Source organism: Lepeophtheirus salmonis, chromosome 4, assembly GCF_016086655.4.
Source record: "Lepeophtheirus salmonis chromosome 4, UVic_Lsal_1.4, whole genome shotgun sequence".
In the NCBI taxonomy this organism is placed as follows: Eukaryota; Metazoa; Arthropoda; class Copepoda; order Siphonostomatoida; family Caligidae; genus Lepeophtheirus; species Lepeophtheirus salmonis.
Window position 1 is genome coordinate 5433567 of NC_052134.2, and position 66050 is coordinate 5499616.

General features: G+C 29.9%; 1 protein-coding gene across 2 annotated transcripts; it reads right to left on the reverse strand.

The window, feature by feature from the left end:
• Positions 1–9272: 9272 nt before the first annotated feature.
• On the reverse strand, positions 9273–45859 carry LOC121116436 (synaptotagmin 1). Of its 2 annotated transcripts, none has more exons than XM_040710689.2 (10): positions 45454–45859; positions 45164–45288; positions 25789–25914; positions 23948–24051; positions 22789–23091; positions 22628–22720; positions 12584–12661; positions 10727–10838; positions 10526–10665; positions 9273–10463 (listed from the first exon to the last, which is right to left on the reverse strand). In XM_040710689.2, exons 2-10 carry the CDS (start codon positions 45228–45230, stop codon positions 10164–10166), a joined length of 1323 nt encoding a protein of 440 aa, XP_040566623.1. In that variant the 5' UTR covers positions 45231–45288; positions 45454–45859; the 3' UTR covers positions 9273–10163. The 2 variants fall into 2 exon arrangements, with proteins under 2 accessions (XP_040566623.1, XP_040566624.1); XM_040710690.2 differs by having other exon boundaries at positions 45449–45859.
• Positions 45860–66050: the final 20191 nt, after the last annotated feature.

Consider the following 66050-nt stretch of genomic DNA (forward strand, 5'->3'; position numbering starts at 1 on the left):
AGATCAGAAGTCATTCTCATAGACCTTGAAAGGGGGAAGGGGTATCTCCACTATGAACGATCCTTCCATTAAAGAAGATAAGATCCATCGAGTGGGGCACGCAGAGACGAGATCCCTTGAACATAGAATCAGAAGGCGTGTTGCTAGGATATCCAAATGGAAAAATATGAACTCTGATGGAAAATGGATAGATGGATATCAATATATTATATTCAATTTTACTAAGATACGTGACATACTATAGTCTTTATTAGAGGGATATGTTTTACACAAGAAATATCAATAATTAATAAATAATGAAGGAAAAAAGAAAAAAGTAAAATTTAACAACTGTTTTCCTATTCTAATCTCAAAACAGTAATTTATTTGAACAAACATCATATCTTTACTTATTATGTAATGACTAATGTGTCAAAGCAGAGACAAACTCAGTAATATTAATGAATATATAATTAAAGAAAAATAAACAAACAAACCAGCAATTTGAACGGAATAAGTGCTAATCACTTAATTATCAATTATCATTAGACTTAGGACATGACAGATTATTCCTATTGGAAAAGAATCATGGTTGGACGAACAAGTATAACATCAGATTAGACAAGAACAGTGATTTCCTCTTCGTTATGAGATAGGGTGTATCAGTAGAAGAGGTGGTTGAATGCAGTGATGCAAATCACTGAGAGGATTCGAGGAGGCACTGAAAAGTCAAATCGTAGGAGAGCACGAGGAAATGAGACATGTAAGGGAGGAAAAATGTACAGCTTAGTTCATTGTGAGTAGCCGAGAATTGAAATAGAGAGATGAGAACAAATATTCTTCGTCTCTTCATTAATTTTATTTCCTATTTGAAGAGTAGGAAGCAGTCTCTACTACGTAGTCACTCAAGGGACTTAAATCACCAGAGTTATATATCTAGAACTGGGAATTCATTCCTCCAATAGATCTCAAGCCAAGTTATGGAACCTTAACAAGTGACTCCTTCAGCAAATTTTTGAGTAGATTTTCATAATTTTGACACAACGACATTTGAATATGTAACATCATTTGTAGTTTTCAACTTCAGTGATATTTATCAAACAATATGTTTAATACAACTACCTATGTCGTGTTTGTTTATTTTTCTTAAATTATTATATTTATTAATATTGCTTATCTTGTCTCTGGTTCGAACACATTAGTCATTAATCATTACATAAGTGAGATTAATATTTACATTTACGGGTAAGCTTTATCCTATACGAATTTTCCCAATGTGAGTAATTTCAGTACAAACTTTCCGCACACACATTTTTACGTAGGCGAGTTTTCCTAGATCCTATAGAAGAAGTGTTAGAACTCAAAAAGTGTAAAGAGTAATTTCCTCTTCAGAAGGAAATTTCCAATCTGTATAGGTATTTTGCATTCATCAATGGACGAGCCTGTATATGAAAATTCAACTACTCTTGCACTATGAGAGATGGCCCATCCTAGTAGGGAAATACTATTTGCAATGGCATTTCCTTACTAAGATTGGATTGGAGAAGAGGAGGATCCGCTCCGGGGACTCCCTGTGAATGTGATTCTGGAATATCCACGTACCTGTAGAAAATGTGATACTTGGGAATCATTCGTTTCATTGTCTTTATACATAAACTCCTCTAGATCTTATCTTCTTCAAAATCATCGTATATTTATACATTTACGAACTTAGGAGTTCCATAAAACAACAGAATAATCAGCTGAAATACTAAATCAGGAACAGAGATCATTCTCATCCTCCATCCACAACTCCTCTGAAATTCTCGTTAGTCAGCTATACTTCGTCTCCTACTCTAAGAAAACTATTTCATGAAAAAGAGTACTTTAGTTTCCTTGATGTATATAACGCAGAAATCCCTCAACTCAATCAAATTTATATAAATTCATTTTATAACTTGGACTTCGTAATATAAGGCCTATACGGTCAATCATAAAACCTAGACACTTAAAGCTCACTCCTGATTTCATTATTACTTTTGAGTCACTTTAGTTTTTGGAAAACAAGTGGAAAATTATTTTAGACTTGTAAAAGATAAAATTCTTCTCTTTTCTCAATATTTTGTTCTGCAAAGCATATTCTATTCTGCTATTACATATGAATAGTTATTTGAAACTATTAAGTGATTAAGTGTTTTTAAATAAATATAAGACACCTCTTAACTTTTATCGATTTGTATTGAAATATTTGAACATCATTGCAATTACCAAACGTGTTCATTCGGTAATCCTCGTCTAAACAACTACATTTCTTTCACCTTATTGTAATATTAATATTGCTAAGAACTAAGATATCCACAAGAATAAACTAATTACAGATAATACAGTTATTTTGAACTGTTAAGTGATTATGTGTTTTATATAATATATAACAAACCTGTTAACTTCTGTAGACTTCTGTTGGAATATCTGCATGGCATTCCAATTCCCAAGAATACTCTTCTAAACAGCCAAATTGCTTGTCCCCATATTGGAATATTACTCTCGGAAAGATCTAGGATCTCCACACAAATAAATAAATTATCAAATGTTTGGAATACAAGACAGTAGTTAAAAGGTAACAAAATATTAATACAATTGTTTTGGTATTAATAGGAAAAATAAAAAATTATATTCTTCAAAATTTACAATCCTTTTTATGAGTTCTCCTTTATTTTTTTTATAAGTTAAGTTTTATTATGGGCATGCAAATACTATTTTGTTATTGTGATTGTTGTCAGGCAAGTTGAAATGTCAAAATCCTTCCGAACTATTATTGGTTAGTATTACAAACTAATATGATAGTGAGGAAGCTTTACAAAATTTGATTTCCTTAGTATTATTCTAATATTTACTAAAGTATATATTTCCCTGAAGAGAATCGTATTAATCATAAGATAATTGAGGCATATTCAATACATCATCTTCAGTTTTAATAGCAAGATATTAATTGAACATTATATTAAAGATAAATGACAAAATAAGATCTTATTGTAAGTTTATGTTCTTAATATGAACATTTCATGTTAAGTACTTCTTCTTAATATATTATTGATTTCTTCTCTATGCTGAGGGTTTTTTTATTATAAAAATATACATAATATTAAGATAACTTAACATGAAATATTCATATTAGAAACATAATATGATTTCTTCTCTATACCGATTGTTTTTTTATTTAAAGAAAATAGAAAAATACTTATAAATGATTTAGATACAGTTGTTCAAAGCTACAAGACAGATAATAGTCGTCTACCGTATTATATTAATAAACAAAAATAATGTCCTTGTTTCATCATCGTTAATAATTTCCATACAAAGTTTAACAGTGAAGACATAAGATAAATAAATTATATTAGTAGGTGAAACTAATCAAGCTTTTGATATTTTATCGAATTTCTTTTAAATAATTGAGCTCTATCAACTTGCGCACATCATTGGATTAATAAAACAATTGTAGTAATTTATAAATTTCTTGGCATTTTTTGACTTATACGTATCTTGGCATCTTTATCAGGGTAGTTGATGTCTATATTGGGGTAGCCCTTGATTCACTATCTGTACGAATTCATACGGATCTTTTTAAAAGTAATAATATATTGTCAGAGATAAGAAGATGGCCAAATAAAATAAAATAAACAAAGTCTTTATCACTAACAGCGGATAACTAGAGTCCAAAAATAAAAATATAGACTTGTCCTAGATGACGAAATTAGTTGTTGGAGAAAATAACTAATACATAAAATTATAATATTATACTAATAGATTTATTATGTATATCTGGACATTTACAATAAATCTTATTAGTTTCGATGTAAATGATGCAACAAATATTATATGTGGTGTCTAATTTCTTGGTATTGCTCTTTTTTATTTATTATTCATTATTTGTCAATGAAAATTTATCCATAAAAACCATCTTGAGATGGTTTGTAAAAATAATTATAATATTAATATAATATTATTTCTCATAGCTTAAGAGGAACTGTTGTAGTTTTAATAAGAGCTAATGGTAGTTCAGTTCAAGAAGTTATTTAGCAAGGTTTTTTGGTGTCAGGAATCACAAGCTTTTCATCCGTTTGATAATGTTCCAATATGGAAATAGTTAATTTATAATTAATAAAATATTATTTTATTCTTTATAGGCCAGTATTAAGATTCGAAGTTTACGACGTATCGCAAATGGATATTTAGTTAAGTATATAACATTTTGTTTTCATTCTTTCCAATTGGCTTGGAGTAAAACAACTTTGCATGATTACAAATGTATAGCAACGCCATGACATAAAATAGTAGACATTAACTAAGTCTACTGTATTAATGTGATATTTTATTAAAAGCGTAGCTTTACTTTTGTCAAGAGTCTCTCATCTTATCCCTTTTACTTAGTTGAAGATACGGCTATCAGCAGAAAGAGGATGATATATGAGAAGTAATACCTTGTTTGGCACTGGAATTGTCGCAAAATATGGCCCCCTAAGCCGAGAAGATCACCAGCAGATCTGGATTTGTCTTTCAACAAAATGAAGCCTACAATTGAAATTGTGCATTATGAGACAAGAACTCTTGGCATCCCCAATAACCATATAAGATTACCCTGTATTATTTTATTTGGTCACAAATAGAGGCCTAGGCCTGCCAAATCCGACTAATAAATGTTGAAAGCTTAATAAACAATGTCAATAAAAAGTGGGCGGGCATGTTAGAGACCTACAACAAAAGCACTTGCAGCAAATTCCACCTTAGGTAGGAAGCCGTTATTGCTGCATACGGAGGACTTATTTAAGATTAATTACACAAAATATCATTTTTATAAATGATATTATTAATTTGTTTAGGGTATTAAAGGTAATACAAAATTATACATCATTATTTAATTCGTTTTTGCATTCTGTATATGTAATGGTGAGAAGGAGCTTCAAGAAAATACTTTAGTTATCTCCAATATTATCCATGTATGTAATACCTAAAGTTCAACAAAATATTTGGGTTAATGGAGACAGGTTAATGACTAATTCCTCGTATGAAAATTCATCTTCATCTAGATAGGAAGCAACTCCCTGAAGAGACAAAGTATATGTCTACAAATGTAAATAAATGATTAGACTTAAGTAAACTAACTACACCCAGTAGATACTACTTAATTACATGGAACTATTCATGCGTATACAAAATGCATTGTCGTTTATCAAAATGTGGTATAGGACAAAATTTATTTTAGCTATATATTAGAGCACATTAAAAGTGCATAAAAGTGCATAAAAGCTTCGATTCAATTATTTTTTTCCAAATGATGATAAATGTTTTTTAAACAGAAAATGTTTATCACAATAATGAGCAAGTGTAGAAAAGGTCAATATTTGTCATTTTATTTAATGGAAATATTACTTAATAACAGAGGAGAGAATCTATTTAGAAAATAATCATTTTTAAGAAAGAGGATAGAGGCGTGTTAACACAAAAAAACAAGTTGAAATGTTTTTCCACAAAATTGCGACAAAATAACATTTGTGTAATCTTTGATAAATTATCATCCATTTTTATCAACCAAATATAAAAATTAATTTTTTAAGATACTGAACATTGGACCTAAAGTAGCAAAAAATGTTCATTACAACAAAAAAATTATTTATTAAAAGATAATATTTAAAGGTGGCTATATTCGAATCAAGTTAGGTATCATAAATCAAATGAAGAGTCTTAACTATTGTTAGCACTCTTGCGTATCTTAAACTATCCCAGAAATTTGAATAGAAGGTAATTAACCGAAATATATAAGATAGGGATGTATATTGTATATATTTTCATATGTTTTTTCAATATTACTTTAGTATTAACTAACCACCGTTAAGGTTTATCCAATGTGAGGTTGATGTTCTAACTTAATTTACATAGTTGATATGAGTTGATAATTTGCCTTTGTAACTATTGGCAATTGTTTAAAGCTCATTCAATAAAAATCAATCATTTTCTAAGATAAAGGATCTCAATTTTGTTTGTAGTTATGTTGGTATAGAAAATACAGGGTTGATCTTATCTAGAGGTACACATTTATTTTTCCAGGAGTAAAATTTAAACAAGAGGTTTTGTGAGTACATTTATTAAACAAAATCAGTTGAAAATAGTGCTTGGATTTTAGGAGCACAATGACACGGAGATTCGTCTTGAGTGGAAATAAATTTGCCCTCGAACTTTTATATAGCCAAGGTAGCACTTTCCTACCCAGAAGTTCGATGGGGGCAGATTTCATAACGCCCAAGATATTGGTTCCGGCAGGATTTTTTGTTCTGAAAACATGTCTCACTGAAGCTAAGATATTGTTTGGTTGATCTGTTGTAATGTAGCAGCTGTTCTGCTTATTCAACGTGGCATCAAGGGTGAAATATTTTTCATCAGAAGAGACAAAAACTTTCTTCCAATTTCTGTTGTCCAGGATAAAATTTGGAATCTTCTTTACTACATACAACAGTCCCCGCCAGCTCTGTATTTATTGTCCTTCTCCGTGATCCCTGTTTGTTTGTCTGTTAGTCATCAAGATGCCGGCCAAGGTTACAAATCGACTTTGATAAAAGTGAGAGGCCATTAAATTTTGAAAGTTCATGCATGTTATGGCATACTAAATATATTTAATCAACCATAACTTTTGAATAAATTGAGTCACACAACTTAATTTGATTTTAGATCGAGGTTTTGCACTCTACTGAGTGTCGATTCTATTATTAGTTTTGAGACAATTAACCAAAATTAAATTTTTTGGTTGAATGCATATCTCTTGCAAATTTCTATGTCATTCAATAAAATACTGAAACAAAGGACTTCAAATTGAGAAAATAAAGAGCTCTGACGTGACGTCAACATTCTGAAAATCAGTTTGTATAGGAAAAGGCCAAAATAGCCAAATTCAATCAGAATAAAGCCCTTTACTTCTTTACCACAAAAGCATAGTTGTTATTTTTTCATTTTTAAGGCCAATGAATGAAGGTTATTTAAGAATTATTAATTATGTATTCCATGAATCACTTTAAGGCATTAAGCAATCTGTGACGTCAGTAAAAACGATATTTTTTTTTATAATTTTCCTCGCATTAAAAACAAAAAAAACAAAAATACCTGTCACAATGATATTATTACTACAATCAATAAAATACGATTTATTTATTTTTTCAGCGGCCGATTTGTAGACTATTTTTCTTTATTAGTGTTCTGAACGTAGTTCATTTAAAATGGAAGGATAACTTTTTAAGCTGTGGATATTTCCTCTTACTAAACCGGGTTGAGTACTGACAAGAAAATGAGCTACGTCATACTTTTTTTCATTTTTAAGAAATGAACGGAATAAAAATCTTTGAGCGGCATTTATTCAGTCTATCTTCCCTCCTTTTCTATTGTTCTTTTAGTCCAGAACCAAAGCTGAATGCGAGTAGCAAAGTGATGCCTTTTTTTCCAAATTTAATTGACAACAATAATATTTTTTTATCCACTGGGAGTGCTGAAAGTATCAGAAATTACGTAACTTCCATAAATTGACAAGATAAAATCTGCAAGAGGAAAAAAAAATTGCATATACTACTAGGATACAGGGACGTAATCTGTGCTACCTCAAAGGTGATATCTCGCAAATAAAACATTTGTTTGTATCCAAATATATTAGGACAAAAATGGATCACTCGTCGTTTTGTTAAAAAACCGAATGAAGAGATAGAAATTAACAAATGAGTGCTTGAGTGGAAATCTATTAGCAAATAATGGATAGACGAGTCCAAATCTGCGCAATTGGTAATGTACAAACTAGACCTGGGCTGATGTCCAAGTATCCGGTATCACAAAAAAAATATTTTTGATCTGATATTTGACAAATGGTTAGATATACTTGTATCCTTGAAAGCATTTGTTTTCCCCAAATTTGCATGTTTCATTTCCCAACAAATTTATATACTTAATTTACAATATTTAAAACAATCAAAATTTAATATCTACTAAAAGATTTTCAGTCACAAGACTTTTCTTAGTCAATGGAATCTGATTGGTCATTTTAGAGTCATAATATTTTAAGAGCATGTTGCTCATTATTTTCGTTTTAGCCATTGTTGACTAATTTTTACTTGATCAAAAATGCTTACTCCTGAGAGACAAATTAATTTCAATAATTGAGTTATAAATAATACATGGATGCATCTTTTCTGTTTTTGAAGTTGGCAAACTGAAGAGTAACTTTTCTTTACCTAACCGGCTGTCATTATTTTTTAATTACTAAGGAGTAAACTTCTTATTAAAAGCCTCTATAAAAATTTGTGTTTTCTCATAAAAGATGGAAAGTAAACTTAAGGAATTGTCGGGGAGTTCTATTTGTTAGTCCTTGTCGGCCTATATGTAGAATTAAGGATGGACATCAGAGTATTTCTTGTCCATGCCCCTGTTTATGTCCTTCTACCAGTTCCTTCTTGTCACATGTACTTGTACCTAGTCTAATGAAGTGCCGCAACAGCCAAGATGCTCTCCTTCAAAACTTTCTTCAAATTGTCAGGGTTACTTTGTTGATTTTCGGGGTTTTTTTTTAATAACCAAACCCCACCCTATTTTAATCAATCTACACAAGTCATAAGTAGAGTTGACTTTTTTTAATTAGAAAACTACATTTAATAATTAGAAAAGGAGAAAATGTTGCTGCATTCTAAATTCTCCAACTAACATAAGTACTATCTTCTCTCTTTGGTGTAAATTGTTTTAAAAATGCATAATAAAGCAAATATACATGAATTTAATTATAATTAATATATTTTCCTTGCACTAATGCTATTTTAGATGAATAGCGTTATCATCCTCTTTATAGTTGTAGCTCTTTTTATCTCCTAAAAATCCTATAACAGGGAACTGATATTAATAAGGATAAATAGTAAAAATGTATCGCTCCCGCCTTCTCCAAGCGCTCTTTTTTTCCTTACAAAGATATCAAGTTTAGTCTACACAGTTGCATTTATATGAATAAGAGTACTCAATTTGTTTAAAATTACCTGCCTACAAAAATTGAATAACCACTTATTTTCGATCTCCTCCTTTTTTTTCTGATTGCATCATATAAATTATCGAAGACAATCTTGAAATCCCTAAAAAAATTCTCAGATACTTGATATTTTTTTAGAATATATTAGCCGCCCACATCTAGTACAAACGGATTTAGATGTATGAAATAAAAGGTTGCGAGAAGCAATACAGACAGCTCTTTGTTAAAGAATCCCTTAACCATGAAGAAGGAAGGATTAATAGAAGTCATCAAATTATTATTAACATCAAATTTATTTACAAAATGAAAACTTTTACAGGGTCACGCATTCAATAAAAAAAATTCAAACTATGAAAAAATGTTACATACATTTGGGTAAGATTTTAGTCGTTTTTTGTTTTGTTTTTGTACATTTGCAAAGATAATTCAATTCCCTTAAAAATTAATTATTAAAAAAAAGGAACAAATATATTTTGACACAAATAAGTTTCAATTATAAATCCTTGTAAGGAGCAGGGTCAAACGGTGTTTGGAGGAATATGAGGAGGAAAAGACGGGGTTAGGGAGGGAGGGAGTCAGTTTGATGGTGTAACAGAAGAAGAATGGAAAGAGTGATATATATATATATATGTATGTATATGTATATTTAGGGTACAAGGTTTGGTTGATTTTTCAATAGAGATTATAAAGATTGTCAAAATATTCTTGAATTAATTCTTTCTTTAAGTTTTCAATTTGAAGCTTGAATGAAAAAAAAAAAGAAGATATATTATTAAAAATATAGCATCAATACACATTCAATAAATGTAAATTAAAAAAAAACACATTTAAAAATATATATATATGTATTGTGTCTTTAACAGGTTATTTGTTCATGTCTGAATTATATTTATTTATATAATTTTCATCTTTTGAAAATCACATTTTTGGTGTGTTTTTTTTTTTTTTTTGGGGGGGCTTAGCAAAACTCATCTTTCAGCTCTTACTTGTTTCTTTATTTCCTTTCACAAGTTTTTTTTTTCTACAGTTTTCTTTTACTGTTCAGCAATTTCATTTTCTTTTACTTTTTTATATTTGGATTGGTTCAGCAAATATCACTTTTTATGTATATATATTTATATAATTCTTTGATATGATTAAATGACAACTTTAAAAATTGACATTCTTATTTTGTGGTCCCATTTCCACTCCCAGGATTCGCTCCGTTTCCACTCCCAGTCCCTTCTTTTTTACTCCCATCCTTGGCCTTCTTTGAATCTTTTTTCTTTTCGTCATCATCATCTTCACCAGGCTCTGGATCCTGTAGAACATGCCAATGGATAACTGGCCGTCGAGGATTCTCAACCATTTCGCGCCAATGCTTAATTTCAGCTCCTTTTCGATTATAACCAAGGATGACTCGACCAATCGGATCTGATGTTCCAATTCGATCGTAATCAGACACAGTGAGTTCCAAATTGACACGCTAGAGGAGATTGGTGAAAGGTTACAAGGATCTTAAAAAACAGCGGGTACAGAAAATCTTACTCGAAGTTGCTCTTGTTCCACAATGAATACAAATGACTCGTTGTAGTAAGGATTCAAATTACCCATCTTGACTGATGTTTTTTTCTTTTTACCAATACGTTTACCTTTACGATCCAGGAGTTTGATTTTGACATACGGGTCTAGTTACGAAAATGAATTTTTACATTTAAAATAAAGAACTTCCTTATGAGAATCCCTTACCAGAGGCTCCTGTAATGTCCATTTTCTTCAAATTCTTACATTCCAAAATACCAACAGTCAGTTTTCCAGATGTGGGGACATATCTAAGTGAAAAGCAAATGTCTCCAAGATACTGCAAATTGTAAAAATATAATATTTAGTTCGTTAAATTGATAGAAGTTTTATTTGGGTATACTTTTACTATAGTGGTACCTAAGTACTGACACATTTAAAACAGTACTTTGCAAAATTAATATTATAATCAATTCTTGCAACCCCATTATTTAAAAAAATATATGGGTGTCCAATGTCCATGATAAAACAAAGCAAAAAAAAAAAATGAATGAAATTTGTACATCCCTGTAAAACAGTGGTACAGGAATTACACCCACAAACAATACTAAAATAATAAAGGTTTTAATAAATGCCACCCTTCTAGCTACAAAACCCTTCTTCCACCCCTGATGTCAATTGGCTTTAACGGCATTTTTTTGAATATTTTCTCATCAAAAGTTTTGAAATACCGAGACACATTTAATAGCGTATTCGTATAGCAACAACTCTCATTTTTAGTGATTCATTCAATATCGTAGTTAACCACAAATTCCAAAACATCAACAACTTCAATGTCATTAATGGCTGTTTATTTGTTTACTCACACCTCATAATTAGTGTTCTAAAAATTGATTAGGGATTATGTAAAACTAAATCTTTTTAAACAGTATATTTAGGGGATTAGCAGGACAGTTTTTGTGGCATCATGACACAGGAAATACCGATTGCGGTGTCAATTTTGTATAGTATAGTTTTAAATACTCCAATATCCCAGTAAAGTATTCCCTATAGTTCTGGTTTACCAAGTTAATTTGGGGCATTTTATTTTTCGGACAGAGGTTGAGAGATACGTTGAAGATTTCTACAATGGTGAAGAATTGCCAAATATGTTTTAGGGGCTCATAAATATAATAATATCTACATACTAGAGATACATAAAAAGGAGGAAAATTGTTTTTGAAGTTTGAACTTTCCTCATTTGTAAGAAACACAAATATTTATTAATTTAAGTTTGTTTAATGCGTGTTTGAAATGTTATAATTACATATTATCTAAGTATCATACACAAATTTATGTTAATGATTATGTAAGCGACTTTCCAAATTAAGTAGTCGAGCAAAAAGTAAGTCACTAATTTTATCTTACTCTTAAATATCAGGGGCGTCAGCATGATTATATTTGGGAGGGGGTTTTGGTTTTTGTGTTAAAACAAAAAAAAAATTAAAAAGCTAGATTTGTGGAAATATTTTCAAATTTTACATTTTTTAAAATAAAAAAAAATATATATATAACTGTTCTCAAAAATTGTTTTAAAAAATTACATTGTTTGGAGGAAAATTTTAAACATCAACAACTATTTACAAAAAATTTCAAAAATCCAGTGCTGTTCAGAAAAAATGTACTTTATTTGAAAAAAAATATTTAAAATTAAAGTAATATATAAAATTTTTGAAAAATAATTTCAAATATGAAATTTTTCGGAGAAAAATTTCCAAAATCCATAGCTATTCTAAGACGATATAATTTTTTGGGAAAAAAAAATCAAATTAAATTTGATATATTAAAAAAAAAAATCAAATATTAAAATCTTTGAATTTTTTGTTGAATATTACATTTTCGAATAAAGAGTAAAAAATTACTGTATTCTAGGGGGAGTTGGCTACAATCCCTCCAGGCCTACTCCTACAGACACCCCTGTATGTAAATAATATTTGTACATCCAAGTATGGGATGCAATAAAATCACTCAACTATCCCCAAAATCTTACTGCTTTCCCCATTTTCATTAAAAATATATCAAAGGGTATACCTCTACCCAACATACCTGATCATCCACTTTCACAGAGCAAAGATCCTTCCATTCTTCAATCGTTTGTGCTAAATCAACCATACAGAGAGGTACCTATAGAGTAAACCAATACATTAAAAACCAAATTACATGCGAATTTTAAACATATGTCGACCGTCAATATAAAAGAGAGTTATAATGATTTTTCTAAAAATTGAGTTTGAATGATATATTTTGTATTTTTTGACGAATTATTGTCAATTTCTATCAAGAATTATACTGATTAGACCCTTACAGCACCGTAAATTGTATTTAAATTAGCAAAAATTAATTGTCCTATTAAAATATTTAAAAGTTGATAAATTGTATTTGAAAGGGGGCAAATCAGGGTCAAATTAAGTTCTATAAATCAAATAAAGGTTATAAACTATTGTTACCATTCTTGGGCATCTCATCTCAACGCATAAATTTGAATGCAAAGTCTATAACTCAAGTAAAGTTAATATATCTAGACAATATAAGGCTGTCTGTATATACAGGAGCGTTCTCAGGGGGTGGACTAGAAAAGCAATAAAAAATAAGGAATTCTTGTTTTTCATAGAAAATTTATATTTGATTTTTTTTTCAAAAAATTTAATATTTGAAATCTAATTTAATTTTTAAAATTTTTTTATTTTCTTTTAAATTTTTTTTTTTTCGAAAAGATAAAATTTTGTGTAACTAGCTACGAATTTATGAAATTTTTCAAAAATAATAGTGATTTTTTGAAATTTTGTTCTAAAAATTTTTTTTTTAAAGTTAATTTTGCAAATTTTTTCAAAAAACTTTAATTTTTATTTTTTTTCCAAAAAGCATACTTTCCCTTCCCAAATATGATCCTGCGGACGCCCCTGATATATTTATATTTTTTTGGGTTAACTCACCCTATATACGATTATGTATGAATTAATATATTTGCTGTGGCCACATACAAAAAATCTTGCACAAAAATCAAAAAAGTAAAAAATCCCAATTTAATTTTTACTTCATATATAATGTACAGCCCCATATTACAATGACAATTTTCAGTCATTTTTAGGGATTGACTTCTAATTTCTGGGCTAAGTTAGGATACCCAAGAATTTTAACTATAGTTAAGAGGCTTTATTTATTCAAAAAATTTATATTGATCCGGATATGGCCGGTCGAATAAAATGAATCAATTTTTAGTTCTTTTGTTATGATAATTAATTTTGAGTAATTTAATTGCTATTTATGCCGCTGCTAAAGGGTTAAAAATTGACAATAATTAGTCAAAAATACAAATGATATCCATATTCAATTTAGAGAACAATCATCATTGCTTATTTTTAGGTTGATGGTCCACATATGTATTTATCGTCTATGATGTCATAGATTATATTCAAAATAAAAATGACTAGTGCAAAAAAATAAATAATCTATCTCTATTCAATTACCCCGTTATATTTTGGATTTCCTTGAAAAACTTATGAACTAATTTGAACACAATCTCTATGTAAGTACGTACATACTACTGTAAATCAATCAACTTCTATGTCACAAACAAGAAGTTCTAAGCAAACAATAACAACAACAAGGGTTTGTCGTTTGAATCGTTATTATGAATTATAATGATTATTTCTTTTTATTGTTCCCCCAAAACACATTTTACCTCAAGACCAGAGCTAAAAGCAAGTGGCAAAATGAAGTTTCAAGTGATCCATTTTTGGCCACGATAATAATTCTTTATGGGGCCGACAAGGGTGTTATACATTAATCTACAGTGATAAAAAATCTTTTAATTTCTTAGCTAGCCCGTATTTTTGGAATTGGTAACTTGAAGACGAAATTTTCTTTCCCTTAGCAGTTGTCACTATTATTCAATTCCTGAGTAGTAAACTTCCTTTCATAAATAGTTTCAACAATTTATAAACCTGATTCAACACTCATGTGGGCTCATAAAAGATAATTTCTCATAATTTGTTGCAAGTCGTTGTTGGACTCATAGTAGAATTGAGAATTGACATTAGAGTAATTCTTGCGTATGTCTTTGTTTATTTTATTATTTCCCTCCTCCAGGAGGGTGCGCAGGATTATATATATATTTTTATTTCGAGAAAAAAATAAAATATTAAATTTTTTAGAAAAAAATTTCGAAAATCCTGAGCTATTCTTAAAAAAAGAAATTTTTTGAAGGAAATTTCTAAAATAAACGACTCTTTCAAAAAATTTAATTTTTTTCGAAAATAATTTCAATAAGTGAATTTCAAATATTAAATTTTTTGGAAAATAATTTAAAAAATTAATTTTGGTAATAAATTTTTTTTTAAATGTACAATTAGTCATAAAAATTGATTTTTGTTGGATTTTTTTTTTAAATCCTCAGTTGTTAACAAACAACTTAGTTTTTGCGAAAAAAGTTGAACAATTTAGTTAAATTTTTGGGGCTTTTTTAAATTATTACATTTTCTAGTTCAAAAATTCATTTTTTTGGGGGATGTGGCTACAGCCCCTCTAGCCTACCCACTACAGACACCCCTGTTTTTCTTTGCAACAGGTGATAGTAGCCTGGTGTCTAATCATTATATCCCAGTAAGCTCCTCCAAACATTTTTCAAATTGTCAGGGTTACTATTTTACCTTTCGGTTCCTTTTATCTAACATGCCCATTATACACAGTATTTTCATCACTATTAATCTATATCTAACTACGCAGTTCCCATGAAAGAATGAAAATATAAATGTTGTTAGAACAAGGTTAGTGAAGAATTTTCAATTCTCATTTAAAATTAACCAACATAATGAATGACGTAACTTGGTCCCTAAATACAGGAGTAAAACTATAGAGAATAATGGAGTAACCTATGTCATGAATTTCTAAACATGGATTAAGAAATCCATGCCTAAGTATACGTTAATAAATAAGGAATCAATGTAAACAAAAATTATATTACTACATCTTTACTTTTTATGTCTAATATATTTCACCAAACAAATGTGTCGAATGACGTCATTATAAAGAAAGAGAGCCACTGAATAAATTTGCTACTTTTGCTGCATTTTTTGTTGCCTAACCTTGTTCTAATAATATTGGCAAATATTGTGTATATCAAGTGACGTCATTTGTTGTACCTAAATATGGTGAACTCATAGATAACTAATTGGTCAACTCACGATAAAAAAGTTTCTATGTAGTCAAATAAAATGTAACAAAAATGAATTAAGTGCGCAGTATTTCGCTTAAAAAAATAATAAGAATCACTGGAAATAATGGAAAAATGGACGTCTCAACGGGAAAAAGTGTGAAAAGATCAAAGCCTAATCATTATGGAAAGTGATCAATCTATCTCGCTATGATTGAGTCTAATATACTTGTATAATTAAAAGCAACCTATTGTTGTGCAATCATCTCCCCAAATATTTATAAAAATAGTAAACCTATTTAATTACTAAACTGATTAGTTACTTCATTGTAATCGAAAAAAAGATTCTATTTAGATAGTACTTTCAAATTAATGACGTTTTTGAAGTAGCGACAACAAGGATAAATACAACGTAACTAAAAATTTACTTTTTCTAAAATAATAATCATTAAATTTTTAATGAAAATTGTACTGTGTACCTATAACAAGGATATTTAAAATGAAGTTAATCTCCTTGCTTCGAAACTATAAACTACTAATTACAACTAATCAAATTTACAACTGCAAAATATTTGATTTGGGAACATTTTTAGCCAATCTTACATTCTATTTTTATTAATTATTTCATAAAATAATTTAAAGTGAAACTGAAAAAAGGTCAATCAAAATTGACCTTTTTTTGACACCATATTTTTGAAGTTGTCATATAAGGTTAATTTTTTAGTTTAAGCTATAATATAAACCAAATTAAAAAAATATTAGCTTCCAAATAAACTCACTTTCGTTATTGAAGATAACTTAATAAATTACTTATGCTTCGAATGCCGGAATGTTTTATATCAACTGTTCTTAACTTTAATTTTTATCAATATAGTTATTTCACCACGAAATATACTCTAAAATTGTTGTTAAAAAAAAAAGAGTTTAAAAAAAGGCCAAACATATTGCGGTTGAAAGTTATGATAGTAATTTTGGTGTACCTCGGATTAAATAACAATAATAAATGTGGGTTTTATCCACTAGGATATCCAAAATATGAGTTTGGTGTCTTAGTGTTATTGTATTAACCTCAACAAATAAAACTCTAAATTCTTTATTTAAAAATTATTATATATTTTTTGAAGGTTCAACATGGACAATTTTCTCATCCAGGCTTATAAAAGTCTTAAAAATATGCTCTTTGTCCAAAATAAATTCGATTCCAATTACAGGGCTGAGACAAACTTCCCCAGTTCAGAATTCTTGCACGACAGAGTGTGTCATAGGTTCTAATTTAATTTTGAAAATTGCAATTATGAAAATGAATTGAACAAATAGTTTTTTGTTTATTAAAAATTGAAGCTATTAACTGATTTTCATAAATGGCACTAATAAAACTCAAATCTAAATTTCAGTTTGTTTTATTTAATAAAATATTTTGTTGAAGGATTTTTGGCAATATTTATTTTCAACGGAAAACTCACGTTTCTCACTACTCCAATGCATGATAGCAGTTGACTGTACTTTAAATAAAACTTTTAAATCTTTCCAATAGAATGAAGTCCTTCCCATTCTACTGCTAATTTTAAAGCCTGATTGCCCTTTATTTAAAGAGAAGGATGTTATTTTGCCCCACCCTGTATACACAAAAATGTTAGTTTGTTACATTGGCAGTCTCAAATCGTCCGGATTATACTATTATCCAGACTCTATTTTAAATCTGACAAATTTATTTTGTATAACACCCTTAAGCTTTTTTCTAATCATTGTATTTATTTTTGAGTAAAAATAAACAACTTTGTTTTTGTAGTATATTTGCAAAGCTTTTAACCAACAATTACTCATATACAATATATATATTGCAATTAATTATAGAAAATGCATTGATTAAGGCATCATCTAGCTAAGTACTAAGCTAACCTATTTCAAGGTTATGTTTCTGGGTAGTACACGCAATTAAGCATGAAATGAAAATGTAACTAATTACTTACTAATATATAGTTTAGTAAGTACATAGATTAGTGAGTTTTAATTATGAATGAAGATAAATAATAATTAAAAATTATTTCATAATAGTGAAAATTAATATGTCAACTACAATTTTTGAATTTGTTCTATATTCATGTGTCATACATACGTATGCACATATTAAAAGAGATTTTGTTGAAATTATGTTTCTTAATCAATCCTAAATTGAACATCATTTATGAATACTTTAGTACTTTATTACCCAGCTACAAATTAATGTGGAATATACGTAATGTTTAAAGGCAAATCAATTCGTAATTTAAATTTTCTACTCCAGACTTTTATTATTATTTTTATTACTCAGTTATGTTTTACTGTCAGTCTGGCATTTTTCTGGCATTTTTTAATAACTGTTATTTTTTTAAAACATTTTTTTGTTCTTAAATGATAATTGTAAATTCTAAAAAAAGTGGGTAGTCAAGGGGCATCTTCTGAGAAGTAACTATAAATTATAATCTGATGGCTGTAAATATTAAATATATAAAAGACAAAATAAGAAAGTGTTGAACTTTTTTTTTTTTTGACACACCTTTGACACTTTTGCAGAATATTTATTTTATTAATGACCTCTTTTTTTTTTAATTATAGAAAATAAAAATAAAATGACAAACATGAATATTGTTAACTTAAACTGTGTCCAAAAACTTGTTCTTATCACAAAAAAATAAATAGTCAAGGGAGTGAATCCCCCTTCAAATGAAGAATTTAATAAGCACCAATTTTTATTTTTTTTCAAAAAAATCCACAAATAGGAAAAATTATTTAAAATCAATATTTAAGGGCAGTGTTTTTCATAAAAAAAAATGAATCAATGTACCTTCCAGAAGTACATGGAATATCAAGGGATCCGACTGTAAAAGATGACACTAGATAGCCTAAACGCTAATGACATGTTTATGTAAACGAGACAATAATGAAGAGTGCATAATAAGAACTGTAAATAATCATAACCTTATCCTTTAAAGACACCGGCTTAATAGATGCTTTACAAAATTGCTAGACTGCCCAACCGATACAACAATATAAGAACACAACATCAAAATCAGGAGAGCTGAAATGTAATCTATGAAGGAAGCCAATGCTCCATCTAGCAGTCAATCATATATAGTTCCTGTGGGGTTTTTTTTTTTGTTAGAAAACGATCTATGATGTTTTTGATTGCTCCTTACTCTATGTTAAATCAAATGTATTTTTTTGGCTAAAATACAAAGCAATATAATGCACAGTGCAGTGACGCTGACCCCTGTGGGCTATTGAAATAGGTATTTGTAACATATTTTACATTTAATTTTATGTCCTTAAATGAATTTATACTTGTATTAAATATAAAAGTAATCTATTTATGATTTCAAATATATTAACAATAGTTGAAGTTTAAAATTTTGAGTGTTTTTTCGCTTTATTTTTGCAATAAAATTATCGTAGTTACGATTATCTAATTTAGATCAAATATGTGCCGTTTTGTTTCATAACTTTTTTCCGTTTTGAAGGCAGTTTCATTATTCCCTTATTGAAGATGTATTCTTGCCTATATACGAGTATAAAATGTCAAATTTTTTTAAATTTAGATGTCAAAGTACGTATTTTTTAATAGTACCCGAGTGTGCCAAGGTATGCACTTTGAGAAAAGCTGGTCAAGAGGCATCTTAACATATTATAAAGGGAGTTCCTCTTCAAAAGAAGAGATCTTAAACTTCTTATTCGAAAAAATACAGGATCTCTAAGAATTTATTTATAAAAAATATAAATAGGGATTTATTCATCCGTAACTATGGGGTCACTAAAATTTAAACATGGCCTTCCCAAGTAAAAATTTGTGCCAATCCGTCCCTCCATGAAGGTGAAATTTTTTAACGAATGAAAATTGTAGTTTTATTGCCCTGGATCTACAAAAAGGTGGCGAGTGATCGTGAAATGTCAACACTAATTAAATAAATATAATATAATTTAAATCCCTCCTGTAAAACTTAGATAATTCAAATATTTCTATCACCAAAGCTAAAATAAATTATATAAAATAAGAAATTTAAAGAAGTTTTTGTTAAAAAATATATTAAAAACAAATTTTTATTTCTAAAGACTCAGTGTTCTACAATTTTTTATTGAGATAAGAAAAAAATGATAATAATCTAGTATAAAGTTTTACACATTTTTGTGAGTTAAAAAGTTGATTCTTTTGTTTTAGTTTTAAAGAACAATGGGCGAGTCCTTAGAGATAAAAGTCAAAACTTAAATAGTAGCTAAATTCTAAGATCTACTCTGTAAGTTAGTCCTAAATCACTCTTTGTATAAATTTTTTTGTGTAGTGATGTATGTAAGTATGTTGTTAGTCAAAGGCAACATTCGTATAAAAGTATTTGTGTATAAATGTTTACCCAATCAGATCTTTATTTTTGTATGCTATCATCCCTTCTTTCTAAGGCGTGTCACCTGACACTCTTGTGATATCTACAAGAATATAAAATAAAAGACGTTCTTTAAAGTAAAAGTTTATGTATCAATTCAATTTGCGTAAATATTTTTATTTAGTTGGTATTAAGTAGTGTTGGATTCGAGGGTTAGACTAACTCGGAAAAACAACTTTCTAGAAAAAATTTATGTCCTAACTACTGTATCAGACGGTGGCACAACGTTACATCACATACACAAAAAATACCCTTTGTTTTTTTGTCAGCTGTCACTGTATCAGCTTATTTTCTTCCTATCTATGTAATGAATGCTTATTGATTTAGTTTGAATTTGCTCTTGATAAGCTGTGAAAGCTTCCAAATAAATATTGTATCATAATTTCATAGATAGGAAGAATTGGACCATAATTGGCCCATAATGACCAAGTGATCTGGACAATCTTTTTTGCTTCTTTTTTTAAGGTAAGGTTAATATTTACAATAAAGGTAATGGCGTGGATTGTGAACATATTTTTCTCGGTTTTACTCCATTGAATGATTTTTTTAAAAGTTCCTTTATTTGGTTAGATGGAGTTGTACTGATTAAGGATAAGTAAACACTATTGGTATTACAATTACTCCAAATGCCCTAGGAATATTGTGTGAAGTCCATATACATAAAGTATACTTCTTTCTCTAGGTGCGAACCTGAACACATTTCGTTCAAGAGAATAATTTCTCCCAAACGCGTTGTCCTTTCATTGGTCAAATAAAGTTGCAAGGATGAAGTATTGGTAAAAATTAGTGCGTTATATTTACTCCATCTAGCCTAGGAATTGTCTTTGAAGTCCATATACATAATGTATATTTCCTTCTCTAGGAATGACCGAGGCGCAAACATACGTACATTGAGTTTAAGAGAATAATTTACCTCAAGCGGGTTGTCCATTGATCCACGTTGTTCCGTTTTTGTTTTTTTTAATTTGACTTTACTTGATCTCAAACAATAATTAAAACTCGAAATACTTGCGTAATAATTTGTAAAAAGATTAAATGAGTATTAGCTATGCCAGAAAATTAGTTACGTTACAAAATATGGCTATTAAACAAATTTCAGGTAAATTAAGTAAAATCTTGAGGTTCAACAGTTGATTTGAATGCTTAAAAGTTCTATTTTGATAATTATTTTAGTAATTTCTCTTTAGCAAATATGTTTTATATCTGTAGTTAATTATGTCATATTAAATGAATTATTTCCAAGAGGTACACCTTTGAACAGTGAAATATTTTTTCATTTGTATTGCTCTGTATTTTATTTATTTTTTTCAAACAAAAAATTGGTATTTAAGATTATAGTCAAGTATCGATGTGCCACAGTCCTCAAAAATTGTGTTTTAGATTAAAAACCATTTGTTCTATCATTATTTTTTATTTAAAGACAACTGTTATAGGCTCCGTGCCCGTTTTTGAACATGGAAAGGACAATAACTGTAATTTTGGAGAAAAAAAGAAAGAATGGCTGCTATGTTTTGGGTACCAACTGCCTCATTTTAACCATAATCTTCAAACACCCTGTTCAATGCATTCAATTTTGTATAAATTAATGAAATGGTTTTTTAAGGGTTAAACGGATTTTCAGGATGCAAAAAGGGTACATCACAGCGTTACCTCGCTAACAGAAAAATACCCTATGTATTTTTTGATGTCAGCTATCGATTCCCTCCTCTTGTTTGATACGTCATGTCTATTTCATAATGTTATTCTATACTTATTCTCCTTCTCCAAAAGAATAGAAATACAATTTTTTATTGACCCCTCGTTTATAATAGATATTGGGCATTTTATTATTTATATGAATAAATGTTGTCCATCATATAGGGATACAAATTTATAGCTACGCTTTTAATAGAATATTACAAAGCAATACTACAATGCAGTATCGAATAATATACAATGCAGATTTTAATATTACGAATTATAAATATAAAATTTATTCAAAAAATTGGAAAGAAGTAATGTAACAGTAAAATGGAAGTACATAAGAGATATGTAGCAGTTGGAATGATTTACTTATTTGTCTAACTACCATATGATTTCGGGCCTTTTATTTGTTTCTTTTCGGAAGAAAGGTTGTGTGATACCATAAAGGTAACAACGTGACATGTTTCTACAAAAGAAGACATCTGATTTCCTTAATTTAATATGCAATAGTGTTTTTTCTAATACTAAAATAATCAAATAAAAGTCAATTAAACATGTGGAAGTTCTGAAAAACTCAATAGTGGGTATGTTGCCTAAAAAAATTGGCTCGAATCCAACACCAGTATTTAATGTTTTTTCATATATATATCTATTTTGCAAGGACTGTAGGTAGTAATTTCCCTCGTCCATCAATCATACAAAAGCTTGTCCTCAGCATGGATGGAGTAAATTGATATACGTAGAAAAAAGGATAATATTTACTATGATATGAAAAGTATATTAAAAAAAAAACGTAAATATATTCATAAAAACATTAATGTACGTGGTAGCTTAAGATCTTACCTTAACTTCACCAATTTGATCATGTTTAGAGAACCGATCATAGTCAAAAACAGCAAAAACAAGAACTTTGTCAAAAGTCTCGCTATAAGGAACCTGAAATAAATGCAGATAAAGATGTGTAACAAATTAATTGGGATTGATTTTTTTTAGAATCAACTTACATTTTTGAAGGCAAAGGTTTCGTTAAAGAAAGGATTGAGTGTCTTTCGGTGAACCTTTGTCTCAAATTTTCTTTTTTTATCAGGCATCAGATATACTTTGATGTAGGGATCCGAAGTTCCACCCATGTCAAGAGCTGGAAGCTCAGAGCATTGAATTGCAGTCACATTAAGGGTTTGTGTGTTAAAGTCATACTCTAACTTATACTGTAACTTCCCTAAATATTCCTTCGAATCCCTCATTTTATCTGGTTCATCCTTGATATCAACCTCTTCCTCATTATCCACGAGATAGTCTTCATCATCCTATAGGGGATATTAGTGTATTTTAGATATGTCTGTAGAAGAGGTACTTTCTAAAGGATTTGTGGATATGTTTTGTATCATATCGAAGGGAGTAAATAACATTTTAAAAAAGACTATATCCTTAAAGAAACGAAGTGAATCAAATCATGATAAATAACAAATGTCCCCCTAAATATTGTTTTATATTTATTAAAAAATAAAAAAAGTTATCCCCAAGAGACTCTTTGTTCAATTGGAACTTTTTTTTCTTGTCCATGTTATCTAAAAAATATTATTTTCATTTATAATAACTTCTTTCGTGAATGTATGGACAATTTAGGGTGGCAATCATTTTGTCGTGAGTATTACATTTTAAACTTTTTATGGGGGTTTGTTCATTTTGTTGTGAAACTTAATATAATAATCGGCGGAGAATATTTTTTCTACAATTTAGAAGTCACTTAACGCCTTTCAAGTTAAAAAAATTAACGATTATGTTTTGATAACTTCTTCATTATCTTTCAAAGTCATCACACTGAAAAAATATACATTTTTTCAACTTTTTTGCTTGAATGAATGAACTTAAATTATTTATTACTGAATACATAAATATATTTAGTTAAATATCTAAGGAGAAAAGCTTGCGCGTGATACATGGTCCTATATTTTCTCCTTTTCTCCAATGGTACACTAATTTTTGCAACAAAATTTGTAAGTGAATCTACAAAAAATTGAAAATTTAATGCTCACAACATATGAATTGACACCCCAATGTAAATAACACATGCAAATGAATATAAGATGTACGGTTTTTTAATTATGAAAAAGTATTCATTTGAGACAAGATTAGTTTTAATGTTTTAATTCTTTTACGTACCCCTTCGAGCTTCCCATCTTTTTTTTTCTTATCCCTTGGTCGTTTTTTCTTAAAAAATCTCCAAATGCACCATCCAAAACAAAGGAGCAAACTTAATGTAACAACTAAAGAAATAAATTAACAAATATAAAAAAGTAATCAGCATTATATTTATATATTATTGTATCTATAGAACCTCGAGTGATGTTTGTAACAATACAATTAAAAACAAATCAATATTACTCTTGAAATATAGAATGGCAGGTTTTTGTATTTTTCAATCCTAAATTGAACGCTTATTTATTAAATTTGCAAAACCTTGTTGGTACTCCCAAATTTATTAAGCCTTAGCATTTAAAAAATTATATATATCATGTTCCAATTGAAGTAATGTAATCGATGCAAGCACAACCCGGATAACATCCAATTAATTTGATTGTAGAGTAATGATCAAAATGGAAGGTTGCTTACATATTAAAAGTAAATATCTGGACTATCCAGTTCATCAAAAATGCATAATGGAGAGGAGCTTAAAGAGGTTTTTAACCATTCAAAAGGACTTGTAAATCGCGAACATATGGCCAGAGATCATCAAAGATGAATCAACAAATCTTATCAGAAGAATGAGAAGAAACAAAGATGTTTCGAGGTTAACAATTTAAAAAAATCTCAAAGATCTTGGTTAGAGATCGTATGTACGGGTTGCAAGGCAAATGTTAACAAAAACTCTTCTACAAAAGCTGGTCATACGATGCAAGTAAATGGTTAATAGTTTTTTATAAAGTATGACAAAAATAGCATTACAATTGATCACATCTACAAGTGGTATAGAGGCATATTTCTGGCATTATCCACAGGTAATTTTACTGAAAAGTACCGGATAAAACATCCCCCCCTATTTTACCCTTGCCCTACAATCAAATAATTTATCCATTGTCTTTGATGTGCATGCAACGGCGTCTTTACTCAAATTGAAACATGTGATATATCATGTGAAAACTGAGAACCTAAGACATTTTGCGGTAGAAACAGCTATGTATAAAATGTCATAAATAAGGATTTAATTTAAACTTGAACAAAGTGTCAATAAATTTGTGCCGACTTCACGAGTATATCTTTTACCAGGAAATAAGTATATTTTCCAAAAAAAAAAATAACAATAATTCACGCTTCAGTTCAATTTATTTTAATTAAAAACAAATACAAATTCAAGGCGTTACTTTTTTAATAAAAACCCTTAAAAAAGAGGGCTTTATATTGGAAATGGATCCTCTCACATTAAAAATAAATCCAAACTTGAAATTAGCATAAAACAACTTTTTTTTTAATTTATATGTTTTTTCATGCTTAAAAATGGTTCAAAAGTTTTTGGTTTTGGTTTGAAAATCCTGGACTACTATCAATTGAAGTGAATCAAACTAATTTGGTTCTTTAAGAAGAGTTGAGTGTAGGTCAGTCCTTAAGAAAAACATGGTCTAAGTCAGTCTCATAAAATTCGGTAAAGTCGGTTCTATAGATAAATTGTTTGATGACGTCATGTGTGGTTCAAAATTATGATCATGGACTCAATAACGTCATATGAAGTTGGATAAATCATATTTGTACAACTCAAACATCAGAATAAGGAAAAATATTGCAACTGGCAGATTTAGCCTACGATTTGAAAACGACAGCTAATAACATATTAGACTGTAGCATGCCGTGCTCTAGGTTAGATGGAGTAAATGTAATAATGTAATATTTACTTATACTAAATAAGTGCGAACCGAAATATTAGTCCAAATCAGTTCATAATTTTTTTAAAGGAAAAGTACTTACAAATATTTAAACTGATGAATATAAATAATTTAATAAGATCTTACCTGAAATAATAACAATGACGTGCCATTGTTTCAACCCCGTTGAATTTGCCAATTCAATGACTTTATCATTAGCTTTCTCTAGAAAGGTTTCCTCTGGCACTGGAGTGATTCCTGTATCATCGGTTCCTGCAAAATATGATAAGAACACAAAATATTAGAAGAGAACTTTCCCAGCTATTACAAGTATTATATAACTTTCCAACTATTACCGTATTTTCATAATAAAATTAAAGTGTATCTATAATTAAAACTGTCAAAACGTTTTTTTATCTAGTTTTTTATAAATAAAAAAATACTTATTAATTGTATGAATAATTAATATTTGATGTATGCATAACCTCTTTTTTAATCCTTTTTGTAGATTTATAAATGTATTTCAATCTAAAGTAGTATTTTTTAATAACAATATTTTTGTATCGTTTCAGTTACCGGGAACCAAAATTGGTAATCACGTTTGATTCTGGGACTAGGCGCTAAAAAAGGTGATTGTTAAACCACACAAAATGTCAGAATCTGATTATGTTTTATTCAGAGGTAGGGTTTTGGAATTGAAAGTTGTATAAAGTATAAAGACTCTTAACTTCAAATTTTTATCATCTAACGAATTACTGAACTTTTTTTCTGTAAGTTTGATCACTAATACATATATGACAAGAGTTCATTAAAATATGTGTATTTTTATGTTGTTTTTTTACCATCATTTTTGGATATACAAATAAAATATAAAAAATACAAGGTTTTTTATGTTAAAAAGCTTATTTCTACCTACTCAAGTCATTAGCTTTATCGTATCACTCTAATTTTATTCCAAACAGAAATGGAAAAAAATGTCCAAAGACAGTCGGTATTCAGCCAAATAAGTCAATCATATCAACTGATATTTATCCAATAAAAACTCCAGATTACTATTGTAGCATCGAGTCATGAGTTTTGATGAGAGAGTCAATATTTAGGATGTTTTCTCCAATTATTCATTAGTTTTATTATTATCATATAAATTAATCAGAATTTACCATTCAAATTCTGACCCTCTTGCAGAGACGCATTTCTCTAGTCAGAGGGGAAACCTACATCATACCCAAAACATTTCTTACAAACTAATTAATTTCTACTTATATTCAATAGCAAGCTTTAATGGCGTCAAAATTGGAGTAACTAAATTGAAAAGCCTTCCTCTCCATTATACCTCAAAAATAGTTATGAAATTGATTGAGATCTTGGAATGAGGGTAGTCAAAACTCTTCCAGCTAGAATTCCTTAAAGTTGTCAAAACATAATTAGAACTTTTCTTGGAGGTGTAGGATGGGACACCATCTTACTGCCAAACAAATTATCCAGTCTATAGTTTTTTTCAACCCGGAGAAATACGATGTCATGGAGGACTCTTATGCAAAAGTGAGAGTTCCCTTTTGACCCCATCTACCGTTTCGACGATTGTCTCATCCAAATCATACCTCATTGAGTGGATCCTGGATGTTTTGAACTTTTCAAGGACTCACAACCACGATCTCGATTGTTTTTTAAAAGGGTGTGAAGTAAATCAATTTTTATTTGCCGATGACTTTCTTGCTTCTTTGTGTCGTAGTTGACTAAAGCAATATGTACCTTTATCAAAATTTGCAAGTGTTAAATGAAGTCATTTTCCATTACGCTTGTGTTGGGTAGGGATACAGCATTTGGGAAGAGGATAGTACTTAATTTAATCCTCTCTTGTTTGTAGACAAAAGTTCTTTATAATTTCACATTGCTATCCAGTTTGAACTGGGCGTAGCCAACAGTTTGATTATTTTACAAGATTAAAAAATAGCGTAACCCATAGGAGAAAATTCAAACTGTAATTCATACAACATGAATTTATTCCAGTACTAATATAAATTGTAGTTAATTCATAAGCAAAAAGAACCTAATTAATCTCAGTCAGGGATAATACATCTTCATTTATCTTTGTGGAATCATCTGGAAGATAGGTTCTTGCCAGATATTCATTAGAACGTATATTAATTCCACCTACTTTTGTATACACATAATTAATTAATTAAATAATGAAGTCATTTAGCAAAGAAATAGCCTATCTTATTTTCAGAGTTGGATATTGAGCAAAATAAACGCTGTTCATCACTTTTGTGCATTTTTGAACGCTTGTGCGCCTAAAGGGAAAAAAATAAACCATTAAAATAAGAATCTTTTAACGGTCTTCATTTCTTCGCTCCTTTTTTGTTGTTCTCCAATGACATCTTTTTACACACACCAAGGTTAAAATCAGGCATTGAAACACAGATCACGTAAGCAATTTTGTTCCTAATTCAGTTGGCTACTCGAATACTTTTTTTCCACTTGGAGACACTGAGGGTATTATGTAACCTCCATAAGTTCTCAAGGTGAATTATGTGTGGAAATTTTGCATAAATAACGAGGAAAAATGAATGAGTGAAATATGCATCTGTGGTACCTTAAAAGTGGGAGCTTCTTTAGACAACTAAATTTGAACAATAATTAATTGCTAGCTAGGTGTTCATTTCATTTCAAAAATTGAAAGGTTAAAGCAAAGAAAATGAACGCTAAAACAAAAAACACAACAACAAAAAATCCGAAATGAATGGATTAACGGAAAAAAAGTCTTTGGTTGAAAGCCTACTTATCAATTTATTAAATGCAAATGTGTGTGTGTGTGTCCGGCCATCACGCCCAAACCAATGAACAAATTTCGCTGAAAATTTTCATTTAGCTTTTTAAAACACCAAAAACAATTCTCGTAATAATTTTTTTGGGCCTTCAAGGCCGTGGTACCCTTCAAATTGCATTTATTGAAAAATTAATTTTTGAATAACAAAGGACTACTTCTTATAAAACAAAAAATAAAAACTGTAAAATTATGAGAATTATTCTTGCTATATTAAAGAAGAAAAACGAAGAGAGAATAAGGATTTTTAACCATAACGTGACAGTTGAGCGAACAATAGTTCAATATTTGGGGCTGGAACATTTTCTCCTCTGTAAACCCTTCTAATTTTTTTTTTTTTTAAGTGTGTGACGATACAAATCAACATGCAGCGAGAATAATTCTTAAGATTTTATGGTCTTTATTGTTTGTTCTATATGAAGTAGAAGAATTAAAAATAAATTTTCATTTATTAATGTCCCGTCAACACCAAGCAAACCCACTCTAGTTTTACATAAATCCTCTTATAACTATGAAAAGACATATATATAAGAGTAGTATTAGGCCAATTCAAAAATATACTCTTTTCATATCAGATATGTTTTCACATTTTTCCCTATGCTTTAAGATGTGGAAATCTCAAAAATCATTTATTAAGAATCTAAATATGTCCTATACCCCACTTCATCGGCCTTAAAGTTTTTCCAAAATGCCATTTCTGATGATTTTGAGTATTTTTGTACAAAAAGTATGGATAAAGTTTACAATTGAACGTCAAAAAATAACCATTAAACCTCCATAAAGCTATTTTGTAAAATACTTTACATAAATTTTATTATCTAAGTATCAAGAGATTACCCAATACAATGAAAGTAAAAAGAAAAAGATAGGTCCGCAGACCGCAGTACTAAAAAATGTATTCTCCCATCCATCAATGTTATTTTCCCTTGTGTTTACCCACTTTTTCAAAATAATACATTAAATTTATCGAAATATGAAACCTCACTTCAATTTATTATGGTTGAATAATTTTTCTAATACTAATTTCAAAATCAAGATGATATATCGTTTATAATATATATCATTAAATTTTTTCTTAGACATCTATTCTTAAAAGTGTAAAAATCACAAAAAAAAAAGTGATAATTTATGTTATCCATTTAAAACATCCTTTTTATAACTTTCAAACAAATTGTCGCACATTATATCCTACAGCTTGAGAGAGATATTATCCCTGCTTGGGATATTTAGTTATTAGGTTTGCATAGTCAACCATCATTTGTATTCCTCTCTCTCCAATTCATTAACCACTCGAATATTATGTATGTATTTTTTTGTTTTCTTCTGGTCTTCACTTCCTGAACATGATACAACAGGCTCTTGTTCCCAATCTGACCTAAGTTTTAGTATCACTAAAAAAATGGGATTCTGGACAAAGAAGATTATCTAATTTAGTTTTTTCAGTTATAATCTAAAATAAATGTTTGTTTTTCTACAGCTGTCAGATTTTTTAGTCGAATATAATTTCAGGGATATATTCCTCTTTTGATAATTATCTAAAACATTGCTATCATGTACGAACGGAACCACCTCCTTTGTCAATTACCACATGTGGTTATGGACCTTCTTATTCATGACAACTTCCACTAATTCATTATCAATTTTTCGGAACAATAACATCTCTGGAAAAATGTCAAATCATTTACGAGAGTATCCACTGCAAATGCTGAAGTCATCCATATTGACGTATAAAACAAAGTAAGTAATGTGTGAATTTTAACCAGCATTTTCATTGTATCTTTATCATATTTCATTTCCTCGCTGAATATAAACATCTTCTGGGGAACATATTTATCGCCATCCATCTTGCTTGATGAATCGCTTCTGTTTTCTTCCAGTGAATACCACAAGGAGGAGTGCCTTTGAGTGAAATTATAGTAAAGTATGTCATATATTATTGGTTATCAGCTCTTGTAGATGTGTCAGATTTCTAAATTTAATCCATCTTCTTTAAAGAATTTCCACTTTTTTCTTTCAGCAATAATCCTTTAATAGTGAGACTTTTTGAATGTTCTTTATTTAATTTTGCCCCATTTCTCCTTAAAGTGTGTTTACACTGAATTTCCTGGACACCAAAAGTGATGCATGAGGTCATTAAGCCCTAGTTGGATTTCCCCAACCTGAGGTTAAATATGATTGGCACCAGGGCAGTGTTCCGAGCTATATGTCCAAGAAACCCCAAAAGTAATGTAATAAAAATTTCCAACATATTAGTCTATAAAGATGTGGCCCCACCTCCTCCTAAAACCTTGCACCCCTGGACTATGGAATTTAGAGTTATCTAAAGAAAAGGGCCTGCAGGATCCACCATACAAATGTTAATGTTATGAAGGCCACTGGTAAAGATCAATGGACTGCCACAAAGGGGACGCCATCATCAAGGTATGTACCCCTTTCCATGCTCCTTGGTACTCATTCAGACTGGGGGGGGGCAGATTTTGAGTACATAATCTTTGATGATGACCATCCAAAGTTTTTTCTTGAAATGCTATGTAAATCATGAATATTCCCATACTAGGAGAACTAACAAAATTTATTACTGAAGCTCATAAACAAACAAATTATGGTCTTGCAAATTACCTTTCCCTCTAATAACTGTTTTTTTTCTTCTATATAAATAATAGGTACATATGAGTTCAAGTGAGTATATATTATTCATATAATAAGTATCTTCGTACAAGCATGATTATATATTTTCCTAGAAACTAAATTAGTTTTGTTTCTACACCATCAATCATAGTCTTAAATACGATTATGCCAATATCATGAGGAAGAAAAACCATGCTTTTGCAATAAATAACATATGTAGGTTAGCTCACACTGTAAAATATATGCAAATTAATATATGCATCAAAATAGGTCATGTTGACATTAGTTGCATACAAAATGAATTGCTTAAAAGCATACTGTCATTTGTATTCAATGATTTTTCTTAAAATTGAGGACAAATTACGTTTGTATTTCTTCAAGAATAAATATAGTCAATTTATAACTAGGAATTATTCTAATTAATCTCATTAATTAGGGTACAAACTGTATTTAAAGTAGCAATAATTCATCACCCCAATGAAGTAATTAGAATTTGATATATTTTAGTCTAAATAAGCTGTATCGGAGAGAAATTAAATATTATATATTAAATAAAGGTTTTAACCCATAATCAATCATTTTTAGTATCTCCACTTATCACAAAAAAAAGCCTATGGATGATCGCAATATGTATAGTAAAAGTGAGGTTGTATATTTATATACATTGGATATTGCTCTTTTTTTTTATTATTCAATATCGTTTTTGTATTAATTCACCACATATGTACCGAGTAGGGTCCCAAAACTTCCAAAAGCATTTAATTACAATTTAATCTCCGTTATTATGAATTACAAAGTTTCTTATTCAAATAAATAAGTTTTGTTTTATCCACTGTCTCCAAGTGTAAAATTGTTGGAGAAACAAATAAAAAGGAAATACGTGTGTGATCTCCTTCGTGGCAGTTTCAATGGTGAAAAGCATCTCCATCCGGACAGTCAATAACATCAAAAAGTCAATTAAGGAGCGCCCCCTCCCATACAGCTAAGAAGAACCAAAACTTCTTGCCTGCCTACATGTAACCTTCTTCCAGGCCTAACCTCAATCCCCTGGACTTAACAGTTTGAAGAACCATAGAAAATAATGTCTACCGCATCTCTTATCCTATTTTGAATTCGCTCCGAGCTGCCATCAGTTTCAATTAAAGAAAAAAGCAGAAATATATTTTATGGCTGAAAGGTCAATTTGGACCAAAGTAAAGTTTCATCAATCCAAGGAATGATCAATCTAACTCACTCACTAGTAACTCAAATCATAACTTAAGTAAATATATATTTGTATATTTTCATTTACTGAAGTCAAGTATTAAAAGGAAAAAAATATGATATCTTGTTGGCACGGAAAAAATAACAAACTATTTGGGTAATTAGTTCACCCGAGTGGTTGATATGGGATCCTATGATAGAGGGAATAAAGGCTTGTAGTGGATCCCTTTTATATTAAATCCATAAAAGTGGCACTCCATGATAGTAGGCATACGGCATTCGTCCACTACTCCGCTAATGGTTCAACGGAACTCATGGACTGTTTAGTTGGAAGACTATTGTTTAAAATCCAGGAATTACTAGCAGGGGGCTAATGCTATACCCAAAAACCATTTTTTTGCAGCCCAAGGAGACTAGATAAGTGGTTGAGTTATTTATCAATAAGTGATTGGCGTTTTAAAAACAACTATACGAATGACTACGTTGTCTAAATTTATTCAAAATAATAAAAGTAAGGGTCTAAAAAGGAAATCGGAGAAAATTGCAATTTTGTTTTTTTCAGGTGCAAAAAATGAACTTCCAATGGAATATGGGATTCGTTAATGATTAGCCAAATAAAAATTGATGTTTAACTGAAATATCTGTCATGGATATCATTTTTCATTTTTCCTTATTTTTACCCTCTTTTTTTCCAAGATATCATCAAACGTCAATTCTCAGTTTTTTTAAGAAAAAATGCCACAAGATGATGCTTTTTGCACAAAAAAATACAGATGCAACATTTTCACATTTCAAAACATAACTTTTGCAATATTTGCAAACATGAACCAGTTATCGTGTGTTATTTTTTTAATAGGATTATTCTTCATAACTTGTTTTGCTTTTGTCTGTACGAAAAAAAATATTGGTAGGTTATTGTTTCTTTTACAATTCCAATAAATGTTGTTGTTTTTTTTGTTTTGTTTTTCAAAATTAGTGCAAAAAAGTTTTTTTGCAATTTTCTTCGCGAATCTTGATTGTGGAATGTTTGGAAGTACATACAAAATGTACCTATCATCTAGACAATTTTTTAGATGCATATATGTTTGTATGTTATTTGAAGTTTATAATACATTATTGTGTTTATATTCAAAATAATACTATTAAGGTTACAAGAGGCAATAATAAGAGGGTTTTTTTTTTGGGGGGGGAAGAGTTGCAAGGATGAAACTTTGTAGATTACCTAACTTAACCGATTGATATAGTGTGTAGAATCCAAGAGAATTAGAATTATCAGGATCTTTTTCGACAACAACGAAACATTCATAAAATAATTATTAGTATATAAAAGTATTTTCTGCATATATTTTTTTAATTTTCTTAATTAATTTGACCATTTTCATTGTGATTCCCCTCTCCCTCCTTTACTCCGAGCAACACCAGGTAATCCTTTGCTTCTAAAATTATATTGTACATATTTAATTGATTTTTTTTTTAATTATAAGATTTCCTTTCAGAAAATTAATAAATATACAATCCAAGGTTGCATTAATCAAAATTAAATTGATATTCCATAATTAATTTATATCATTTACATACTTTCAGAATGAAACATATTAAAACCTGATATTAATCCCCTATTTTTAAAGCTATAAAGTAGGTATTCATTTATTTAGTCATATAATTAATTAAAGTTTATTTTATTTTATTTCTAAATAGCCTTATTTTCATTGCAATTGATAAGAGATTGTTCCTTAATTAATTTAAAAAATCATCTTATGAATATTTTATTTATAGTTCTGTTTTTGTTCTAGTTATATATTCAAGATTCATACAAAACAACATTTATTTTTATTAAAAAATAGAGATTCACTTGTTGAAATCGTAGAAACTGTAGCTGAGACAAACAGCTCTATAATTTATGAAAGGCATGCCAGCCAGTATGTTCATCTCTCCCCTTTGCTTTCCTTACTTCTTTTCCTCCTTTTTTGGTTGTACAAGTAACAGAGAAATAAGAGAGATTTTAGAATGACGTCAACTAGGTTTACATATATATGTGCACTGTCAACACAAATATAATCCTTAACAAAAATGAGAAAATCCCAATTTATTTTCTTACTTCCTAAAAATGTAGAAGTAGATACTACCTAATAGTTCAAAGACATATTGTAAGATGATTAAGATACTCAAAAATTTCAGCTGTAGTTTAAAACCTATATTTGATTTAAGAGGCTTACATACATTGGCCCAATATGGCCTCTTTCAATCTATAATCTATTATGACCATCAATTTTAAATAGTTAAAGTAATATTTCCAAACACCCTGAGGGTTAATAACAAAAATTTGTTGATATAAATTGACGATAATTATTTGTCAGAGAATACAAATGATATCCACGCTCAATATTGAGATAAATTATTCTAACTTGCTTTTGTATTGTATATTATATTGATAATATATTCTACTATTATTAATTATATATTTATATAAATAAATAAAAAATATGGTGGGAGGAAACCTATGTCTAAAGGAGACTTCATCATGTGATACTTACAATATAAATTATGAACACAATATTTCTCTATTCTCATTTAGTGAGTACGTAAATATGATGAAGAAACTCATCAAAGAGAAGAAAATATCTCTTGTATGTATTTATCTACTATTAAATGGTACGAATAACCAAAATTGGTATCGAAAATTTGTAAATTTCTCTGAATATTACTCAGAATTTATATATTTTTAGAAGGGTTTCCATGATGAACTATGAGAAATAGGTTTTTTTTCTCTGTATTTTTGGGAGGAACTGTTGCTATATAAATTATCAATAAGTGTATTGATTTCAAAACTTAACGATATAATTTGATAGATTAAAAAATAAAAGGCAAAGAGCTTCCATGAATTACAATCAAACTGGTAGCTTATTTATTTAATCTCATTATTTGATTGATATATATTTCAAAAAAACATTTGAGGCTTTGGGCCTTTAAAAACTTAGGCGTGAATAAATCAACAAAAAATTAATTTTTTTCCTCTTTTAAAGAGTGCATGTAATTATTATTTTTTTTTTAAATTTAAAAATGATATATGGTATAGATAAATGTATTTTTATTATTTTTCTAATTCGGTTTGTCTTTAGTAAATAAATTTCGAATCTTTTTTTTTTTTCTTTTTTATTTATTTTCAAGATTTAAGCAAGAAATCTTGTATAATATTTTAAAAGAATATTTGAAGAAAATAATTTCTAATCTTGTTTTTCTATAAAAAAATAATTTAGCACGAGGCTCTTATTTTGTATGGTAAAGTACAAGACGAAGGGTAATGCTCCTTAGAAATCAAAAACTGATTATCCTTTATCTCCAAGCTACCTAATTTGATACAAGGACTTTGTACAACAAGAGAAAAAACATGATACAATCTAATTGGTTGGAATACCAAAACAATTATGTTGGATCATGATTAGTCATGTACATTTTATAAAACATTAGAAAGAAGTGGTTGTGTGACTTATCGTAACACTCCATTAAGACTCTTGTCAATATTAGAAGTCTTATATATGCTTTTTTGGTGGGAGGTAGTTGATAAAATGTATTAATGATATAGAGAAGTATTACGTTTAAAATAGTATTAGAGAAAAAATAACATTTAAAAAAAAATTAAAAATGACAACAAAGGTAGGTGGGAATACTTTTGAGAGAGATATCCGTCAAACACTGAATATAATTTCGGAAAAGCTCAAAAGTACCAACCGTTTTTTTCTTTCAAGGACCTACGAAATTGACTCTAAAGGCACGTCATTACTAGAAATATAGTATTTAGGGACCTCTATTCAATTATGTAATTGGTAATTATCATTTCCAGTGTTGGACTTAATTCTTAATTTCATACTTTGGATATTCACAGATTACAAGATTCACTACACGTGAAGAACACTAATAATAGAGGAAAGAGGTTCAAATCAACAATGAATAAAATGTACTTTAGTGCGGCTTATATATGTTTGAAAGGATTCCATTTTATAAACAAATCTGAATTTTGGTCCTTATTCTATTTATATTTTTATAAATACAAAAAAAAACTACTTGAGTTTCTTCTGAGACTCAATAAACTTACATAACTCTTAAACAAATAAACTTTCTAAATAAACATTCGAAATAACTACTTACATACACAGTGAAGCTATGATACTTCCTTGTAAAATGAAAATAGAAACAGGTTCGTTGTGAGTATTTTTTTATACCTGAGCAATTTTATGGTATGTATTTCCTACAAGTTCAAGATTATTCCCCATGGAAATGAAATTACATTTATTTTGTCCTGTACAGTGTACATATAAGCATTAGGCTTGAGACTCGGTCTGAGACCGATTTTTTTCGGTTTTTTCTTAGGTAGACACTAAACCAAAAGTCAAACCGTATTCGAATCATGAACCACCTTTTTTGGTCCCAATATGTTTTGGGATTTTTTTCAGTCTCAATCCATCTACTGATTTTCTCACCTATTATGATGTAAAACATACATGACCTCCTCAACAACTCATCTACAAATAGAATCAGTCGAGATATGATTGAAAATGAGACCAATTTTGTTCTAAGACAGATCCAGTCTAAAAAGTTTATTTGAGACCGTTCCAGATCGAACTTCTTTAAAGGCCCGAGTTAACGTATTAGGCCTAGAATTTTGAGACTGAAATCCAACATTCATTGGTACTTATGCTTGTATATTATACATATTAACTGATGACTTGACTTCTTGATTAACTCTTATGGTGGGTTTGAAGGGATGTATATACCGGATGAAGGACTTCTATGTGTGCCTTCTTCCAACAAAAATTAGTTATATGATTTATTGCTACTTTTAATGGTAAGTAGTGATGTGCTGGTCCGTATTTTAGACCGAGAATAACACTCCAGATCAGTCAGTTTAGTCCAGCCCCACTTTGTAAGCCTTAAAAAAAAAGGATAACTCGATCCTTTGTGACGTCATTTGGCGTGTTTCTTCCTTATGAATTAATATTATTTAGTTTTACTTTGGTACAGGTCCCTAGGACCAGTATATGGCTGTACAGTACGAGACCAACATAGCACTAAAAGTAAGTCATCCATAGTACCTCCAATCAGGCTCCCCTTAACAACAACAAAACCGTGATTATATCACTGGTGTCGGTAGGGAAATCTCAGACTGGTCTAAAAGGGTTATAATTTTTTTAACGACCTAGTTCATTCGGTCCAAGTTTGGGCTTGACTGCTGATCTTGCTGTCAAATATTTTATTGATCGGTCCCACAAAAAAAAAGTAGAAAAAAATGATCTTTTATAGAAAAGGAAATGTCAGTCTTAAAGAAATCACGAAGGAAAAACAGGGCACCAATTTGGTCTCCTGACCGAGCCTTAACTCTAGTAAATACGTTCTCAAGCTTTCTTTTAAACAATTATATTCATGAAATAATAAAAGCACTCCATAAATTACAAAAAAAAAATGCCTGACTCATTTCAATTTGAATTTCTCTAATATTTGATGAATTATAGTTATTATTTACAAATATGGTATAAAAGTCACAAAATTAGAAAATACAATAAAAAGAATGTACTGACAGTAATAATTTATAGCCTACCTGTTCAATTGAAGTTTTGAACAGTTAACAATTTTTACCAAACCGATTACCCAGTGTTGCTCAGGTGCGTGTTAGGGTATTCTTACAGACATTATACTATAGCACCTATCTTATATTTTTGTAAAAAATTGCCAAATCAAAATTTGAGATGAAAATCCTAAAAAAATGTTGTTCACTATTTTTTTAGAGTAGTAAATAACATTTATTGACATTGTAAAGAGGAGAACAATTCTGCAAAGATTTTTTTGGAAGGAGGCACAACCAAAACAGTTATGGAGAATAATATCGTGGGAAAAATATTGCAAGAGTTATTTAATAAAATGCTTTGGAAAATGAAAATATTTCATGTTAATGTTGAGGCCACAAAAAATGTCGTAACGATTAATTTTCGGTTGACAATTTGAGACTACAGTATCAACCAAGATGTCCGTCCGAATTGGTCTAAATTTAGATATCTCAGAGTCACTCTCATTACAGAATTTGCATTCATTTATCAGATGCATTTTTTAATTATTTGGCATCCGGGTTGCCAATACAAGCAATATTCACATCCGCATGGCTACTTAAAAAATACTCATTTATTTTTATCCTACATAGCTAATTCCACATTGAAATAAGACACCATTTTGCAGAACAAATTTCTCTGTTCCCCATCAACCAAAATTTATCTGTCTCTCAACCACTGAAGCTACATGATCCGTAAATGTATTGAATGTTAGCACTCACAACTGCATTTTCAAATATTAAACAGGCCATTAGTTTTATATGTGACTTAACAGGAGATACAATCAAATATAATCTTTATTTAATTTATATTTTACCTTTGTTACAAAATAAAAATGATATCACTCAAATTTTGCTAGGTACAATGTTTATATTTTGTCTCCTACTTTAAGTGAGATTTCATTGTAATCGTTTTGCGTAGATATGTAGAATCGGTTGGAACATTAAACTAGATATATATTTATATGTACGCTCCTAAATAAACCAATTTCATGCCAGACTTTCTAAACAGAATAACAATTACTGTGTACATTACGTGGTTCAAATAAAGTTCTGAGGAAGAACATAGAATGAATAATATATTTTTCAATTTTCTCAGTTTTTCTCAAGCCAAACAAGTCATTTACAGAGTACTTAATTTCATTTCCTTCTCTCATTTATTGATGTGGATTGAGCTATGATATTTTAAGGTTTTATTGGTCTAATGATAATGAATATATCTATTAATCTACGTATGTACTTAAGAAAAAACTAACGGGTAGTCCATTGCAATCTCAACACTTATTAATTTAATAATTAATTATCATTAAGTGATTAAAATAAATACAAATTTAGATATGCACAACTTGTCAAGTTTATCTTTCATTCAAATGGATCATATTTTTATGAACAGTCATCCTGCTCACATTACTAAACTACGATCAAATTGATGTATCCCTACTTTACTACTAAAATATTTTGGCCTGACACATGGATGAACTAATGTATGCTTCTGTTATGACTAAAGAAAGGATCTGTGGAAAGAAAAAAAAACTTATGTTTACCGATTAGAAAAAGGAAAAATGCGTGTGCTCTTTTTTATTTTTTATTGTTCATTAGTTAATAGGTCTTGGGGGTGTTAACATCTCCGTCTAAAATTAGAATTTTGGCCTATCTTTGGTGTAAATTAATTTAAAAATGCATAATAAATAAATATTTTTTTACGATAAATGAATATATATTCATTTAAATATAATTACAATATTCCCCCTCCATTAATGCTACTTTAAAGTTAGAAGGTTCTCCTCTACATGACGGTAATTCATTTTCTAAAATCATACGACAGGAAGCTGATATTAATAAGGATCTTAGTTCAGTAGTACTAAATGTTTCATTCCCGTCTTTTCCTTGTGCTTTTATAAAAAAACCATACCTAGTTATTATTTTTGTGCTTCTTAAAAAGATTGAATACAAAGTTTGCTTCCCGGTTCATTATAGTAGATAAAAATTCCAAAATATTTTAAATCCTATACTATAAAAAAAGGGGAGTGTTCGAGTTGAATTATTGTTGAAATTTTCATATTTAAGTCAGTAGAAAAATAGCTCAAAGCTATTATTGAATTATAAAACTTGTGATACAAAAAAAGTTTAAGTATAAAAAATCCTGTCAGATGGTTCACGGGGTAATTGATATGTTTCTTAGTTTAATGGCTAAATATAAATAAAGAGGGTGCTATGAAATGTTTCTGACCTCAACGTTGAGATGTGAGCACTTGCAAATAAAAGATAGTGACAGCTATTTGGGATCTGTTGACAGTACCTCTCCAAATTTTCAGTCATTTCAGACGCACAGTTGGTATGTAACAGTCGTCTCTGTGTCTTTGTGAAAATTAACAAAATCTAGTATCGAGCCGTCATTAAGTACTTCTATATTTTATATCCAAGTTTTGGCACCAATTAATTACTGTGTATGAAATTTGGACACACCAATATACGACCGACACAAGAATGAAGGCGGAACAGTGGTGGAAACGGCTTCAAAAAAAGGAAAAAAAAGAAGTAGAAACTGCTATTTTGAAGGAAAAAAAACACACCTAATAGTATCTGGACGGGTTTCAAAGATGGCGTATTACAGGGAGAAGTGTGTGGGCTGACAAGGAGACTATGTTGAAAAATAGAAATTATGAAAAAGATATTATATCTGTGATAGGTTGGAAAATTTTCAAATTACCCTTGCATATCTCCTCAGGATGAAATATCTTGTCTCACTAAAAAGTTTCTGATAAATATTTATCTTTGAATTTTTTTAAACATTATATTCCATATCCTAATATTATATTAATTATGTTTGCCAAGGAGTTTCACAACGTCTGTGTTAGCTTCAGAACTCCAACTTGAGCAAGTGGTGCTCACAAATGAAAACAACATTTAATGTATAAACAAAAATTGTATCCTTTTTTTTTTGTAAAATTTTGATAAAATATATATTTTTGTGTGTATGAGAAAAGTGTCCTCTATTTTAAACTATAGTGGGTAAGTATATGTATTTAGCTTATAGATGATAATATAATTGTTATGGGTAATGTGGAAAATTGAGCATTTTGCAGAATGCCAGAACAATCAATACCATTTCGTCAGGGGTCGTCATTTTACGTTCATTTACATTATGAAGTAAAATGATAATGAGTAATTCGACTATTAAACAATTCATTACAACCAACTCAATTATTAAGGATTTAATTCAGATACAATTTCATTGCAAGCAATTTGATAACCCTGCGTATTTTCATTGAAATATATATTGTATTCACACAATCAAACTATTGTATGATAAGAAATTGTTACAAGAGACTCCATTCTACTTTGCAAAATATACATCAGGTTGTGCAGGTGGACAGCTGGTCCCTAAGGGGATCAAACCTATCGCCACCACAATCCTAAGTATCAAGGATCCCTTTTAATATATTATAATACACCCTGGGCCACGGGGTACGCAAATTAACCACTTGTCCACAAGGGGGATTAAAACATATCACCGTCGTTATCCTGAGTATAAAGAATCCCTTCTAATATCCTATGATACACTGGGCCTAATGGTTGTGCAAGTGAACAACTGGTCTAAAAGGTTTTTCATTTCTCACCATCACCGCTTACATAGGATATATAAAGGGGTCCTAGATGTTCAGGGAAGCGGTGGGTGTGGGTAATGATCCACCTCTTGAGACTGCAGTTCTTTTGCACAACCCGTTGGTGGATTGTAATATATGCTTGTGGACATGCAGCTCACTTTCGTTACCTGTGAGCTAGATTGTATTATAATATATTCGAATGCCTCCTAGATATACCTTTAGGACCAGCTGTCTACCTACACAATCGGTTGGCGGATCTATATTTTGCAAAATAAAATGGAGTCTCTTGTGACAATCTCTTATCATACTATAATTTCATTGTCTGAATTTAATATAAATTTCAATGAAAATGCACTAGATCAAGGATGTCTAACCTTTTAATTTGGACTGCATTGCTACTTGAAATATTTCAATGTGCTGTAGAACCTATTAAGTTAAATTTCTTGAAAAATAGCTACTTAGAATAGTTAAATATAAATTTATTTCAATTTTAGACCAAAAAAAAAAAAGGAAAAAAAGCCAAATCTAATTTTCAAGGCCAAACTGCTTAAAAAAGTTATTTTGTAAACCCTGTTAGACTCTCAAAAAATACAAGATACCATCAAATTTTTTGCTAGGTATGTCAGTATTATGAGAGCTCTAGTGAAGTGAGAATGAGATATGGGCGAACCATAAACATTAGGCAGGCTGATTAGTGGCCTGCGATTTACAGGTTGGACATCCTTGCACTCAATTATCAAATTGCTTACAATAAATTGTATCTTAATCAAATCTTTAATTATCAAAATTGCTTGCAATGAATTATTTAATAATCAAATTACCCACAATCATTTCATCTGACAATGTAAATCAAGTTTAAATTACCATTGACCACTCTTTTGGAAATTTTATGGATTACCCAGGCATTTTGCACATTACCCGCTCTAACGGGCATTTTCCACATTGTTCGTAACATACTCATTATTTGTGTCATATCTCCTAACTTTGGGAATAATAAGATTATTAGAATTGTCCCTTTGAACAGAACATAAATAATATTATATTTATGAATTAGTATTAGTGTAGATTGCTATATTATAATAATCACTATGGTGATGATATTGCTTTTATATCTCTTTTGATGAGCATTGTACACTTATATGTACTTACTAAAGTGTCAGCTTGTACTCGTATACATAATGGGAATTAATAGTTATCCTTACAATTCAGTTTCTTGGAAATATCAAACTCTCATTCAATTGTGAACTATAGTGTAAATATGTATATACGGCTTCGAAAGGCAGCACAGATTTTACTAAAGTAGTTATCGTCTATGGAGAACATCATACTTTAACAATGTGGTGGATAAGAGACCCCAAATTTTGGTGGTTGTTATCTTGGACCTTTGCTTACAGAAAATTTCAGCTAAAAGCATGCCATATGATTAAAATTAAAACTCTTTTATCCCAAACTTTCCAAATACAGAATATTGGATATTGTGTACAGCTGAGAACACCTCCTTAAACCAATTTGGGGCATTTTTTTGAGAGATGGAAGGAGAATCATCATATTGGAAAGCTGATTTTGATCATGGTCTTGTATCCTACTTCAACAACCGATCTTCTAAAGTCTTGGTTATATTTTTTCATTTGCATAAGTAAAAATGATGAAACTTTTTTTAATTTTTTGAATTAAATGTAGAGAAAATCAATGAGAAGCTTTGGAATATGTAGAAAAGTAAAAAAAAATTGGGTACAGTTGTTATGGATTAAACTCGTAATAGTCAGCAAATATATGATGATCATATATATTTGTATGTAGATTAAATCGTTTTCAAATTACTTTAGTTATTATAAGTACATTGGAGTTTATATGTAAGCAAATTTAAAGTATAATTATTTTCTCATCAGAGGATTTCCAATGTAAATCATAAAAATGTTTTCATTTAACCATATGAAAAAAGCCCTGATAGGGCAAAATATATTGATTCCAAATTATTTTGTTGTGACGGACAATATTTGCTACTTTAAGCTGTAATTTGTGACAATTTTTAAAGTCTTTATCAGAATAATTCAAAAAAGTTGGTGTACATGTGATGAGGGTAATTACTTTTAGATTTGTTGGTAAAGATAAATTTCTAGCAAGCGTTGAACATTTTAAAATCTTGTAAATTGGTAATATGCTATATATCCTTTTCTTAAGATGGACCATGCCGTTACCTATACAAATAGTGCTCTTATTTGTATTCTGAACGTGTATGGGTTGAATTGTAAGACCCTTATTAAGCTATGCTTAATTTCCAACTATTATTGAATAATAATAGAAACGAATGTTTATTTTAAGCTTCTGACGTCATCCATGACACACTTAATGTTCCTTAGAAGTAAAGATACATTTTTCTATACTTATCCTTAGTGAGTTTTTCTATGATAAGGATTTCCTCACAACAACAACAACAAGATTATATATATACTTATATAATCAATTGTTTTTGTTTTTATAGAATCCACGATTATATAGATTGGATCCATCATCAAACATTCGTCTTGAAAAGGAGGTATTTGATGTTGAATATTTAGAGGTGTAAAAAGTATCACTTTAAACGAGTGACATACTTATTGTAGTCACAACCTGAAGATTGTTTTTCCCCCCAAAGCTGTAACCATTATTCTGTCAATCGTGAGGAGGGGAAATTTAAGTAGAAATGCAACTCCCTGTTGGACTCAGAGTAGAATAAAAGATAAAAAACGGAGTCATTCTAGGCTATGTCCTTGTTTGATAAGAACTTTTAAGTATTTCCTTCATCCCACAGCTCTTGGCATTCTTCAACTTTTCTTTTTTAGATACCGAAAATATTTATAATTAGCAATCCTAATTATACGTCTCTGTTCAGAGTTTTCATGATTTCAGTTACAATTTTCCTATCCTTTTAATCTTTAGAAAAACCAAACAGTCATATTTTTTACAACGCTTACGAATATTATATCATGACCAAGAATTATTCTACCCTTTTTTAAATGAAATCCAGAGTATTTGGAGCAAACAATAGTTTTTCGTATCATTATTTTATAGTCTTAGAAAAAATACTTATAATTTGTTGTTTCATTAAAACTATGCCTACAACGCTATTTATTTCTTCCTGAATAATTGTACAATTGTAAATATATAACTTTCTTAAAGATCTCAACTAATTTCCATTTGTATTTAAGTTTTTGCCTCTAAAATTACCATGTTTACTGTGAAAACTTTTTTTTATGAATAAAATTTCTTATTTATCAATTAGATAAAGAAAAACACTCACATAAAAGTAAAGTAAAGGCCTTGAAATATTCTGTTATGTAAAAATACATTTAATCAAATGTTTTTATTCATTTTAGGACATCTTTTACAGGGTAAAGTAATTTTTTTTACTTGTTCTACAAGTTTAAAAGTTATTATATAAGAGTACAGTATTATATAGTAAAAATGCCTTATATATGTATTCTGTTATGTACATACATCATCTTTTGACTTTTGAAAAAATTAACAAGATTCAAACAAAGTCAAATTTCCCGCCTTCTCTTCCTATTTTGATTAGAAAGTATCCAAGGTACTTATAAAACTTTTCACGTGATCCTTATATTTGTTGGGTTTTATCTAAATCAACATATATATAATTTTATCAAATAGTTAGTTACTTACCTGTACTGCTTCTATTAGATGCAGATGTCGAGGAAAGAGTTTCGTTCTCTCTTTTTGAAGGTGGCATGATTCACAAATAGAAATTTCAAGTCTCTGCTTGATCATCAATTGTTGTGCGTAAAAAGCTGTTGAGTAAAATAAATAAATTCTTACATTAATATGAGTGTTGTATTATTCAAGAAAAAAGAAGACACATTGAAAAAGATTTTTGGGGAAGGGGGGGAAGGAGAATATAAATTCAACATGTGGTATAGAAAGCTGTTCCTTGCTTTGTAATAAACGAACCTTACATATAAGGTGTTGATTTTGGAATGTGTGTGTGTATATCAAAGTTTGTAGGTTTTAGAAGGAGTTAAACAACGACAATTTTCATGATGCTGATGTATAGTTTTGTAATAGTGAAAAACATCACAGATGGTTAGTGGTGTTCTCCTAATTTTTTATGAATATGTAAAAAGTAGTTCAATCCACCTTGTTCATAGAGATGCATACACGTCACACAACTACTAAAAGTACCAAAGTCGAAAGAAGAAGAGAGAGAACCTCACTCCTTTCTCCAAATACTTTTAAACCGGGACTGCGTTCGAAAAGAATGAATTTTTCCCTTCTTCTATATTTGGTTTGCTTTGAGGCGTAGAAATCTACAGATTAATAAGTATGTGTTCTTTGTGCATGGAGGGCCGATCTTTTCTACCCTTAACTCTCCTCTCCTCTGTTTGTATTTTCTTCTGCCTCCCTCGAGTTTATTATTACAGAGTAGAGTAAGCCTTGGAAAGAGAAAGGTTGCTCCTTTTTGAGGGATTTAAATAGAAAAGGGAAATTTCCCCTCCCTCCCTCCCTCCCTCCCTCCCACTCATCTTCTTCTCCTTTCTTGAAGAAAGAGAGAGAGAAAAAAGAAAGAAGGAACAACAGTTGGTAGATCAAGGGACTCATAAAAATAAAGAAAGAAAAAAACAATAATAATGGTGTGAATATTTCCTCTCTCACATTCTTCTTGGTAAAAAAAACTATTCATACTTGGGAATTAAAGCTATTTATCAAAAACAACCTAATCAACTCAATTATATACTCTCCCTAGTTGAAAATGTTCAAATAACTATATTTTCAACTTAAGTGGTTAGGAGTGGTACGGTACGCTAAACCCATTGTTCGGTATGAACCGCGGTACACCCATTACGATGCACAGTTCGGTATAATTGTGAAATGTATTTATAGTATAATTAATATATTTTTTCAAGTTTTTTTCTATAGTTTTTATTTAATAATTTATATTATAATCAAATAAATTATTTTCCTAATTACTTAATGTCTCTAATATACAAAGGTTATAAAATATTCACAGGTTAAATTATACATATATAATTCATGAATTTATAAAAAAAAATGAGCATGTCTATATTTTCGGGTAATAAACAAAACCGATGAGCAGTCACAATATCACCATCAATTTTGGTTTTAAACTGTATTGAATATTCTTGGGTATTTCAACACATCACGGAAATTTGAATCAAAAGCCTATAAATTACACAAATTGTTTTATGGAATATTGAGCAGTATGCATCATTTTCTTGATATATATTCAAGGTTATTTTTGTACTAACTCACTAGATGTATAAATATATATTTTTTTTAAATTAAAAAACCCATAAGTAACTACATGAGTTTATCATTTAATGTATCTATCAAATGATGTATTTACAAAGCACGCACTATATTTTGGCTGACATACATATAATATATACAGCATAATGATATTTTAATTTAGTTAACCCTCCATTATTTTCCTTCAATTACAACGCAAGACATTTACTGGTTTTTTTAAGCCCTTCCAACCTTATAATGGATGTTAATTAGATTTAAAAAACTTTATTTGCCTTTAGAAGTTAGGAATAAGTTCGTGAAAATATGTTTTAGTATATAAATTCAGTATAAATTCTTGAATTAGCATAAGCTTTTGTGACAATGATCAAACTGTTATATAAATCAATTTAAAAAGCCTTTCGTTCAAAATAGCCATCCTTTGCTCAGATTACATGGGGGAGACAAATAGGCACTGGGGTAGACGCAGAACGGATAAAGTTTTTCACAGGTGAGGCCATCCACAATTCCCAAAGCGCCCGTGTATTAGGCAAGACCATTGACAGCATCCATTAAGAGAACTGCATCATCACTAGGTCCCAGAAGCCGCCCAATGGCATAGTCTGGGCCAATATTAGTTAGACGGGAAGAAAATACCCCTCATTATTAGTGAGGAGGGTGTAAGGATCAACCAACCGTATACAAGACCATGTTGCTAAGCAAGATCTTCCCTGGCTTCAGTACACATATGGTGATGCTCCTTACATCTTCAGCCAAGACGAACACCCAATTAGCAAGGCTTGTACAAATTACTACCCCACCAATTACATCTCTGAGAAAACTGTATTTGCTGCCTCTGCCGAAGGACCTCTTTGTCTCTGCCATCTAATCCGGGCAAAGGGTGGCTATTTCGAACAAAATTCATTTAAATTACTTTGATTATTTTCACAAAAGTTTATATTAATTAATAAAGTTATATATTATTTCTAAAGTAAAGCATATATTTACGAACTTATTTTTTAGCATGTATTTGTTAGGGATAATAGTATAAGCATCAGCGAACAAGTTGTGTAATTTTTTACAAGTATAAACAATACCAGTAAATTCATAATCTAAAATAGTAGTCGGAGAAAAATAAAAATAAATTTGTAGACTGAAGACATCAACATAAATATTTATGCGGTATTTGTTCGCAGCTGTTGATATTTCTGCTTATTTTCCGTTGATCAGTGTTCTGAACTTTGAATTATAATCAGTTTTTGTAACAATTCTACACATGTATTCAATAATAATTCCATATTTGGAATGAATTGATGAGCTACTATTCTTGTGTTTTTGATCATTTTTTACACATGTACAACTACCATATATTTTAACTTTGTACGATATCATGAATCACACACAATGCGGACGTTAACTTGCATCTGAAATATAATACAGAAACAGACGTACAAAAAAAGGAAATCACATTCCTTTAAAAAATCTTTTAAAAAAACAACTATGAATGATTTGTACATAACTATCAAGCGCAATGACGTTCAAGTCGATCTGAATTTGTATAAGATGATTTGAACTTTTTTGGTAAAACAATTAACATCTTTTTGATTAAGGACAATATAAAATTATATAAAAAACTTAATATTTAATCATATTTAAAAGTTCAAATAAAAACCAGACCTTAAGTGATCCCAAACATTTGATATGATATATGCTCACATTTATTAAAAAAAAAATGCCAACTCAGAGACAAGGTGATAAGTAACTATTTTATACTTTATCCAAAATTGAAATGATTGAGAAGAGAGGACTCCAGGCCTTTCACTATACCTTGAACGGAAGCATCCAACCCAAGTCGTGTTTCTATCTCAACAAGTAAATATCTAAAATTGTTATTCTTTACTATACGCAAAAAATTATAAAAATAGTCCCTGGGTCCTGTTGTCTTTTGTTAAACCTATCTTTTTCAAAGTTTTATCTCCTTCCAAATTCTCATTTTGTGAAGAAACAGTCTCCTTGTGGAAGATTTCTTCTAAAAAGTTCATCTTTTTTTTATTGAAGTGTTTAATATACCAATCATTTGTTTTACGAGCAACAGGTTCCTGTCATTGAATTATATGTAACACTTTTTTGTACAATTTCTAGATAATTTAAGACAATTATCTTTCAAAAATCACTTATATTCTGAGATAACTCAATTATTTTGTCAGAAAATTCACCTCTTGCTTCATTTATTTTACTCCAATCGTTAACTACTAATGGAGTTCGGGCCCCTTCCGTGATCTTCCTTTCATCATAGTAATGATTGGAATGGATAGATAATAAGAATGCAGTAAAAAAACTCTTTGAAACCTCCAGAATTAATTTTAACTTAGATCATAATAAAGTATGCTTATAAGAAATATATGATAAATTAAAAATTTACTTAGAAGTTGGATCAAAAATATTATTTGAGTCTCTTGTGTGTATAAACACCCCAAAGGAAGTATGAGATGCAAATATGAGAAGATACATGAGTCTCTCCCCTAATATATCCAAGAAATTGTGTTTTTCTAATTGTTTTATTACATTTTGTACGTTTGCTTGTAAAGCCATTAATTTATAATAATATTAACCTTGTAAAATATGTATGTGTTTAACCATAAATAAATAAATATTTGTATTTAAGAGTCAACATGTTAAAGCAATGCATTTAAAACTTTTCCTCCATAAATACATAATTGATGCTCAAAATTAAACAGTTAACATTGTGATATTTCTCCTTGTTTGTAAAACAAATCAAATATACTAAGGATATATGGGTTAACTTTTAGACCTCAGGTGTATTTTCAACATTTTTTTTTACAATTCTAAATATTAAATGCCTTATTCAAAAAAAGTGTCCCTATTCCAGGGTTCTCAAGTTTAATGTCACATATTGAATTTCCCACATATTTTTTCAAACATTCAAAAGGTAACATTGAGTTTGATTAGAAGAACTTTTTCGGAAACTAAGATTGAGCGTAAGTACTAGGGATGGCAGGCTCTGTCATTTCTGTGACAAAATGTTATTGTAATTGTGAGGGGGATAGAAAACTGTATGTATAACGTTACAGCACATTAACAAAAGAAGTTAGAAGGTCATTTCATTCTGAAATATGTGAAACATTGATTTCAATGGCTAAAATGTAATTTTGAAAATAATATTTGGAAGTTTAAAATAAGATTAAGTTTTCCATAAAGATTAGGAAGTAATTAAATATTATCAAATTTTATATTATACATAGTCAAATTAGATGTTGCAGGTTGGGTTTGGTTGTATGTTTGGAAAATTGTATGCAGGCTATAAAAAAAAAGCAAACTTGCACATCCCTAGCGTATATATACAAATGCATCAGAGACTACGTAAGCTAGAAAGTCTCAAGCTTGTTTTATTTTGTAACTAATTGTTTATGGTTTAATATATCGAAAAATGAATTAATTTCAATCACTCAACCTAAATTAATTATTGAATTAGTAAGTGTTCATATTTCAATGGGTCACCCGGTATTGTAATAGCCGTATTGGTTTGTACTAACAGCATTTTAAAGCATTTTTGATAACAATTATACAGTCAGAGCTGGTTTTTAGGGGGTATTGCCCTAGACCTCTTGCTTTTACATAAAATATACAAGGCCTGTTATTTATCTTTATTCAATGTCCAACTCAATATACAACCTGCCTTTTGGTCAACTTTTTTCTTTACGTTTAACAATACAAATGTAATTCAGACACTTTTTTGAAGAAAAATCTTTATAACTTGCCTTTGTGTTAACAGGACACAAATGTTATTCTTATTTGTACTCAAGATTATTGTTTTTTATGCATTCTAGATGTTTGTGAATCTAATGAATTTTATTTTTCAGGAGGATGGAGTGTAAAATATATTACTCAGCTTTTATACGGAGGATTTTTAAAATTAAGAATAATATGGAACTTTTGGCATCAATTTCATGACATAGTTAGCTGAATTGAGTGTACCCATCCCCTCAAAAAGCCGTAGCCAATGCAACAGGTACTAATACTTGTACGTAGATATTCTAATTAAATGCTGGAGCAGAGCTCCTAGACCTTACTAGGAATTGCAAAACGCCAACTTTCCTTGATTGCCAACTAGTTCCACTCATCCCTATAAAGAAGTTTTTATCCGAGTAATTAGTATAAATGTTACATTTATCCGGATTATTAAGCTAGATAATTGTTCTCGATAATTAATGTGAATGTTACTCTTATCCAAATTGCATGTATATGGATATTACATTACATATTTTATAGCCCTAAAATTTGTCGAAAATTACAAGTTTGCCATGCCCTTTTAAAAAACGTTTATATCTTATAAAGGGTGATTCAAAACGAGCTGTTTTTGGATAGTAGAAATAAAACACATAAAATATTATATTATGGTCAAAACTTTATTATGAACCGAAAAAACAATCCTTTACAATTACTTCTAGAAAATAATTCCCTTCATATTTTGGCCGCAACTGACCTTTAAATGGTCCATTCTTTCGCCCCAATTTTCGATGACGCGTTCGAGCATTGTGACCGGAATCTCGCGAATAATTCGCTCAATATTTGCTTCCAATGCTTCAATCGTTGCTGGTTTATAAACATAGACTTTTGCTTTTACGTAGCCCCAAAGAAAAACGTAGCTATTGAGCCAGAAATGGGCCTCATCACTGAACAAAATTTGGCGCGGAAAAAACGGATTTTCTTGGATATGATCAAGAGCCCATTCACTGAACACGACACCAACGAAGGTCCGGCGGCTTCAATTCTTGCATGAGCTGTATTTTGTATGCCTTTAAATCCAAATATTTCTTGAAAATGCGCCAGGTTGTTGCATACGACAAGCCAAGTTGTTGAGAGGGTGGCGAATCGATTCTTCACGATCTTGGGCTACATTCTCGGCTACAGCCGCAATATTTTCTACGCTGCGAGCTGTACGTGGCCTACCAGACGACGGGACATCCCAGCAAGTTGATTTTCCTTCAAATTTTTTGATTATTCTGCGAATTGTGGATTCTGAAGGTCGATTATGTGGACCACAAGTTGGGCGTAATTTGCGAAAAACTTCTTCCACAGAACGCTAATCTTTATAGTACAATTGAACAATTTGTACACGTTGTTGTGGCGTATATCTTTCCATGAAGAATTGTAAAACAATACTGAGTAAAAATGACGTATGAATTTGACAGAACTCGCTAGCGCCTGTCAAAAAATCCTTACTGGAAAAAACCGCTCGTTTTGAATCACCCTTTATTTATGCTCAAAATTAGCTTAGAGTTTAAACGTTTTAGTACTGAATAGAGGAGAATAGACACAAAGAAAGAAGGTAGAAGAAAGGAAAGAGAAGAGTAGAGGGGATAGAAGGAGAGAGATAGAAAGAAGATAAATTAGATTTTGATTTCGGTCAAAAATAGTCTCTGAGAGGCCCAAAAAAATATCATATTAACATGCATGGCCATTTATATGTTTTTCTTGCTATATTTGTTCAACTTTTTTGTGTTATGATAGCACCAAAAACAGCAGTACATTATATATATGATATCCAATTCCATAGGATATAACTACTTATACTCAAGAAAAATGATAAATAGGCTTAATTTTTGAGCCATCTTTCTATACAAAATCACTCTGTATGAAAACTTTTTTTTAAGGAAACCTTTATTATTTGAGATGGGGACTGTTCCTTGTGACTTATCTTTTCATTAATATAAGACTTTTATTGAAATGAATCGAGACTTAGGGAGATAAGGTTTACACGCTATATATTTTCAAGAATTTTGTAAGTTTTAATCTTCAAATCTCAACACTTATCCCTTTCAAAATGAAGAGGTAATGGGATTAAAAATATATCATGTTCGTAGCATTAAGATAATGCCATCTTATTCATTTTCATGTATCCAAAACTGAGTGTATCATGACTAGTGTTGGGTGGTTCTAAAAAAACTAAAAGGACTACAATTGGTTGGGCTCTTTGCAAGTACTAGGACCGGTCCTTATCGGTCTTTATGGTAAATACAACAGCTGAAATGACGTAGTTACTAACTATGGTATTTAGCTATTCAGTATGACCTCTTTCAAGAGACAATATGTCTAAAATTAAAGTAGGAGGTATGTGTGTAAAACTAATTATTAAACGTTTCAGCTATCTTTTATTATTTTCTTTGTTTTTATATTATTGAATCCTAGCTATGAGTGAAGAATAGTTAAAGATAGATGGGACTATTGACGGAAGTACCGAGCTATCGGTCCTCAGGACCGTTAAAGTGAAAAAAGATCGGACTGATAATAAAAGAGACTGAAAGGGTGGGAAAAAAGACTGATTAGGCAATCAGTTCTAGGACCGATACAGCACTAATCATGACACTTTCACTCACTCCTATAAACACCACACATTTTAAATCACAGAAACTCTTCATTTTGAAAGGTAGAGTGCGTGAGTTTTGAAGATTATAATATGCAAAGTACCTTGATAGAGATTTTTATACACATATTACGTAAACACGTATGATAGATGTGGAAACCCACCTTTACTTGGGACTCATATATTAGAGTATGATCAAGCTAAAAAAACATCAAATTCCGCTAAATGGGGTCGAATTAATACACAAATAAAGGAACAAACTTCTAATAGACAATGATTAAAGTAAGATTGTCCCATTAACCGTTGGTATGTAAAAATACTACTAATAGCTAACGTTAATGTCCCATTAGTGGCATTGTCCCAACTCTGGTAACATAGAGGAGGCAATGGACAATTACAAGAGGAGGTTGCTGCAAAAGGCTCCTCTTCTCGAACAAAAATTAGCCACAGCCACATAAATTACATTAAAATTGTATCATATAATGTAGAGAAGTACATTTTTGATATATTGGTACTATTGTAGTATTGATAGGGCCATGGCAGCCCTTATTTACATGGGTCAGCCCTGTTTTAATACTGGTCCTTAAGACTGTTGGTAATAAAAATGATTTAATAAGAAATAAAGTTTAGTGACATCATCAAAAACTGAACTTAATACATTTTAGGACTAAAATGCAGGACTGAAATGCACGGGACTTTAGTTCTCAGTCCTAAATAAGAACTTACAAGGCACTAAGTGCCAGGGTACTGACGCAATTAAAACCTTACTTTATTCATCTGATATTGGAATTGTTACTTGTTGTGCATTGCCTTTTATAAAGAAATCGTAAGCTACAAATTTTCTTCCATAAAAAATGTCCTCCAATTTTGGAGCCTACTCTTTAATCAAGACATAAAACCATATTTTTTTAACATTTTAAGTCGAAAAAGTATTAAAACTCCAAAATACTAATACCATTTTACGTAACAGAACCGGTACGAAAATATTGGCCTCTTGACAACACTAATGCAGATTATTGTGAAAAAAATTAACTACGTTTATCAATTTCTCTTAAAGATATTTTTAAATACTCATTTTGAAGAGAAAAAGTAACTTTTTGTAAAAAAAAAAAACAATATTCAATGTGAATTTTTGATTTTATTAAAGTTTAAAAAATAACTCATTTTTAGTCTCTATGTTAGCTATTTCTTTAGCAAAATCAACCCTTTATTCATATTTCAAATGCGCAAAAATCGTGAAGAATGATAAGAATTTCACAGCGATATTTATCATTCATCAAATACTATTTATTAGAATCAATCTTTGTTTATAGATACATATCAATATTGATGAAATCATATATATGTTAAATTAAGAGAATTCTCACAAACAATACTCTGCATTATGTGTATATCTATATATAAAAAAAGAGACAAAGATCTAAGACACACTCGAGATTAAAAAAAATTGCATTCGAAAGCCTCTTGAGAGAAACAGAGCATTCAAAAGCTAAAAAGAAAATTATAAATCAACCTTGAAAAACAACATTTAACAATAGAATATATATTTAATTTCATATTATTTATTTTACACACACGCGCTAGTTTTCTTGGTCTTTACTTGTTGTTTCTCCATTTTTTTAATATTTTACCGAAGAGTCTTTGAATTTTAAAATGTAGTAAATAGTTATCGTCTTTCCAATTTTAGTTTAATTAAAATTCTTTATACTTTAAAACTGTTAATTTATTATATTTGTTTTATATCAAGTTAAAGTCGTACCTGAATAAAGGGTAGTTTATAATATTAATAAACTATAGTATATAATATACCTATTTATTTTAATCAAAAACACAAACTTACTTCTTTTCATTCAACCCTTTCTATTGTACCATTCAAATCATAGTACAATGTGCACAACCACAAAAATGGTTCAATTTGAAAACGTGTGTTTTTTTATTGAATTAGCTCTACACAAGTGAAATACTCTTTCATAAATTTCAATTGAATGGCCTCTTTTGATTTTAACTTGCATTTCAATAGATAGTTTTTTGAATATTTTTTGTAGTCGTCGATTTTAGTCTAAACTGTAGACAGTTTTTTTTCTTATATACTAACACACATATGTAAAAATACAAAAAAGGTCAAAATCCAGGCGTTTTTTTTATTATTTAATAACGTTAAATTTTTTGAAAACAAAATTCAAAAATTCACAGCTATTTACAAAAAAATATATATATTAAATTTTATTGTAAAAAGCAAAAATTCCACTATTTGAGGAGGGATACAGCCCCTCCAGTCCATCCCTTGCGGACGCCCATGAACCTATAATGTTCCTTACTTGCTAATACGTTTCAGTGATCAAAATATGCAGGAATAATTTACAAGAGCACTACTATGCCGGGACACTTGCCGGGAATTTGAACCTTTTCACATCCCTTATTATATAAATATTGAGCCATAGGTGGCAAAGTTCTTCAAATTATTATTATTTGTCTATAAAATTACAAACTTTGCAAAACAAAATCATATACAAAATTTAGTATGTAGGCAGATAAACCTACTGGATTATAAAATAAGAAAATGGTAATCTGGGGGAATATTAAAACTCCTCCATTCAACATGGATTATTCCTTAATAATCTCTTGTGTAGTGAGTATAATTAACAATCAACTTTCAAAAGGAAGCAGTGAGAATAAGATAAAAATTATTTATTTATAAAAGTCAATATTATATTTAATATTGTATATTTCATAAAAACAATATTCTACATACATATATTATATATATAACCTTTCTCCATAATGACTAAAAACTAAGGGAATTGAAAGGATACAGATGACTTAAGAAAGAATATACAATTCTTTTATGTACAAGGATCACATTTTTTTTTTTTTTTTTTTGTAATTCCTTGGATAGTGAACATGAGACTACAATATTCATAGACCTCCTCACTCAAATTAATTAGATCTAGAAATACATTTTTAGGTGGTATGGCATCATCAAAGTTTGAACAAACAACAGAAAAATCACAAAAAGAAAAATGAAATAAAATATTACTATTAATTAAGATGCACCACATGAAGTTCACATACGTTGTATATTTTTGGACTACTTAACATCACAAAAAATGAAAACAGCAATGTTTCATTTCCGAGGGCAGCCATTTAATTGATAGCTCATAACTTTATCCATTGCATAGTCATTGTATAAGAAATATCCTTTAATTGACATTTGTCACAGCGTTACATTTATTATTTATTAGGCAACCTTTCATACAAAAAGAAATAGACAAAAACCCCAAAATCATTTGGTAGTTAGGCAATTCTTGCTAACTCTGGCCAATTCCTCCCAACATTGGAATTATGATTGAATGATTGTGGAGGAGGGTTCACAGATTAACAAGAGATTATTCTAATTCAATTTATCAACATTAAGAGCACTGATTAATCAGGTTTGCTAGAATTTTCAATATGATGTATTGCCCCGATTGCTGGGCAAGACAGGCAGATTTCGATAAAACACAGAACCCCTTATAGTCTATGACGTCACTAAAGCTAGAACTTTCAATTTAATAAATCGTACCGACTGTTGGGGAAGGAAAACAGATTTTGACAAAACACACAACCACTCATCTACTATGACGTCAATATTAAAAGCGTGGCGGAGGTCAAATATCAGTCGTACACGCGTTATAGTTTAACTTTGTATTTCGATTAACTTTGGTATATAATACAATGAATATTAGGAATGAAAAATTTCAAAAATTTAAAGCAGGTATTATTTTTTTACTCTATTTTTTCACGTTAATTTCAAAAAGATAGAACATCCCTAAGCTACATCAATTTCAGTTTGAAAATTAAAGAAAATGTGGTTTTTTTCTATAGTTTCCTTTACTGGGGTTCCTTGTGTAAATTATAGATATTCATATTAAGGGAATGTATAGTTATTTTCCTTGAAGTGAAGAGTTCAAATATGAAGATATTTTCAACATAACTTAACATTAAGTTAAATAAGTTTACAATTTAATGACATTTGGTGTAGATATCATCGTCATAATTGAGCCCAATTGATATTATAATTAAACTTTTAAATATTTTATAAGTCCATGCCGAAACCTATTTCGACATAATTTACATAGATTTCATATTAAATGACACACATACATAGTAGTACAGTACTGATTTAATCTATTAAGCGATAAGTTAAGATGAGAGCAGAAGAAGTTGATAAAAGGGATCAGAGACCTGTTTGAGAAGAGGTGTAGAGAATGGATATAGTATCATGTATCCTCTTTGACGGAAAAATGGACTAGGCTAATATTTTGATGAAAGCAATGGGCAGTCATTTATGGGTAGGCTCAATCAAGAGCAGTATAGTGTTCTTATTGAGCCTAGGTGTAATTACTTGTTCCACTTTATAACAGAGAAAGCAAAAAAGATGGCCCAATTTTTTGAAAATTGTATTTCTGAGTTAGCAACCAATTCTCCAACTAATAATGGAAGTTTTAAAGAATTTTTAAAACTGGTTGGTCCATTGAAATCTGCAAACTTACTAATTCAATAATTATGTAATGTTATGAAATTGAAATTATTTCATATTTCGATATATTAAAACATAAACTAAACTTGAGCTCTCTAGCTTACGTACAAGCTGAGAATATGACACTTGAACAGGATCAATGAATTTCCAATCGCTGTCTCCAAGTAGTTGGGGTCTTCAGGACTGCTGTCTACGCCGTCAACGTGTTCAAAATGTAAACTAGGAAGAATGGTTCAGTCAAAAAGACAAACTGTATACAGAGAAGTAAATCCCCTGAAGTCCATTGAAGTCCATGAGTACCCATGCTAGAAATATAGGGATTTCATACCAGACTATTCCAAGATATATAAAAAATTGAGTGAAGAAAGAGCCTTGTGAGAATAGAAAGGCCACTTTTGAAACCAGCAATGAAAGAAACCCATCTCTTTTGTTGCAAGACTCTTTTGAGTTCTTTTGAACTCTTTTTTGATACTTTTGGGCCCCCTACAGCCCTAACACAAACCCTCTCAACTATACTGTTTAGGTACATGTCAATGGGGAGGCCTGTAGTGGCTTTCATCCAAACACCCATTCCCTCAAAGCCACTGTCGACCAGCATTGGAACGCCATGACAAAGGACTATATTTGCAGTGGGTGTCAGACCTTCTGCCGTCACCTAAAAGCCATCACATCTCCTAAGGGCGGCTACATTAATGATTAGGAGAGCTCAGACACACATCTATTTATACTGTTAATTTTGTTGAAACTATATTGTTCATTAATAAATTATATCTTGTTGAATTTTAAAATTCAAAGTGTTTGGATTTTAATGGCATACTTGGTATTTATTTTTATTATTCATCTAGCCCAAGGATAAAATATAAATAGACATGGAGTATGTGTTATGTCAATAGTCATGTCTGGTGTAATCATAACTTACTGACTTTAAAATCATTGTTCTCCTACAAAATTTACAATTTTAAATAATAAAAATTATTGAAACAACTCTATAATAAACTAAAAATAAATTTAACACATAAATAAATAAAAATGAATTTTAAATATTAGAGACGTTTCCACTTCCTCAAAGGGATAATATAACGTCTTTTTAATAAATTTCCTTCCCCAATCCATATTTCATGGACTATTTCAGGAAATTATTATTGAATAAAATCCATAACTTTATATTCTTCGTTTTATTCGCCTTGATTTATACGGTTATTATCCAACTTTCTTCTTACTTACAACCATGAGTTGTTCTTTTAGATGCAGTGCAGTTTCTTCCAAATCGTCCCTTTTCTTCTCATCTTATGTGGGACAAAAAGGAACTTCTGGACTTGTTCTTCAAATTAAGATATGTACAAAATACTTAGTGTCAGCAACCTAACTTCTTTAGTCTCGATGCACCAGATCATTAATTTTTCCACAACCAAAGGCTCATTCTTTGTATTTCACTGCCTTAGACGTAAAATAGTTACAAGAAAGCATTCTGTTGTTTATGTAGAGTGGGACAGTATTTTTTTTACTCCATAACATTTTTTAAAGATCTGTATAAGTCATGTTATTTCCTAGGCCCATTACAATATGTTCTCACATTAGGGGTTTTCACTCTATCTATTATCCCAATAAAATATGCATTTTTAGTATATTTTAAAATTGGAATAAAATACAAAAATAAAAATGAATTTTGTTTGTTTTTATAAGTGAATGCTCTAACGATTAAAATACTCATCTGTCATCCCAACATATAGAATATTAAAATCTCAAACACTTATTACTACTATTTCCTTCTGAGGGGAGAACACGTCATATGATATAGGTTGGGATGAAAATCCTGTGTATAATGGGCAAGTTAAGAAGAAAAAGAAAATTGAAAATCTACATGGTTTGAAGAATGTTTTGGAGGAGAAAAGGAATAATGACATTTCATTGGATCAGTTATAATAACCTCTGATAAAAGAGGGAGGAGACAAGGCCATTTGCTAGAATTACTCCAATGTTGATCCCCAATTCTACTACTAACTCCAACAGGGACTTACAATTATAGCTCCACAACTATTCCTCAGGATTTGGCTCCTACTTTTATGACCACACAGGAATGTTCAATCAGATTTTGAATATAATAAATGACAACTTCTAAGACACAAGAAATTAATTGTTCGGATTACCAATTTCAAAAAAACGGCCCAGGGAGAAAAATCACCAGATTTACATCACTGGATAAAAGTATTATTGTATTGATCAGTGTGCACATGAAAAAAGGGGATTAACACAAGGGCTTCCTTGGGAAACTACCTTCTATATTATTAAAGATAACTTTGTATTCTATCCGAGACCTAATTATACCGGACAATGCAGTGTAATACCACTAGTGTTTGATAAAACAGGGAAATTGTACATCATTGAGCACATTGTGAAAGATATACCTAGTATAGTAAAGATTTCCTTATTTAGGTACATTAAGATTAAATTACTCTTCTAATGATTTTCTAGCGGGTAGCAACCAAATTTATATGTATTATATCATTGAATACATAGTCTTACTTAACATAAAAAAGATCCTTAATATTTAATACTTTGTCGTTTCTAAGCTTAAAAAAAGACCAACAAAAACAAAACTGATAACATCTTGCATTTCAAGTATTCATATACATACATATAACTATCTAAGAAAAACATATAGCCATCTTTTTCTCCTTAATATTATTTATCTATAGAGTAACCAGTTAAAGTTTTATGAACGCATACACTCCATTATATGCCCACAAAATATGGATTACACAAAAAAATTATTCAGTCAAAAATAATGAACGGTAACCAATTATCTGGATCGAGATCGGTTGGATCAACCTCGATATCTCGCTCCTCCTGAAGTTTTTAGTTTCCAAATATAAATTCCAAATTCTTCTCCAGATTGAGCTAACCTTTAAAGTTCACAACATTGTGAACTAGAGAGGAAAGTGGCTATATTTCCTTTGACCGAAAATGAGAAAACGACTTCTCATACCAGGTTTGGATCACTTTTGCTTAGGTGGGAGTTGCATCGTTCTGTTGAAAAACGTAAGAAATTTATCAGTGTTACGAATTGAGTACTTTGTTCCTCAACATATCCAAAACCGCCCTTGAGGCCCTCGGGAATAAAAAACAGAGTTGTTTTTGTAGTATGAGCTCACATCAGCCAAGAACATTACTGAGGTTGGAATTGTCGGTGAAGCACACTTATCCCATTAACTTAAATGTCCTTAAGTTATCTTGCAAGAATCCGGTGATATTGTCGTTAATATATGCCTAACAAGGAATATTATATATAGGGAATTTTTTGTCTATTCTTTTTTTCATCATAGTTGGTCGTAGAATAGGGAATATAATAGGCCTGGTATAGTACAGCGTTATACTGCGGTTCGGTACAACCCATTCAGTTTGGTACGTTTTTACCGATTTAGAAAAAATGGCAAGGAAAAGTGACTAAGTTGAAAAAAAAATGGCAAGATCCATTTAAAATAATATCTATCATCAATATAATGAAGAAGAAGTGCTCATCACTTAATCATCCGTTATCAATAACAATATTGGAAAAGACTCATACCATAGATTGACGAATTAACATAACATTAGAGTGATTTTAACTTTGCTATGATCCAGGATGTGCCAAAAAAAGAGGGAGTTGGATGTGGCAACCCACTGAGAGGATTCGTGGAAGCAGTCAAGTCGTTGGAGAGTGAAAGGAAAACTCTAAAGCTCAGTAAAATTGGAAAAATCTGAAATTGCAATAGAGAGATGGTCCGACTATTTTTGTAATAATGGACTTCAATGATATTTATCAAAGAATATGAACATCACAACTCTATATATTCCTTCATTTCAATTTAGAATGAGAATCTGGCTCCAACTTCCATAACATGTAAAACAAATATTATTGTCAATTCCTTTGTCCATGTTTAATTCCATAAATTAATTGAATAAATCTAAATACATAATTTGTAATATTGACCGAAATGGCTATAAAAAATGTATTGGACACTCATGTATTTATTTAATTTCGTAAATTGTGGTACGTATGGCTGGGGTCAACACTATGCGAACGTTTCAGGTGCCTTATATTTCTCACTATATTATGCTAATACTTTTTTGTCAATCCATACGTCTTGTTCAATATAAATAAATTATCATTTTATATCATATTAGTATATTATAAAGGAGAATTAAATGATTTGCTAATGATACTATTTAGAGCAACACAAGTTCCAATCACGCAACTTGTTGTGATGAAAACACACTAATTTATGAGAAATTCCACTTGATAAACTCATATAAATTTTGTACAATGATAATATTATAATATTGCAATTTTATTTCTACATCACGTGGTGCTATTGGCAACTCTTCTATTTTGGGATAATATTTGAAATTCCAAGAATTTGAAGTTGAGCAATGATAGCTTGACGGAAAGTATACAATTCAAAATCAAAGTAAGGGTTTCTAACGTAAATGCTCAAAAATTATCAAATTAATTATTTAACCTGATGAATTTGTCCTTCAAAAATAAAATATCAACTTCAGTTTGTGTTTGAAGATGATCATTTTGTAGTTAGTTTCATTCAAATAATGAATTAATTAATATGATGAATTATAATCTTATAATTGTACAAAATTCATATGATTTTTCCAAGATGTTTTTCACCGCAACAGGTTGCGTAATTGGAGATTGTGCTCCTCCAAATTCATTGGATTAGCACTTCTTTCATTCAATCTACTGCCTGTCGTGTTTTTCTTTTCTTTTGTGTCAAGATATATTAAATTGGTGATAGATATTATATCAGTTTTATTTTTTATTTTTTTTTGCATTTATTCATTTTTCCTTGACATTTTATCCAAACACCGTTTTTACCATCTGTGCAATACGTATATGAAATTTTGGTTATTTTCGTTTTCATTTTTTATTTGGTTTATATATTATACAATACCTACATATATAAACAAAACGGAGGGTTTGTTTTCTTCATTATTTTCTTACAAAATTAAACATATATTATGTCTCATAAATATTCATTTCATAATATATAAATATATATATGTTAATATTTAGCTAACTACAGTTAAATAATTATCTGGTTCTTTGTTCTTAGTTACTTGGAAGTCATTTGTATTTTTATAAGGGTTTACTTTAAGCATCATCAACCAACAAATAGTTAGGGATAGTGAATTTGATACTTTTGGACTTTGAATTTCCTTATAAAGATTACAAAAAGTATATTTATTTATTTTTTCCTTCTAGGGAAAAAGTTGTGGGCAGAGTATAACCATCTATAAGTATTATTCCATACAAATCGTTCATACCAGTGAAAGTACTTGTCAACTCATTTGTGAAGACATTATCCCAAAAGTGTGTGGGGCAAAAGAGATGTGAAAATTATACAACAAGGAAATTGTCGAGATCTACAGCATTTAAATAGTTCAGCTTGCCGATGATTCTCAAAGGCACAAAAAATATCTGCAAAGATAGGGCATTTTATTTCTAAAGGCATTAAGCCCCTTTCAGTGGTTAAGGAAGAAGGATTTACGGAATTAATTAAAAAACTAGAGCCACGATAAAAACTACCGACTAGAAAACATTTTATAGTACCGTGATTCTTAAACTTTACGACAAAGCCAAAGAAGATCTTACTAATGAGTTGTCCATCTCAAAAAATATTTATATCCTTGACATGTGATGGATGAACTTCTAGAGAAACTGAAAACTATTTAATTATCACTAATTTTTAACAATCCTTCGTGTAAAAATGCTCGGTTTTGCAGTCAAGACGCCTATATGAAAAAAATTATAAGGAAAATCTTTCTTTGGGTTTCAAGAAGTCATAGAAGAATAGAAATTAGCGAGACAAAATCTCAAAGGACCAGTTACAACGGACAACACCAAAAATATTATGAATCCCATAAAATATATGCTGGATTAGAGCCACGGATAAGCTATTTGTGCATATATAAAATGAATAATAGTATTATATAACCCTCGTATATTTTACATCAAACTCTGTTTTTGGAGACGTTAAGTATATTTACAAATAACTTATTTGTACGGAATTTAAATTATTTATGGAAACGCCTTAGCTCATGGACAACACATTTGGGAGAAATTATTCTCTTGAACTCAATGTGCGTAGGTTTGCGCCCAGGTGAATCATAGAGAAATAAATATACTTTATTTATATGGGCTTCACACAAGATTCCTAGGTTAGTTGCGGTTATTTTAGTACTGTAATGTTTACTTATACTTAATTCGTGCAAATCCATCTAACCAATTATAGGAATATAAAATAATTATTTAATATAGACTATAAAAAAACTTAAAAAACTACATTAATTATATTGAAAAAAACAACACATTTTTTTTACTATGCCGTACCGAACCACGTACCGTAAAGGGTTTACCACGGTTCGTACCGAACCGTGTGTTTAGCGTACCTTCCTCACTCAATAATATAATAATGATGAAATTAAATGAGTTCATGGAGGTTTGACAGCGATCATGAAGGTCACCAAAACGTCTTTTGAAACAGAAGTTTTTTTATCAAAATACAATAGAATATTGAATTAAAATATCACCCTGAAAATGAGACATCCCAGTAGAAACGCAAAAATATGTTTTTGAAGAAGTTTACCTTTTTTAAGACCTTTGAACTTTTAAAATGTTCTAAAAACTACTTTTTTTTTTCATTTTAAATATGATATAACTATTTCTTGAACTATAAAAGGGCCTTAAAAATTACGTCATTCGCAATTATTTCCTTATTCCTCTTAAAATAGACTATAAAAAACACACATTCAGTACTCAAAAAGTAAGTATAGGGTTATGTGGACGATTTTTTTACGAAAATACAACTAAGATATGTGCTCTACTGAAAAATTGAGCTAAAATTGAATTTGCTCATTTTCATAAATTAACATCCCTCCATCCGAGTCTATGAACACTTTATTTTTGTTTTTCAAAAAAAAAAAAAAATGGACTTGAAGTTGTAAAAAAAAAAAAAATCACACCTGTTAAAAAGTGTTCGTACAAAAAAATCAATATTTTTTTAATCTTTCTTCAAAATTCAATTAATAATACCAATACGATACACAATGTGATTTTTATTATGACTCAGACCTTTCCTCTAAAAAAATAACAGTTTAAAGATGGAAAAGATTAGGAATCTGTAATTAATTTTTTCGTATCAAATCTGGTTTTTAATAACTTTTATTGAATTTCAGAGTATTTTTAACTTTTTTATAGATTTATATAGAAATAAGGGATCGGTTTTACAATTAGTTTTATGGCAATTCATGAGAAGCGTGAATAATTTGGGTTTCCTTTACAAAAGTACATTTTAGCTCTAAAAGTTTTTAGTTCAGTTGCAATATTGGTTTGTTTAAAAATGTATTAATAATCAATGAGAAATAGATTGATTAAATAATATATAAAAACTCTTGTGTTTACCTATTTTGTACTAAAGTAGTCACGATACCAATACTTTCATGATGGTTTTGCTACCAAAATTGGTATCAGTGTTTCTACATTTTTAAGTTCACAAAAATAAAAGCCAATGCCTCTAATATTTCTTATTTATTAGTCACCAGGATTATGGCAGAAATTACAGATCAATTTTGATAAAACTTGGTACAAAGATTATATATCTTCACAGTAATAGGCCATTAAATTTTGAGAGGTGAAGGTAATACAAAACGTAAATAATATATATTCGACCATACATTCAGATCAAATTGAGATACATAACTTAATTTGATTTGAAGCAGAGGTCTTGTACTCTACTGAGTGCCAGTTCTAGATTGTTTTGTTTTACTTGTTTTGAGTTTATTAGAGTATTTTGAACCAATTTTGATTAATTTAAATATGCAATTGGGAATTTGAAATAAAGGGATATATATTATTAAAAAAATAGAGTTCATATCAACTTGCATTCACTTGCAAGAGCCCTGAATATATTTTTTTTTGTAGTATCATTTATCAGCCGTATGAATTGGGAGTTGACCATAGTCACTCCAATCAACTCCAAAAGGATTATTTTGGAGGATGTAGGGAAGGGGCTTGCTCAAAATTTAATGACTCATTGAATAAAGAAAAATTTTGATGGAACAATATTTTTATGACAAAATGAAGCTGCAAATACCAATTTTGTGAAGTACCGTTTGCAATGTGTCAATACCTGATATCACTATAGAGTGCCATAATTGCAGTTTTGTTTTCGGGAAGCCTGATTTTTGATATTGGTGTACCTGGTTGTAGGGGGTATGGATAAGTCAACCATTAACAAGCTGAGGTTCCCTGGTCTCCGGTGATTTCAAACTTGTATATCACACAATACTACAAACACAGGAGCTCACAGAAGTAAGGGTACTTATTAAAAAAAAAATCTTGCCCTGGAGTCCTC

What these genes read in the sequence shown, in the direction of transcription:
- LOC121116436 (XM_040710689.2), bottom strand. Translation starts at nt 45,230, where the DNA reads ATGCCACCTTCAAAAAGAGAGAACGAAACTCTTTCCTCGACATCTGCA. An exon ending in CGTCATTGTTATTATTTCAG is followed by an intron (nt 24,052 to 25,788) that starts GTAAGATCTTAT and finishes TTATTTCTTTAG; the next exon opens with TTGTTACATTAAGTTTGCTC. An exon ending in GGACATTACAGGAGCCTCTG is followed by an intron (nt 10,666 to 10,726) that starts GTAAGGGATTCT and finishes TTTCGTAACTAG; the next exon opens with ACCCGTATGTCAAAATCAAA.